General features: G+C 34.0%; 3 protein-coding genes and 1 pseudogene across 8 annotated transcripts; 2 read left to right on the top strand and 2 right to left on the bottom strand.

The window, feature by feature from the left end:
* Window positions 1-45,802: 45,802 nt before the first annotated feature.
* Window positions 45,803-50,524, top strand: LOC112287536 (uncharacterized). Its single transcript, XM_073536639.2, has 4 exons — window positions 45,803-46,294; window positions 46,472-48,490; window positions 48,613-48,656; window positions 48,926-50,524. The coding sequence occupies exons 2-4, from the start codon at window positions 46,702-46,704 to the stop codon at window positions 49,565-49,567; spliced, it is 2,475 nt and encodes an 824-aa protein (XP_073392740.1). The 5' UTR covers window positions 45,803-46,294; window positions 46,472-46,701; the 3' UTR covers window positions 49,568-50,524.
* A 2,436-nt stretch (window positions 50,525-52,960) lies between these two features.
* On the top strand, window positions 52,961-56,117 carry LOC112287375 (glucan endo-1,3-beta-glucosidase-like; annotated as a pseudogene). The gene is made up of 7 exons (XR_016505274.1): window positions 52,961-53,057; window positions 53,163-53,209; window positions 53,390-53,557; window positions 53,710-53,795; window positions 54,029-54,162; window positions 54,486-55,784; window positions 55,947-56,117. The product of XR_016505274.1 is annotated as a glucan endo-1,3-beta-glucosidase-like (transcript).
* Window positions 56,118-57,795: 1,678 nt separating this feature from the next.
* Window positions 57,796-60,708, bottom strand: LOC112287366 (uncharacterized). Its single transcript, XM_024530307.3, has 7 exons — window positions 60,525-60,708; window positions 59,739-59,840; window positions 59,385-59,489; window positions 58,935-59,101; window positions 58,624-58,705; window positions 58,440-58,508; window positions 57,796-58,159 (listed from the first exon to the last, which is right to left on the bottom strand). The coding sequence occupies exons 1-7, from the start codon at window positions 60,651-60,653 to the stop codon at window positions 57,989-57,991; spliced, it is 825 nt and encodes a 274-aa protein (XP_024386075.1). The 5' UTR covers window positions 60,654-60,708; the 3' UTR covers window positions 57,796-57,988.
* A 980-nt stretch (window positions 60,709-61,688) lies between these two features.
* Window positions 61,689-69,479, bottom strand: LOC112287364 (uncharacterized). Of its 5 annotated transcripts, none has more exons than XM_024530297.3 (10): window positions 69,123-69,479; window positions 66,757-68,068; window positions 65,043-66,189; window positions 64,457-64,932; window positions 64,227-64,317; window positions 63,732-63,889; window positions 63,577-63,628; window positions 63,303-63,385; window positions 62,984-63,077; window positions 61,689-62,778 (listed from the first exon to the last, which is right to left on the bottom strand). In XM_024530297.3, the coding sequence occupies exons 2-10, from the start codon at window positions 67,153-67,155 to the stop codon at window positions 61,973-61,975; spliced, it is 3,306 nt and encodes a 1,101-aa protein (XP_024386065.1). In that variant the 5' UTR covers window positions 67,156-68,068; window positions 69,123-69,479; the 3' UTR covers window positions 61,689-61,972. The 5 variants fall into 5 exon arrangements, 4 of the variants coding, with proteins under 4 accessions (XP_024386065.1, XP_090109858.1, XP_024386074.1 ...); XM_090253732.1 differs by having other exon boundaries at window positions 66,757-68,784; window positions 69,123-69,259; XR_016505147.1 differs by having other exon boundaries at window positions 61,854-62,778; window positions 62,984-63,136; window positions 66,757-68,784; window positions 69,123-69,259.
* Between the last annotated feature and the right edge of the window lie 2,610 nt (window positions 69,480-72,089).

The following is a 72,089-nucleotide window of genomic DNA, read 5'->3' as shown; positions in this document are numbered from 1 at the left end:
AACCAACTCAAATCAATCCTAAGATAGATTAAAATTTTAATATCTATTGATTAAATCATTGATCTTGTGCTAATTTTAATTTCTTTTGTAATTCAATCTCTTAGTTAAAAATAAGTACAATAAATTTGAAGATAATTGTAATTACCAAATGGAGGAAAAATCCTAAAATTTGCTTGAATATTGGCTAGCCTCCTATTCCAATCTCAATGTTGAACTTCTAATACTAATATCTCTCCTTTTGAATCATTGAATTTCTTTCAAAATTTACTTAAATTGTTGGAAATTAAGTCTAATCTCTATACAAAAAAAATTCTTTTCAATCTAATTGACGGATTGTTAAAGATCTTTAAAATACTCACTAATCCTTAAATTCTAATTTTGGAGACCTCAATCTACAAAAACCTTCACATACTTTGATGTAACTGTTTGATTGACTTCAAAATTTGCATATAAATTTATAACTAATATAGCAACACTTTATCTAAAATTTACCTATACACATATCATAGAACTCAAAAAATCCTCAAATGTATAAACATAGTTTTATATCTTAAAATCTAAACCAATCAAGAACATTACTAACTTTGAAAATTCTCTCAAAATTTAATATCAACTTAATTGATTTAAAACTAATGTTTAATTTTTTTTTACAAGTTTGCTCTCAAATCTCACTTTCAATCTACTAAAGAACCTTGAAGTCACTATAGGTGCCTTTTTTTGTCCTTTGAGATTTGATGTTAATCCAAGTTGACAACGGATCCTCTTTAGATATCAATTCTTGACTTCTTAAGATAAATTTTACTAAAATCTATTCTTAATTCTCTCCTATATATGACTATATCATTTTATTTTCCAATCTACTTTATTTTGCCTTATTTATGGTCCTACAAAGTAAATAGAAGCCTATTTCATAAATAGACAATAATAGTATCTTTTAATTTTATTATCTTTTTTATTATTATCTATTTTCTAAGATAATTTATTATAATATTTTAAAATAATATCTTTTATAATATAATATTTTCTTCTTTCTTTTATTCATTAATTATATTATATCACAGCATCCATCTTTCCTAAACTTTTGCATCCTCTAGCATGTGTTAAGTTTTCTTCATTACATTGATATAAAGTTCTCTTAACCTTGGTTAAATTCTTGATCTTCAATTTACTCTTCTACTTCTATGTTAATATCTTATAATAGATTTTATTCTTTATGAAAAAAAATATCTTCACTTCTTTGTTTAAATAACTTGATTTACTTCCCTGCTATAAGTATCTTTAATTTTGCACCATTAAGTTCTTCTAACAAGTATGTTCCATTGTCATATACTTATTTGACAACATAAGGCCCAAACCATCTCTTTGCAAACTTCTTTATTGTACTATGTTGATTACCTAAGCTACTATTATAAACTAACATCCAATGGCCATCTTCAATTGCCTTAGGTTGTAGTCAATGTTTTTTTATCAAATATTTCTTTATTCTTTTCCCTTGCTTCTTTCAATCTTTCCATTTTTACTTCAATATCATTATGTCTTTCTTTTAATTGTTGAATTTGTAATACTAAAAGTTCTTGTCTATTAAGATCATCTTTCTAAGGTAATACATTTCATGTAGGTACTATATCTTCTATTGGCATTATTAATTTTTGTCTATACATTAATTCAAAAGGCATATGATCTATTACTGAACTATGAGTTGTGCGATGAGTCCATAGTGCAAATGGTAGTAGTCTAAGCCATTCATATACTTTTCCATTGCATGCCTTTACTAATGCCTTAAAAATAGATAAATATTCAAGCTCACTCTTATCATTACCTTCTAAATAATTTTTATTGTTAAAAAAAAGTTTAATTTCTATTATATTCTTTTTTATCAATCACTCCATATTTCTTCTACTTATATTCTATATTATTGATATTTTTTCTTTCTATTCTTTTAATTTTATTTATATTTTTGAATGAAATATATCTATCTCGTGATAATCCTATAGTGGTTTTATTTCTTCTATTAAATAAAAAGCCCTCATCTTCTTTATCATTGCAATCTTTTTTTACAATAGCCTCTAATAAAAATCCTTTGAGTTATCTAGATCTTTAAATTTTTTCAAAATCCTTGGCAAATATTGCTCCCTCAAATTAACTCAATTTTTTTTTTATTTGCACAAACTTTCAAAGATTGCACTACTTTCTTTCCATCTTAACTTCTTATCTTTACATAGGCCAAACCATTATCCATTATCTTTGTTTCTATTTGTGAAGCAATAATATATGATTTTTCTAATATAATAGAATATGTAGACATGTATTGCATAAAAAAATTATTCATGAATAATATATCTAATTATCACCTTGATATTTGAACAAGTTCCATATAAATATTCTTTTAAATTATTTATTACTCTTATCATCCACCAATGTTTAATATCAATAGGCCATTTTTTACTTTTATGTAAATCTTTTGATATTAAATTTATTTCAAAACCATGATCAATCAATACTATAATTGATTCTTCTAAATCTTCCAATTTTATCAAAGTTTTTATAGTAATCTTTGTCTAATGACTTCAAAAATAATGGCTAGAAGCTTGAATCACATCTTTTTCTTTTATAAATCTTATTTGCAAGACATCTCCAAAAATTTACATTTCATCTTTTTTATCTTCATTGTTATCCATTGCTTTTCTTCTTTGTGTATTTGATATCATAGTAACTCTTATACATTGTCATTTTTTCTTTATTATATCAATAATAACTTCATCAAATTCATGCTTTGTAATTCCTTGGATTTCACTAATTATAAATTCAACCTTTTTATTTAAAATCTACTTCCTCAATATCTTCTTCAAATTTGTAGCAACTTCAATATTTGATTGTAATTTATAAGCAAGAGCCTATACTTTTTCTTTCACAATTCTTATTTCTTTTGTAGAAATATTCTTTTTTGTCTCTTCATGTATAAGATTCTTTTATTGTCATATTATTTTTTTTCTTATAGTTCTTTTTGATGGTCTTTCATTATTTTTATTTTTATTTTTATTTTATTTTATTAATACTTCAAATTGACTTCTTGTAATGTGAGCATGTACTAATAATCTATCTATTGGATCATCCCACTTAATAATTTTCTGAGTATTATTGCCAACATGTTTTAAATCATCTATAGATGTTTTTTTTTTTTTTTCTTTTTTTTTTTTTTAGTATAATTCATTGCACTTGACCAAAAAGAATTAGTTGTTTTTTTAAATTCAAGATTTATGTTTAAACATTTGTTCCAACTTGCTTCCATCCAATATGTTGATGCTTCATTGCTTGAGTTTTTAAATTCTTCTTTTGTAAACACCTTCATCCTCCTTTTACCAAAGTTTTCTTCAATTTTTTTCTACTTTCTTTTAAATAAGTCATACTATCTTTAAAAAAAATAATTCCATTGCATAATGCCTCTATAAAATCTTGATATTTTCTTTTTGAACCATCTATGCTATCACAGCACATGCACCTATGTACCACACCTTTCATTGGTCCTAATCTTTATTTTTTTGATATTCTTGATGATTAATCCTTCTCTTTAAATTTTATAATTTTTATTTGCAAATCTTTCATTTTTCATATAATTTCATCAATGTCCATTTCTTCTTTCTTTGATGTAGCCATTGAAGATTGAATCATAGATGTAGGATTAATGATTGGTATTTTTATCTTAGATATTTGTAATAGTCTTTAATTATCCATCCTATCTTTTTATCTTTATCTTTTTATAAGTAATTCTATTGCTTCTTTTACTTTCTTCTAATTTTTTATCAATCCTTTAACTTCTTTTTTATCTTCAAGTAAGATTTCTAATTTTTCTTACAACTCTCTATTAGCCTCTTGAAGAAAAAACTCCACTTTACTTAGATCCAATAATTACCTCTCTTTCTTTGATAAATAAGAATTTTATTTTTTGAACTCTTTTAATAATTCTATTATTAAAAAATCCTTCTTAGGCCTTTCAATCCATTCAAAAAATAACTACTTTATAATCCAATTTCTAGCTTGTAAAAAAGACTCATCCTTTAATGTCTATGAAAATTTCTCCTATGAACCTTCAAAATATCCTATAATAGACTTCACTTGATTTCTTATCTATGGTACAATAGTCAATTTAAATAATTGAATCATTTCTTCTTTCAAATACACTTCATTGCCATCTCCTTTACATAATACTTTAAATATTTTGTAATATCCTTTCCTTCAAATTAATCAATGTTATCTACAACTGCTTATAATACTTTATTTGTCATATCTTCTTTGCAATCTTTAATGTATTGTTTTTGCATGAATAAGGCAAAAGCCTCAAACATTCTTATGGAGTTCGTATCAAAATACATATCTTTTGCACTTATAGCTCTACTTTCAATTCCACTTCAAGCAATATCAAAAGCCTTTCCTTCCATTCTCTCACCTTTCTTCTTCAAAATTCAAATAAACCAAAATCAATTCCAAATACCTTCTACCTCAAGCATTTTACATTGGATTCATTAAGTATATTATTTTACATAGTGTCATGCTTGAGAATAAATTGGACACCTAACTATTGAAGGTAGAAGGAAAATTGCAATAACAAGATACTAACAACTCTAATAGAATCCTAAATAAATTCCAATTAAATCTTAATAATATTAATGAAGCTTTAATTAAATTCAAAAGAATTTTTAAAGAAATTATAAAAAAATCATAAAGAAATAATAAGTAGATCTTTAAAAGAACCATAAAAAAATCCAAAAGAAATCTATAAAAAATTCTAAAGAAATTTCAAAAAAGCCTTAAAAAAATCTTAAATAAATCCTAAATAAATCCTATTTTAATCTTGTTTGAAATCTTAATAGATCTAAACTAAACCTTCAATCTAATTCCAATTAAATCCTAAATCTTAAACCAATTTTTAGAAAAATCTTAAATTGTAAACTTTAAATCAAACCTTAGATAAATCCTAAGTCCTAAATAAATTTTAAATCCTAAACTAAACTCTAGACAAATCCTAAATCCAAAATCAAATCCTTAAAAAATTCTAAATCCTAAACCAAATCATAAATAAATCTTAAATTCTAAGTCCTAAACCAAACTTTAGATAAATCCTAAGCCCTAAATAAATCTTAAATCCTATACAAAATCCTAAAAAAATATTCAATCCTTAAAACCTTAAAAAAATTCCTAAATCTTAAAAAAAATCCTAGAGAAATCCTAAATTCTAAACCGAACCTTAGACAAATTCTAAACCTTAAATCAAATCATGACCAAAATCTAATCAATTCAAATCAATCTTATATTAGAATAGAATTCTAATATCTATTGATTAAATCATTGATTTTATTTAAAAATTTATATACCTTTTAACCTCTTAGTTAAATAATATTTTATCTAAATTTTATTTTTATACATATCATAAAACTCAAAAAACCCTCAAATGTATAAACATAATTTTATTTCTTAAAATTAAAACCAACTAAGAATATAACTAATTTTAAAAATCTCCTCAAATTTGAATATCAATTCAATTGATGTAAAATTGATGCATAAATTTTTTTTGCAAGTTTACTCTCAAACCTCACTTTTGATCTACCAAAGTACTTTGAAAGTACTGCAAGTTTACTATTTTATTCCTTGAGATGTAATTTTGACTCAGATTGACAATTGATCATCTTTGGATATCAATTCTTGGCTTCTTGAGGTAAATTTTAGTAAAATATATCCATAATTTCTTCTTATAAATACATATATTATTTTCCAATTTACTTTGGTTTACCTTATTTATGGCCCTACAAAGTAAGTAGAAGCCTATTTCATAAAATGGCAATAATAGTACTTTTTAATTTTACTATCTTTTTTATTATTATCTATTTTTATGATAATTTTCTATAATATTTTAAAATAATATCTTCTATAATATAATATTTTTTTTCTTTTTTATTCATTAATTATCTTACATAAAAATAATGATGATTGGACTTGAGAGACCTTCTAGATAATGACACCATTCTTGAAATGAATCCACAATTATAAAGAACTCTTTGTTGTGGTTCTTATAATTAATTTTGCTGCTGAAAGTTTTTAGAATAGAAAGCTACAGGATGGAATTTGTTATCTACTCCCATTTGTAACAATACTATATCCAAAGCAAATTTTGATACATTTTTTTCCTTAAAAAATTCCTTAAAAAATTCAATACAATTTAAGATTGGTATAGAAATAAATTCTTTTTTTAAAGCATCAAACAATGCTTTGGCTTCTTTATTCTACTTAAATTTATCTTTACAAGTCAAATGTGTAAGTAGAGCTGCATCTTGAGAAATTTTTTTGATGAAGTTTGGATAATAATTAGCAAAGCTCAAAAAGCATTGCACATCTTATATTATTTTTGGAATCTTCCAATCCATCATAGTCTAGATCTTCTTTAAATCTATTATTAGTCTTTTATTAGAAATAATATATTCTAAGAAGTTAACTTGAATAATATGGAATATATACTTTTCTAATTTGGTATATAATTTTGTATCTTTGAGTTTTTGTAATATACAAAAAATATGAATTTTATTTTCTTTTATATTCTTAGAGTAGATTAAGATGTTATTTAAATAAAAAAAATAATAAAATTATTAAAAAACTCACAAAAAATATCATTTATTTAATATTAAAAAGTAGTTGATACATTTGTGAGTCCAAAAGATATGACACTATATTCAAAATACCCATACTTGGTTCAAAATGTAATTTTTTATTCATCTCTTTCTTTAATGCATACAAGATCATATGCTCCTTGTAGATCTATTTTTGTATAGATCTTTGCTTAATTGAGTTGATCAAGAAGTCCTAAAATGAAAGATAAAAGATACCTATTTTTGATGGTGATCTTGTTGAGTCCTCAATAGTCTACAGTCATTTACACAAATCAATCTTTTTTCTTCATAAATAAGCTAAGAGCTCCAACTAGAGATTTAAAATAGCATATGAAATTTTTAGCCAAGTTCTCATCAATATATTTTTAAAGTCTAGCTAGCTCATTTTGTGATAGGCTATAAATTGGTCCAAATAGTAATTGAGTTCTTTTGTAAAGTTTAATGGAACAATCATAAGTACAATGCTTTAAAAGAATATCTACATTTTTTAAAAAAAAACATATTAGAAATCTTAATACTTGCTAAGAATATTACTCAATGTCTTGCTAAAAAATAGACATGGCATATATACCAAATGATGACCTTTCTTTTGCAGCATGCCTGAAAGTTCTTGTATCTATCAATAAAAGTTTGGATATACTAAATTTATATATTTTTACTTGACCAAAAAAAATTTGGATTAAAATATAAAAAAATAAAGGTTATGAAAAATCCAATAAATTTAAAGATTATATTTTTTTAATCAAGATATTTCTAAAATAAACTAATTGGATAGAAATCTTATTATATTAAATATTACTATAATATTATAATATTTAATTTCTATATCTAAAGAAAAAAATTCATATATAATATCTCTAAAATATAGCAAACGACCATCTATGACTTATAGATGTATAAATTTATTTTTCTTGACTAACAATATCTTTTGTTTTTTGATAAAATCTTTTTTTGTAAAAGAAGCTGAGGTTCTTGAATCTAACAAAGCTAAGGCTTTGTGATTTTTTGGTCCTAAATAAACTTTAATTATAAAATAAGATGAGAGATCTGAGGATAGAATAAGACCTTTACTAGGAATTACATAAGATTTCAGTCGCATAATCCCTATTGTAGCTAAAAAAACTGATTTTTGACACATTATCTTCATTGGCAACCATCCTTTTTATTTTGTGGTTGCATTATTTTTTAGGATAATGTTAAGAAATATATTTAACTTCTCCTCAATATAAGCATAATCTTTTTTAATTTTGTTGAGTCTTTTCCTGTTTCATGAGAAATTTAAAACATACTGTATTACTTTGTATTGATTTTGGCCTTGATGAATAAGTTTCTGAAAACTTGGGAGCTGCTGTTATTATTTGACTTGTTCCTCTCTAGCCAAGTCTTTATGCTTGAAATCTTTCAAATAATTGATTGTTGTATGTACTAGCTTGAGCAATAAATTATTCTAAAGATTTTGTCTTTGGCATTGTTAATAACAAATCTTTGACATTATCCTTCAATTCATATCAAAATTGATTGATAAAGGCTTTATTATTCCAATCCACATCGCAAGTAAAGTTTTGGAATTCAATAGCATATATGGCAATTGACCATGATCCTTGCCATAAAAATAAGAGCTTGGTCTTTGCTACTCTTTTTTTATCACTTTCTCAAAATGTGGCTATAAACACTTCTAGGTATGAATTTAAATTCTAAAAGAGCCACAAATTCTTTTCCATCAAAGGTACAAAGCAAGAGAAAGTATTTTTTTGATAGAAGTGTGCCTATCAATCCGACTTGAGTAAATCTATCATGATATTGGAAGGGATTCAATCTTAGATAGAATTTGACTATTTACAAAAATCCTTGAAATTTTTCTTTTGTTTCATCAAACTTTTCAAGCATACTAATCCTTATCCTATTTTATTTGTACAAATAAAACTTTATAGATTTGGTTGTAAAATTGATCTACTTACTTCCTTAAATTGCATAACTTCTTGATGCAAACTTTGAACTTCTTCCATAGGCATAGGAATAGTACTTCCATGATTCATGTTAGAAATATGTGAGATTTTTATTCTTAGAGTATTAACATATTATGGTTTTATTGCCTTAGTAATTTGTTTACTCTTAGAGTATTAATATCTAGAGAAGATTAATTATAAAACAAGTTCAAAATCAAACTTTGAAATACAAAACCTTGCATCCAAAGCAACTTTGAAATCTTTTGATTGATCAAAGAATAGAATTTAAGTACAAACAAAAAAGAGGTTCTTTGAGCATTGGTTTTAAGTGATTTGAGTATGTAATAACTTTATAAAGGCTTTGTAAAGTTTGGATTGTTTTCAATTGACTTTTAATTTTGAAAAATTCAAAAAATTTGTACTTTGGATAATTATATGAGATTTATAGATGATATTTATGTGAATTTTGTGACTAAGTGATGATTATTGTGTATAATTTATATTAAAATTTTTAACTTGATTTAATGGTTTATTCAAAATTTATTGAAGTTTAAATATTTTGAATTCTTAAAAATTCGAATTTAAATGACTAGTAGGGATTTTTAAGATTTTTATGAATTTATTAGTTGGAATGAAATAAAACTATGTACAAAAATAATGAGCTTAATGTTCAACAATTTTGTAAAATTTGAGACTTATTGAACAATGAAATTAAGAGATTTTGGTTTTGAAATACTAATATTAAGATTGGAAAAAGAGACTAGTTGATATCTAAGTAGATTTTAGAAACTATCTTTTATTTGGTATGTTCAATCTTCTTCAAAACTTTTGTGCTTATTTTCAACTTAGTTTTTGAGAAGTATGTAAATATTGAATCAAAATCAATAATTCAATCACTAGTTATTGAGATTTCAATCTATAAGGTTTATTAAGAATTTATATAAGATTTAGAATTTGATCTATAGTTTGACTAAGGCTTAGGATCTGATTAGGATCTAATTAAGGTTAAGAATTTGACTAAGATTTTATTAGAATTTAATTATATTTTAGAAATTTAATTAGGATTTGATTTAGGATTTTATTAGGATTTGGTCTAAGATTTGATTAAGAATTGGTCTAAGGTTTCATTAGAGATTGGTCTTATCTTTGATTAAAATTTGGTCTAGGATTTGATTAAGATCAATTTAAGATTTGATTTAGGATTAAGATTTAGGATTTTTGTAGGATTTCATTAGAATTTGCTTAAGATTCAATTAAAAATTCTATTTTAAATATTTTTTAAAGTTTTTTTGATATTTTTTTAAGGATTTTTTTATTATGTATATTTATTTAAGATTAATCTGTGATTTCATTATGCTTCATTTTCAAATTCTTTGAGACTTTTTTTGAGATTTTATTAAATATTGATTAATATTATTATAATTTAATTAAAATATTTTTAGGATTCTATTAGAATTAAGTTGTCTTTTTCAATTGATTTGATTTACATAGATTTTTTTGCTTATTTTTTTTATTTGAAAACCTTTTTAGTACATGGTTATTTGAGACTAAGATCAAGATGCCTTTGTAGTAGAGTAATTTTTAATGTTGAAGGTTTTATAATTTTAGAACTAAGAACTATTGGCTTTGGAATTGCACTCTAGTGGTGCACCTCATTTGCAACAAATTATTCAGAAAGATAGTTGTTAAGCTTAGAAATTATAATTAATAAAATAAAAATAATATTTATAAAAATAAGAAAAAGATAGAAGAAGAAAAAAGAATAAAATTTAATATAAAAAAACAACTTATAGAAGGAAGTATAAATAAGCTTAAAAAAAGATAAGTATAAAATAATAAAAATTTTAGCCGTCTATATATTTAAAAGATAAGGTGGTTGAAAATAAAATAACTTTTGATAGTTATGATAGTTAAAAATAAATTAATTTAATTATATTTGAATAATATAGGAAGAAAATTTACTATATAAAATTTATAAATAGCTTTAAATTTGTATTTTAAAAAACAAAAGAAAGTTATAATAAAGAGATTAAAATTGATATGCTTGCATGTTATTTCATACACTTTTGGTCTAGTATTAATTTCTAAGAGTTATAAGATGAAATGAAGTTATAAATATTTGAAGGTTAGGTTGAAAAAAATGAAGATTAGAAGAATTTTTTGGATATACAGATAGTTAAAGATTAGGTTGAAGAAGAAAAAGATAAGATGAACTTAATAAAAATATAAATGTATAAAGATTAGGATGAAGAAAATAAGATAAAATTAACAGATAAAATCAATAAGTAAATCAAAGATAATTTTAAAGTTGAATTTTTTGAGCATGACAAAATTAAGAATTGTAGAGATTTAAGTTAAGTACAAGGCTAATTCTTATATAAAAACATAGAAGGAATACTTGAGATTTTTGAAGTGCAAGAATCTAGGCATTTAATTGTGATCAATTTAAATTGCCAAATAATTATTTTACTTATGAATATATAATATAAAGCTTTGATGTGGATATACCACTAAATTGCACCTTCTTGAGGCATAGTTATGATGCAATAATTGGCTATCAAACAAGACACTCCAACATTAGAAAGAGAATCAAAACTTTTATTTTAATCCTAATAATATTATCTAAATTGCTTATTATTGTACATTCTATTTTATCATTGTTGTAATTTATCAAATTTTATCTTTCTTATTTTAAATGATAAATGTATCACTATCATTTTTCCATTACATATTAAGTGGTTTATATTTTATCGTGTTTCTCAGTTTACATTCTACCCTTAGATATACAAATAATCTAAATTTATTTACTTCTAGAATGATGTGTTGGTTGATGTTTTTGGCTTAGGCAATTGTTGTAGAACCATGCTTTTTAAAGGAACTCTATCATAGAGATTGTAAATAAATTGGATAAAAAATCTATATATTCAAAGGTTTTGTTTCTTTAATCAATTTTTCATGTTGATATATTTTATATATTGTTCTTTCTTTAAAAAAAAATATACACTTTGTATTTGTATTTGGATCTTCATATAAGTACATACAATCTTTATTATTTTAAGAATACTCCATCATTACTTTATTGCATTTATCTTCTATCTCATCTTTTTCTTGTATACTCAATTTTTTTTATCTTTGTCTTGTATACTCAATTTATCAAAATTATCTCCTCATACTACAAGAACTTTGCAATAATATATAACAAATTAAATTTGAAGTAGAAGTGGTGACATTGTAACTTTATCTGGTTCTATAGTGCATTGAATAACCATTAATATGAATGTATTAGAGATAGGACTTAACATATCTTTTCAAACTTATTCCAATATTTTGGTGATTATAATATTATGTTGTGATTCGGCTACTATGTGAAAATAATGCATGTATATTTTTAACAAATAATTTATTATATAATATAATGAAAGCCATGTATTAGATTTTAGTTGATTATAAAATATGATTAAATTGTACTTTGAACTAATTAATTTAAAACGACTATTATTGAGGTTTATTTTCATATTGATAATATTTTTTATATATTTAGAGCCACCTTTATTAGACATTGATAACTCTTGAAATCTTATTTTATTTCTTATTTTTGATGTTTAGGGCACATATAATATAAATCTTATTAGAAAAAAGAATAAAGAAGGATTTTTGTATAAAAAAGAATAGTTGGGCCATCTATATGGATGAACAAAAATAGATGATAAAAATCTCCATTCTTATTAATCAAAAGTCATGCCCAATAGGCTTCAAGGAGGCTAATTGAGACATTATTAGATATTAGGATTATTCTTTCAAAGACATTCAAATATTAGAAGTTAGGATTATGAAGTTTAGAACTTTGGATATAATTTTGTTAAAAAAATTATATGATTTGGAATATTTGTAAAGGAGATATAGGCAATCAAAGTTAAGGTATTGTTTTTGTATCTATTATCATTCATTGGAACATAGCACATATATATTAAGGACTTTTAAAAATCAAATTATGTAATTAGAAAGTAGATTTATATATATATATATATATATATATATATATATAGAGTTGATTTTAAAAAATTATAATTTCTTAAAGGGAATACTTTTAAATTGAGCTTAAAGAAAATGCTACATTATTTAAAAATTTGTGAAAAACTAAAAAATTAGATTAAGAGATACAAAATTCTCAAATTTAAAGAAAAAAATCTTTTTTATATGAAAAAAATATTTTAAAAAGATTTTGCTATAATTTGAGTATTTTATGCAAAGTAAAGGAGTTTTTGGGAGCCAAGACTTTATATATATATGTTAGAGATTGAGATATGGAATTATAACAAAATTATGATTTAAAGATGAATTTTTAAATAGAAATTATAGATTTTTTTGAACTTATTAAAAATCTAACTTACTAGCAAATTACTTATGATTTGATATGGTAAAAGATATTAAAAAAAATTTAGATGCTTTAGAAGCCTTACATATAAACTTTCTTAAATATAAAAGATTTTTTATTAATAGAATATTTTTTTGTTATTATTACATTTATTTATCTTTTATAATAAGAATAAATTACTTATCAAAACTTGATCATTAAATTAAAGCTAAACTCTCTACAATTAAGTACCTAGTATATTCTTAGATAGAAAATCACACTGTATAATAGCTGATGAATCTGACATGAAACACTTGAAATGAAGGATTTTGGAGAAATAGTTTGGCTTTCTATTAAAGTTGGAGAATAAATAAGTCGTATCTAGAATTACATTAGAGCATCACTATTACAGCTCAATCTTGCTATAGTTCAAATATTTTAAGTATTTTTGTTTTATATGCAATAATAAAAAGCAATAGATCACAAAGAAGCAATGGCTACTAAAGCCTTATAATTTATTGTTGGTTTATTAGACCAATTGATAGGAGAAAAATCTCCAAATATTTGAAATATTATTATCTAGAGATAGAGCTTAATGAAGTACTAGAGAAAGAAATGATCGTAATATTTAAGCTTAAAATTGTATTAAAATTACAAGAGCATATAAAAGAAATATTAAAATCTATGGAAAAAAAATGAAAGGATTTTATCTTTCAATTAAAAGATGAGTATTCTTTTGAAGCTGTTGAAAAGATAACTAAAAAATCATTTATAGAATGGATTAATAAATCCAATAAAAGATTGATTGTAACAAAGTTATTTTGGTAGTTTGAAAGATAATTTTTTTAATTGTCTTGAATGAAAAAGCTTACACTTAAAAATAATAAGATAGAGCTATTTCTCCAATTGGCCAAAAATGAATTACAAAAGGAGTTGAAATTATTATTGGAGGATAATACAAAAGACAATGGATTTACTATTGACTTAAAGGTCTTTGAGATGGAAGATATACCTCCTACAACAGAACACCAAAAAAATAAGGTGGTAGAAAGATAAGAAATTACGTCTCTATCAATCACAATATCTTGTAGACAACTATCAAAACTTGTTATTTTAATATATATTTTTCTAATTCTTGTGACTATAATTATACTACAAAAAGATGCAATTGAAGAGTTGATGAAAGGAATAAAAGACTTATAAGTCAAATAGGCAAAGCTAGAAGAAAAAGAAAGAAAATTTGAGAACAAATCTATATCAAAGCCAAGATATATACAAAGATGTATTTGATGGAATAATATTAAACATCTTTACAAGGAATGTGGAAATTTTGGTGATACTTTGTGATAAAAAATAATTTTATAGAAAGATTGATTTATAAGATATAAATGAGTTCTTTAAAATTAACTTTGAAAAGAGAGGAATGAAGGAGGTTTTGGATGATTATTTGACTTAGTAAGCTATGGCATCAAGAGAAGCTATCATCTATGGCATTGAGATAATAAGAGAGAAGAAAGATATCTTTGACAAGCATGTAGAGACAAGAAATTTATAGAACTATGTTATGACTAATATGAATAAAGAAAAAATAATAAGAAAAGAATTTTTTAAGATAGCTATAGTAATCAAGAATGCTACATGTAAGATAATCTTATTGATGTCATATCCGTACATGCTTATTTAGCAAAATTCTAACATAAAGCTATGGTAGATGTGAAAAGGAGTAGAAAGGTAACAAAAAAAAACCTTAAGGAGCCAAATAACAAAAAAAGATCTCAAAGGGATGAAAAAATAAAATAAAATAAAGATATACCTATACTATAAGTTTGTAGACTGTGCAAAATTGGACCAACAATATTACGTCATAAAAATGTACTATTTCTAAAAAAATAGAAAAAAAAGAATGAAAGCTACTAAAAATAAAAAGAAAAATAATTTTATTACTTATAAGTTATAATTAGATATTGAAGGAGCTACAATTTTAAAATGAATATTAAAAAAATGATATTGAATGCCAAAATTGAATTTATTTTATAAAATATTTTAGAAATTCCAAAAAAAACAAATATGATGTCATTACTGATATTATTAAAAAAAAGACAATTAATAGGAGAGTTTTTAGTATTTAATGTGTTGGATACAACATTAACAGAAGAAGAAGAAATAGAATTGATAGAATGTTGTATTAATAAAAAGGTTTAATTTTCTTTGAATGAAAACAAGGTTGATGATTAAGGCCGTGATCACTATACTAAAAGTTGTTGGATTAGAGCCACTATTAAGGATATAAATCTCAAAGAATGAAATCTTCAATACACTCTAATGTCACTAAAAAGAACTAGAAAGTCATTCAAAGATGAGATAATATTGAATTAGAATGGCTATTGCTAAATACAAGAAGACTAGAAAGACTTGATAGAAGACTAAGAACTAGAAAGGCCTTGAAAAGAGTAAAGAAGGCTTCACTCTTGCCTCTATATATATTCTCTAACTATGAGCTATGTGGTAATATTGTATAGGACCTCCACTATGTATTGACTTTGCTAGCTAGATATCTTAATTTGTAAAGCAAGTTATCTATATATGCACCACATAGTTAATTTATTCCACAAGCTATTACATGAAATTAACTTGTTCCACAAGCGACCAACATGTGGTTAACTTATTGGCCAAGTTTCTAACCTACAAACACATCTAAAGTCAAAATCGCATCTATGAAGCTTCTAAAAAACTTCTTTAGAAGACTTTATAAAATTAATCTATATTTTCTTATTTCTAACTAATTATATAAGTAACTATTGGCTTAAATGTATATATTTGTGACATTATCTTTCCTTTTAGAAATAAGTTCCATGATGAGTAGTAATCATGTAGTTCTAATAAATCATTTTTTAAATCTTTTGTCTTAGGATTATTAACTTTTGAAAAGTCAAAAATATCAAGTCATAGATAATAACCATAATTAGAAAAAAAGATATTTATTGAATAGAAGAATACACCAAATTATTATATGTAAACTTTGATAATGGCAAAAAAATTGTCCAATCATCTTGATGATAGTTGATAGTACACTTCAAATACTGCTCTAGAACTTGATTCACCTATTTTGTTTACCCATCAGTTTGAGGATGAAAAGTCAAAGAAAGCTTTATATCCATCTTTAAAATCTTGAATAGGATTCTCTAAAATCTTGATACAAATTAAGTCCTTCTATCCGATATAATATCCTTTGGCAATCTATGATAGCAATAGATATTATTAATAAAAAACTTAGTTGTTTCTTTACCTAGAATAGATTTTGTAAATAGTACAAAATGTACCATTTTGGTGAAGCAATCTATGATTATAAATATAAAATCATATAAACTTGAATTTGAAAGATTTATAATAAAATCTATAGAAATGAAAGACCATAATTATTTAAATATAGGCAATGATTGAAAAATTCCATAAGATTTATGACGTTGAGTTTTTGATCTTAAACAAATATTACATGATTAGAATAAGTCTTTTATTACCTTTCACATTTGTAACTACTAAAAATCTCTAGATATAAGCTCTAAAGTCTTATTGTATCCAAAATGTCCTGCTATTAGAAAGTTATAAATGCTTGAAGGATACGTAAATATGCTTTTTCTTCTAGAACATATAGGCATCTTTCAAAATAGAATAGGTTGTTATTAAATTCAAACTTCAAAATATCATGAGACTTAGAAGAAAGATTCTTGATATCATGAATAAGAAGATCAAAAGACATACTTAATTGAATTTATTTGACAAAGGTCAAATCAATACTTAATGTTGATTTCATTGCTCAAAGATAAAAATGCTTTGGCTTCAAGAAGATTATTTTTTATTGATCAAAAAATACATTTCTTTCTTTTGGTATAAGATAAGAGTATCTAAAAAAAGTATCTAATAAATCTTATTGTTTTCTAAGTTGATATGTGACCTTGAAATCAAATCTTCATAATGACATGTTCCAACACGCTTGGCAACGATTCAAAACATGTGTTGACATGAAATATTTGAAGTTCTTATATTTTGTATATTCTATGACTAGATTTAAAGCACCTTTTAGATAATGATACCATTCTTGAAATGAATTCACAATTGAAAGAAATTATATGTTGTAAATTTCATAATTAATCTCAGTTATTAACAATTTTATTGAATGAAAAGCTACTAAATGGAGTTTGTCATTTGTTCCTATTTATGATAATATTGCACTAAAAGCAAAGTCTGATGCATCTATTTCTGTAAAGAATACCTCAAAAAAATCAAAATAATACAAAATTGGTACAAAAATAAATTCTTTCTTCAAAGCAATAAATTTTTCTTTGGCTTCTTTATTCCACTCAAGTTTGTCTTTACAAGTCAAATGTATAAATAGAGGTGTAACTTGAAAAAAATTCTTGATAAAGATTTGGTAATAATTAGCAAAGGCCAAAAAATATTCCACATTTCTTACTATTCTTGAAATCTTCCAATCTATGATAATTTGAACCTTCTTTGGATCCATCATAAGCCCTTCATTAGAAATGATGTACCTCAAAAAGCCAATTTGAATAGTATGGAATATACACTTTTTTTATTTTTACGTATAATCCTACATCTTTTAGTTTTTATAACATACAATAAACATATATTTTATGAATTTCTATTTTTTTAGAATAGATTTAAATATTATTCAAATAATAAATAATAAAATCATCAAAAAATTCACAAAAGACATCATTCAGTAGATGTTGAAAAGCAGTTGGTACATTTGTGACTTTAAAGGTCATGACATTGTATTCAAAATGTCCATATCTAGTTCAAAAAATAATCTTTCATTTATCTCTTTTTTTGATGCAAACCAAGTTATATGCTCTTTATAGATCTATTTTTGTATAGATATTTCCTTTATTTAGTTGATTAAAAAGTCTTAAAATCAAAGATAAAGGATACCTATTCTTGATGATAATCTTATTAAGTCCTCAATAATCCACACACATCTATAGAGATCCATCTTTTTTCTTCAAAAATAAGATATGAGCCTTAGTTGGAGATTCAGAATGGTATATAAAATTCTTAGCTAAGTTCTCATCAATGTATTCTTGAATGCAACCAACTCATTTTGTGATAGGCTATAAATTGGTCCAAATGGTAGTTGAGTTCTTTTTTGAAGATTGATGGAACAATCATAAAGATAATGCTTTAGAAGAATATCTACATTCTTCTTTTCATAAACATCCTAGAAATCTTGATACTAGCTAGGAATACTACTTGATATCTTCTCATCATCAACAATAGGCATGGCAAATATAGCAAAAGATGGTCCTTCATTTGCTATATATATGAAATCTCTTATACTTACCAATAATGGTTTGGATGTACTAGACTTATGGATTTCTACTTGCTTAGCAAGACCTTGGTCTAAAGTATGGAAAAAATCAAGATTGCAAGAAATTCAATCTATTTGAGGGTTGTATCTTTCTAACCATGATAATCCTAAAATAATTGAATTAGAAGGAGATTTAATCACATTAAATATTACTAAACAATTGTGATCACTAGTTGTTACTTCTATAAGAATAATTTTATGTATAACATCTTTAAAAGATAATAAACGTCCATCTATTACTTCTACATGCACATGTTTGATTTTCTTAATTAAGAATATATCTTGTTTTTTGACAAAATCTTCATCTATAAAATAGATTGAGGCTCCTAAATCCAACAAGGCTAAGACTTTTTGATTTTTTGGTCTTAAAAAAAATTCTATTATAAAACAAAATAAAAGATTTTAAGAGAGAATATGACTTTTATTAGATGTTGCACATGATTCTAGCTGCAGAATTCCTATTGTAGCTAGAAAAACTTATTTTTTGACACATTATCTTCTTTAGCAATCATACTTTTTATTTTGTAATTCTGTTTCTTCTTTGGATAATGTCGAGCTATGTGCCTAGCTTCTCCATAATATAAGAAAAGATCTTCTTTATGATTTCAAGTTTTTTCTTGTCCTATGAAGGATTTAAAATGCACCATATCAATTTGTATTGGTTTTGGCCTTAATAAATAAGTTTCAAAAAAATTAAGAATTGTCATTATTACTTGATTGTTCTTCTCTAGTTAAGTCTTTATTCTTAATATCTTTCAAAAAATCTATTTTTGCATGCAATGGCTTGAACAATAAATTATTCTAAAGATTTTATCTTTGACATTGTCAATAACAAATCTTTGACATTGTTCTTAAACCTATATAAAAATTGATTGATAAGGGCTTTATCATTTCAATCCATGCAACAAGCAAGGTTTTAGAATTTAGCAGCATATATGGTAGTTGATTGTGATCCTTGTCGTAAAGATAAGAGCTTGATCTTTGCTAATTTTTTTCAATCACTTTATCTAAATGTAGTTATAAATACTTCTAAAAATAAATTCAAATCATGAAAAAGTTACAAATCTTTTTTCATCAAAGGTACAAACAAAGAAAGAGCACTTCTAAATAGAAGTGGACCTACAAATCCAACTTGAGTAAATCTATGAAGATATTGGAGAGGATGCAATCTTAGATAGAGCTTGACTTATTACAAAAATCTTCAAAATTTTGATCTTATTCCATTAAACTTCTCGAACATATTAATCCTGATTCTTGTCATATTTGTAGAAATAAAACTTCCTATATTTGATTGTAAAGTTTTTCTACTTGCTTCTTTCAATTGCACAACTTCTTGACATAGACTTTGAACTTCTTTTACAGGCATAGGAATAGTACCTCCGTGATTCACATTGAAAATATGTGAGATCTCTATTCTTAGAGTATTGATAAGCTCGTGAAGATCTACAATAGTTGCAAATCTATTCTCACTTCCATTGAGAGTAGCATCCATAATCTTTTCTTCTACAGACAATTTGAAAAAAATTCAAAAAATTAAATTAGATGAAAGTAATTTTTAACATCTAATGTCAAATAAAAATTTCTATGAAGAGGAATAATCCATTTTTTTTTAAAGGAAAAATTCAATGTTAGAAAATAAGATTATTTCTATAAAGATAGGTAGTCTACAACCTTTAAAATATAATAATAAAAATAAAATAATCTACTTTTTTTTAATTAAGATAAAAATAGTAAGTTAATACTCTTATCAAATTATCAAAGATATGAATCTCAAAGAAAAAAATCCTCAATACACTCTTATGTCATTGAAAGGAACTAAAAAGTCATTCAAAGATGACATAATATTGAACTAGAATGACTATTGTCAAAAATAAGAAGATTAGAAAGCCTTGAAATAAGACTAAGGACTAGAAAAGCCTTGACAAGAGTGAATAAGGCTTCACTCTTGCCTCCATATATACTCTCTAGGTATGAGCTACATGGTGATAATGTATAGGACTTCCACCATATATTGACTTTGCTAGACATATGTCTTAACTTGTAAGGCAAGTTATTTATATATGCACTATATAATTAATTTATTCCATAAGCTATTACATGGAATTAACTTTTTTTACAAGCTATCAATATATGATTAACTTGTTGGCTAATTTTCTAACCTATAAATACATCTAAAATTAAAACCATAGTCATACTATAAATGCTTATAGCATGTAAAAATTAATTAGAATATATAATATGTTCATAAGTCTTGGTGTATGTTAGAATGGTTAATAGATTAATTTAAAGAGAGTGGATTTAAGAAACTTTATTTTCAATTTTATCTTTTTAATTATAGCATTTCAAAAAAATTATACAACCTAAATGTTAATATGAAGCCTTGAAAGGAGATTAAAGCCTAAAGAAGAAATTTTTAACTAGTAGGAGGCTTATTGGGAGGGATGAAAGGAAGGCATGGTTGGATGAAGGTAAGGAATGGAGATCTTCTTTCTTATTGGTGAAAGGCCATGCCCAATGGACTTCAAGGAGGCTGCCCTTATTAGAGATTAGGGTTTCACTTTCAAAGGCATTCGAGCTTTGGAGGCTAAGGTCAGTAAGTTCAAGGTTTTGGACATAATTTGGATGAAGAATTTGTATGATTTCGAGTTTTTGTGAAGGAGATATAGGTGTTCAAAGTTAAGGTGTCAAATTTGTACCTACTGTCACTCTTTGAAGCATAATATATGTATACAAAGAGCAATAAAAGATCGACAAATTTTTTTAAAGAGAACACTTTCTTGGCTACACTTTAAATATATTTTTTGACGAATTCCAAATCTAGATGAAAGAGTTATAGGGCATTGAAGACAGCATATGTAATTCAAAGGTAGTAAGTGAATCATTTTGTTGATAGTAATGGTTGGAGCCATATCTTGAGTTTCTGGATGAATCTTTGGCTCAAAATTTCCATAAGTATAAGTTATTAAGTTTAAAAGCTATAGATCAAAATTTCATGGTATTTAAATACTTATTTTGTGAGATATAAAGAAAATAGCACGTAGGTGTATGTAAGCTAGGGTTTAAAGCTACTATTAGGATTTTGGTGATATCTAAAGATCCGTAATGAATTTGCAGTTGAATTTTTTTGTGGTAGTTTTTGAGAGTATATCAGTACTTCATGTAAAATTTAGGATTGTTTGGATAGTCCAATCGTGAGATATGAGCTATTGAAGTTTGAAAAATATTTCTTATGAGGATATATAAGGTTTTAAGATATTTTATCATACATTTGGGTGTTTTCTTGGTACTTGGCCTTATGTATTGATGTAATTTTTCTAAAAGGGAATATATATATATATATATATATATATATATATAACTTAGTAATTTTATATCTTAGACTTGATTAAGCATTTAGTGACAACTAGAAGCCCAATGCTTTTTTGAGGCAAACTCTCTCTACCTCAACACTGCATCTATGAAGCTTCTATAAAACTTCTCTAGGAGATTTTATGAAATTAATCTATATTTTCTTACTTCTACCTAATCATATAAGTAACTATTGGCATAAATGTATATGTCTGTGACAACTTCCATAGAAATCTTAGTAAAGATGGGAGATTTGATAGATCTAATAATTATTTTTATTCACTATGGATCTAAAATTAATATCATATCAAAAGAAATTTTTAAATATAGAAGGTGGCTTATTGATATTCAATATGATTAAGTGATTTAGACAGCAAATAATTCATGGAGAGACCTCTATAATATTTATCCTAATATAAAGGTAAAAATTGGAGATACAACTGCTTAACAAATATTTTTTGTTCAAGACACTACCTTATATCCATTGATTCTTGGACAACCATATATTACAATTGTGACAATAGAAACTATGGTATTGGATGATGGATTTGCATAAGCTTGTATTAAAAGTTTAGATGGCAAGAAAGTAATATAGTTCCTAATTGTACCTACTAACTATGAGTGCAATCAAAATTATCTATAGAATGATTCATTATTAAAGATTAATGAAGAATTTAAGGATTTTTATAGAATACTATTGTAGAGGTGGAATATAGTAGTACATCAAAGAGATTATTCTTGTATAAAAAAAATATATATCTTTTATATAAGTATTATTAAATTATTTAGGAATAAATTTACTATATATATATATATATATATATATATATATATTTAATATACTATAAAAATAGAAATAAATTAATACATAAAAATTTAAAAAAGACTTATAAAAAATATGTGTGATTGATAAAGATGATAAGATAGCAAATATATATATATATAAAGAAATAGATTTAGAAGATTTTTTGGAAGAATTTACAAAAATTAAATTAAGAGATGAAGATCAAGTAGTGCAAATACATTTAAAAAATCTAAACCCAATCATATATACATTTCAAAATTATAAATTTAAAGTTGAGACGAGGTATAAGATTGTGGAAAGAAAAATAAAGCTTATAGCTATACCATTGCCTAGTGACTTTAATTACTAAGTTCAACAAGCTTCAAAAGAAAAGAATTTAAGAAATCCTAAATAAACTAATCACAAGTTTATTGAAATTACACTCAAGGAGTTGAAAATAGGATCTACAAATTTTCTTCTATTTGTTGAAGTAAAACAATTTAAAAACATGTTAAGTAGGCATAAAAAGGCTTTTATTTTAGAATCCTTAGAAATTAGATGTGTAGACCCAAATATTGTAGCATTAATTATCATATTTATAGTTCTAATATGCTCCTTGAAATTTAAGGCCAATTTTAGTACCTTGAGCACATCTATCTAAATTTATGGAGCTTTTGAAAGAAAAAATATAATTAAAGGTCTTAGAACCGTCATTTGCACTATATTCCAGCCATTGATTTATAATACCAAAGAAAAATAGAACACTATAGTTTATTTAAGATATACAACCAATAAATCAAGTGACCATTAGAAATATAAGGATTAGACCAATTGTTAGAAAATTTACTGAGATATTTGTAAGTAGAGCCATTTATTCTATTAGAGATCTTTATTCTAAATATGATCAATTCCAATTAATTAAAGTAAACAAAGATATCACCACTATAAAAAACACTCTTAAAATTGGTAAAGATGTATACATTATCAAAAATTGCAGCAAATTCAATTACTTGTATGATAAATGGGATGAATAAGATTTTTTGAGATTTTATTTTAGAAAAGTCTATACCTTTCTTAAATGATATTCCAATAAAAAGGTATGAAAAAGAAAAAAAAATGAAAGAATGTGTGAGCTAAAAATCCTCCCTACTTTACTTTAAGATGAAAAATAAGTACACAATAAGTTCAAAAGGTAGTAGAGATAAATTGTGTGATTACTTTCATAGTTGATTATCTAATCAAATGTTTGGTAACTACCTAGATAATGCCTTCCAAGCAATGGTTACCAATTGATTTAATATAGAACAAGTGATAAATAACAAAATAAGAAAAAGAGAAGAATTAGATAGAACTAACAAATGGAAGTAGCTAGATGAGCAAAAAAATGGATAGAACAAGTAATTGGATGAATATAGGCATTATTGGATGGAAACAGCGTTTTTGGATGAAAATAGTACAATCAAATGAAAATAGGCTCTGTTGGACGGAAACAATATAATTGGATGAAAATAAGTTCAGTTGGATAGAAACAACATAGTTGGATGAAGACAACAATGCGGGATGGAAATTACATAGTCGAATGAAAACAGATGTAGTTGGATGAAAATAGTGCAGGGATAGAGCAGCAGTAACAACCACCACTAGGACAGAGCAACAGTAGCAACAAAAAAAACCTCCCAACTTCAAACCGTCATAATTTTTTCATTTCAATTCCAAATTTGATGATTCTTTTACCTAACCTTACTAATTCTCTCTCTCCTACACAATGGACATGTCTAAAAAAGAAAATAACCCCACTAATAGTGAGCTCTAAGAGGATCAGCAAGGATATGGAACAAACAACTTATAACAGAAGTTAATAACAAATAAAAATACTACAATTCTTTGGTGCTTCAATGGGCAATCCTTACCAAGGGCTCAAATCAAAAGTGAGAGAGGAAGAACAAGGCTTTGAGAGGGCTTTATATACCCGAGCCCTCAAGCCATTTATCGATAATTACCATTGCCGGTAATTTGTAAGTAAAAACTAATTTAAGAGCTTTCCTATAAGATAATCCATGTCAGTAGTACAACTTGTTATTAAGAAGTCAACGTAGACCTCCTATGATCTCTAACTAATGCCTTTTATGGAAAGGACCAATAGTTGACATCCATTTGCTATAAGGTGATGAAAAATCACCATGGATATGAATCAATGTATAGATATTTAATCCCTAATAGCTTAATTAGCCAAAACTTATGTAAAATAATTTACTAATTTAGAAATATTAACCTTTGGAAGAGATTCTCTAAGAAATGACTTAATTTGTTGTTGTAGAAGTAATGGTTGAAGAGTAGAATAGTTCTCCATCTTCTACCTTCACCATCATTTGTAGCTTCAAGAACAAAGTAATTCTCTATCTTCTTCTTTGATCATCACTTAAGGCTTCAAGCGTAGAGTAATTCTTCATCTTCTTCCTTCACCATCACTTGTGGTTTCAAGAGTGGAATAACTTTCTATCATTTTCAACAATCCTTTGACTACAACTAACTTTACTTTTTCTAACAACCTTTAATTTTTACAATTAAAAAATAAATAATATTATATTTCATCAAAATACCAAAAATAAAATAAATAAAATTTTGGTGCATAATTTTGTGCTCACATAATGGATTACAAGAAGTATCATAAATTTGTATCTAATCATATTTTAGATTGTAATAAGATTTTATCATGGCTCAAGAAATTTTACTTAACATTATTACAAATTAAATCCAGTTTTGGAATCAAAAGCTTGTTATTATACGACATCTATATAGATAGTTTAGTCAAAAGCTAAACTCTAATAAAGTGGATGTTATACAATAAATGAAAGAAGTTTATAATATACAAATAGAAGTACAGAGATTTTTAGTAGCATATATATTTTATTATGTACAGATTCTTCATTATGTATATGTAGTAGATTCTCTTCTATAATAATTTGTTATAAAAAAGAAAAAAAAATAAATGAGAAAAGAAGCATACAAAAGTGATTCTAAAGCTAAAGCAATTATTATCTTTTCTATCTATGCTAAGAAGAATAAGTTATGAAGATTGCAAACTATCAAGGATAAGAATTCAATGAAAGAAAATAAAAAAGTAAATTTTTTTTAAAGAGATATGACAAAATAGAAATAAAAAAAAAGTTTGTGTATTAAAAGAAATTGAAATGGCTATTTTCAAAAGACAAGAAAATTAGAGAATCTTGAAACTAGACTAAAAACAAGAAAAGAATTAACAAGAGTGAAGAAGGCTTTATTCTTACCTTTATATATACTATCTACTTGAGAGCTATGTAGCAATGTTCTATAAGACCTCTAAAACATTTTGATTTTGCACAATATGTATCTTAACTTCTAAAATAAGTTTTTTATATATATGCCACATAGTTAGCTTAGTCCGCAAGCTACTAATATGTATAATATATGATTAACTTATTGATTAAGTTTTTAACCTACTAATCAACTACAAAACACATATAAAGTCAAAATAGCATCGATGAAGCTTGTAGAAAGCTTTTTTAAAAAATATTATAAAATTAATCTATTCTAAATTACTTTTGCCTATTTATATTATATAAATAATAATTATAGTAAATATATATCTATAACATTATTCTTCTTTTTAGTAACAAGTTTGATGAGGAGTGGTAATTGTCAAGGACAAGAACTCGATGAAAAAACAATTTAGACAAGTGAGCCTTCACTCAAAGAGAGGTAACAAAATATATATAAACAAGTATATATATTGAAAGAGAAACTGGAATGGCTATTGCCAAAAGACAAGAAAACTAAAGACCCTTGAAACTAGACTAGAAGCAAGAAACGAGTTGACAAGAGTGAAGAGAGCTTCACTCTTGCCTCTATATATACTATCTAACTAGAAGCCACGTGGCGATATTCTATAAGACCTCTAATATGTGTTGACTTTCAAGGCCACATGTCTTTGCTTGCAAGGCAAGTTTTCTATGAGTAGACTACGTAGTTAGCTTGTCCTTCAAGCTACCAACATGTGTGGCACATGGCTAACTTGTTGACCAAGTTTCTAACCTAAAAGTCAACTATGGACTCCTATAAGGTCAAAGCAGCATCTATAAAGCTTCTAGGAAGCTTCTCTAGAAGATATTACATAATTAACCTACTTTTATCTACTTTTACATACTTTTATCGACTCTTGTAGGTAATTATATGTATATCCATGACATTACCCCCCCTTTTAAGGACGAGTTCTGCGAGGAGCGATGATTATATGTTGAGAAAGTCTAATATGCGGCGAATTATATTTGCTACATACTCTGATCTCTGTTCTCTTTGAAGGTAGTTGATGGGTCCTCTTAGCCATCGATAGTGTCCCATTCCAGGGCGAGAAGACCACCCTGTTATTTGATCATTATTGAGGCCTTCATAACTTCCTTCAAATAATACATTTGAAACACCATCAGCAGTCGTTCCTATCTCCAGTAATATCACCAAACATCGAGAATCTCTTCCAAGGTGGTGATACCAAACGCGTTGTATCTCACCTACTATTCGAGGAAGAACATGTCGTTCTTGAGGGTCTTCATCTCGGTTGCGTCGTCTTGAAGGTTGTGACAATTGCAATGTCTCATCCGGTAAGTCAGCAAACGAAGGTTCTTAAGTTGAATCCGCTGGTTGTTGGCTCTCCATCTAATTAGCGTCACAAATGCAAAGAAGTTACAAACAAGGATAGGAAATTGAATGTTATCTTGCCTCAATCTTGTCTCTTTTATAAGAGAGATTTTCATCTTGATTTTGATGGATGTCGTTGATGAAAAACTTTGACTTTAGCTGATGCATTTGCTAGATTCCTAGATGGCTTCCATGTGCGTTCACTAATATCATATCCACGCCAATGAACAAGATATTCCAGCTTATTTCGGCGCCACCTCGAGTCTAATATCTCTTCCACCTCAAATTTTTCATTATTATCTACTTCTATAGGAGGCGGTGACATTTGTCTTCTTCCTTGTATATCCACTGTCTTATATGGTTCAAGAAGAGACACATGGAATACAGGATGGATCTTCATTGACTCCGGTAGATGTAACCGATATGCAACTGGGTTGATCTGTTCAGAAACAGAAAAGGGGCCAAGCCTATGATAGTCCAACTTGTCACAAGGTCGAGTAGTCTTGATATTGCAACGAAGTAGCCATACCTTATCACCCATGTTGAGTTGTGGTTGCTCCTTACGATATAGATCTGCGTTTATCTTTTGTCGTTCTTGAGCTTCCTTCAATTGCGTCTTCATTATTGCATGTAACTCTGACAACCAATTTGCCATATCTTCTGCTGCAGGATTATCAACTTTTGAAAAATCAAAAGTATCAAGTCATGGATGATAGCCATAATGGGCAAAGAAAGGTGTTTGTTGCGTGGAGGAATGTACCGTATTATTATAAGCAAACTCTGCCAATGGCAGAAGGATTGTCCAATCATCTTGTTGGTAGTTGATGGTACACGTTAAATACTGCTCCAAGACTTGGTTTACGCGCTCTGTTTGTCCATCAGTTTGAGGATGGAAAGCCGAAGATAGCTTTATGTCCACTTTTAAAATCTTGAAAAGGGTCCTCCAAAATCTTGACACAAATTGAGTTCCCCTATCCGATATGATATCTTTAGGTAATCCATGATAGCGATAGATATTATCAATGAAAAGCTTAGCTGTTTCTTCACCTGTGATAGATTTTGTACATGGCACAAAATGTGCCATCTTGGTGAAACGATCTACTATCACAAATATAGAATCATAAGATCTTGAGCTTGGAAGATCTATGATGAAATCCATAGAAACAGAAGACCATGGTTGTTCTGGTATAGGTAATGGCTGAAGAAGTCCGTAAGGTCGATGACGAGGAATTTTTGATCTTGAACAAATATCACATGATTGTACAAAGTCTTTGACTGACTTCCACATTTGTGGCCACCAAAAATCTCTTGATATGAGTTCCAAAGTCTTATTATATCCAAAGTGCCCTGCTGCTGGAAAGTCATGACGTGCTTGAAGAACACGTAAACGTGCTTCTCTTTCTGGAACATATAGGCGTCTTTCAAAATATAATAGATTATTCTTGAACTTGAACTTAGAAGGATCATGAGACTTGGAAGAATTATTCTCGATATCATAAACAAGAGGGTCTGAGGACATACTGGACTGGATTTGCTTGAGAAAAGTTGAATCAACAGTCAATGTTGATTTCATTGCTCGGAGATGAAATTGCTCTGGTTTCAAGAGGACCGTTTTTTGTTGCTCAAAAGCTGCATCTCTTTCTTTTGGTACAAAATAAGAACGTCTAGATAGGGCATCGGATAAACCTTGTTATTTTCCTGGCCGATAAGTGATAATGAACTCGAATCTTGACAAAGACATACTCCAACGAGCTTGACGACGATTCAACACGCGTACTGACATGAAATACTCGAGGTTCTTGTGATCTGTATACATAGTGACTGGACTAGAAGCGCCTTCTAGATAATGATGCCATTCTTGAAAGGAATCCACGATCGCAAGAAGTTCTTTATCGTGGATCTCATGATTGATCTCGGCTGTTGAGAATTTTCTTGAATGAAAAGCTATCAGATGAAGTTTGTCATCTGTTCCCATTTGTGATAAAACTGCACTCAAGGCAAAATCTGATGCATCTGTTTCCATAAAAAATGCCTTGGAAAAGTCACCACGATATAAGACTAGTGCAGAGACAAACGATGTCTTCAAGGCTTCAAATACTGCTTCCGCTTCTTGATTCCATTGGAATTTATCTCTACTAGTCAAGCGTGAAAGTGGAGCTGCAACTCGTGAGAAATCTTTGATGAAGATCCGATAGTAATTGACAAATCCCAAGAAACATTGGACATCTCTTATTGTCATTGGAATCTTCCAATCCATGATTGTTTGGACTTTCTTAGAATCCATCATGAGACCATCATTTGAAATGATGTATCCTAAAAAGTCAACTTGAGTAGTGTGAAATACACACTTTTCCATCTTGGCGTACAATCCTGCATCTCTAAGTTTTTGTAATACTTGACGAACATGTATTTCATGTTCTTCGACGTTCTTAGAATAGATCAGGATATCGTCTAGATAGCAGACGATAAAATTGTCTAAGAATTCACGAAATACATCATTCATGAGATGTTGAAAAGTAGCTGGTGCATTCGTGAGTCCAAAGGGCATGACATTATATTCGAAATGTCCATACCTAGTTCGAAACGCAGTCTTCCATTCATCTCCTTCTTTGATCCGCACTAGATTATATGCTCCTCTTAGATCTATTTTTGTATAGATCTTAGCTTGATTCAACTGGTCAAGGAGTCCTGATATCAAAGGTAATGGATACTTGTTCTTGATTGTGATCTTGTTGAGTCCTCGATAATCAACACACATTCGTAAAGATCCATCTTTTTTCTTTACGAATAGAATTGGAGCTCTTGCTGGAGATTTTGAATGGCGTATGAAATTCTTCGCTAAATTCTCGTCAATATATGTCTTGAGTTCAGCCATCTCATCTTGCAATAAACTGTAAATTGGTCCAAATGGTGGCTAAGTTCCTTCCTTGAGGTCGATTGAACAATCATATGGGCGATGCTCACGAAGAATATCTGCATTCTTTTTCTCAAAAACGTCTTGATACTCCTGATATTGACTTGGAATGCCACTTGAAGTCTTTACGTTTTCAGAAATAGGTGCAGCATAAATAGCAAAAGTTGATCCTTCTTTTGTTACGTGTATAAATGCTTTTGCACCTATCACTACGAGTTTTACTATACTAGACTTATAATTTTTTACTTGGTTGGTAGAACTATTAATAACACTTTGAAAAAAGTCAAGTTTACGCAAATTCCAATCTATTTAAGGGTTATATTTTTCTAACCAGGATAAACCTAAAATAACTGAATTGAACGGGGATTTAATTATGTTAAAAGCTATGTAGCTATCATGACCGTCTATTGTTACTTTTATAGGATGAGTTTCATGAGTGACATCTCTAGAAGACAAAGAACGACCATCTATGACTTCTACATGTACTGGTTTAGGTTTCTGTATAAAAGATATTTCACGACTTTTAACAAATTATTCATCTAAAAAATATGTTGAGACTCCCGAATCTAATAAAGCAGAGGCTTTGTAATTCTTAGGTCCTAAATATAAGTCTATTATAAAACAAGGAGAGGGTTTTGAGGAGAGGATAGGACCTTCATTAGGAATTGTAGAAGGTTCTAGCTACATGGTCCCTAGCGACATCCACTCCCTTTGAACTTGTGCATCCTCCGGTATGCACCAATTTACCCAATTGCTGTTTGATTCAGAATATATCCCCTACGTCTTTGTCCAGTTCGTCTTCGTCACCTTCATTATCCATATCACTTTCATCTTCTTGCTGCGGAATCTCTGTACCTTCATTAAGGTCTTCCATATTCATCTCTGCGTGTCTTCGTTTAAATATTTTTACTCGCTTCCCTGCAATTGGTATTTTCAATTTTGTACCATCTAACTCCCGTAATGAGTAAGTCGCATTATCATGAACAGTTGTTATAACATATGGTCCAAATCAACGTTTTGAAAATTTCTGCAAAGTACTATGTTGATTATCCAGACTATTATCATAAACAAGTACCCAGTCACCTTCCTCGATTGCTTTTGGTCTCAATCGATGTTGCTTATCGAATCGCGCCTTGTTTTGTAACCTTGCTCTTTTTAACCTTTCCAATGCTATCTGGACATCTTCCGTTCTTTGCTCCAATTGTCGAATCCTAATAGCCAGAAGTTCTTCTCTTATCAATCCATCTTCCCATGGTAGCATACTCCAAGTAAGTACCTTTTCTTCAATCGGTATAATTGGTTTTTGACTTGTCATAAGTTCTACTGGCATATATCCTGTCACCGAACTATGTGTTGTTCGATCAGCCCATAATGCAAATGACAAAAGCCGTGGCCACTCTTTAACCTTCCCATTACAAGCTTTAACCAATGCTTTCACAATCCGCGAGTGACCACGTTCACTTTTTGCATTCCCTTCCGGATTATAAGCAGTAGTCAGTGATAGTTTAACTCCACATTTTTCAAAGAACTTACGAGCTTCTTGTGCATTTAATTCTCCACGATCTGCAGTGATTTTTCCTACGCACCCGTAACGGCAAATGACATCTTCAAGCAAAAACCTACAAATCTCCTCTGTAGATTTTGTCCTCAATGCTCTTCCTTTTACTTGATTTAATAAATCTTCACGAGCTAAAACCAAATATCTCATCTGCCATAACCCAACCGGCATAATAACCAAATCAACAACCCATTTAAAATGAATAGCCAAAGGATACATAGGATGAAGACCATCTCGATGTCAGATATTAGAATACGATTGACAGATTTCACATGACTCTACAAATGAGAGCACATCTCGATACATATTTTTCCACCAATATCGTTCCTTGAGTTTAGCAAAAGTAGCCCAGATTCCTCTATGCCCTGCCCATAAACTATCATGAAACTCCTTTAATAATTTTAGTTTTTCTTCCCTTTTGCCTATCACTCGTTGTAGCATCCCAATTCCTTTCTTCGGTCTCTTCCATAAGAATCCATCTCGAAGTAAAAATCCATATGCTTTTTTTCTTATTTGTTTGAATTTTTCTGTAGACCAATTCCCCTGCTTAGACAAGGTATTCAAATAATGACCAATATCTAATAATTCTCCTTCATAAGATTCTTCAAGAAATAGCTTGTCTTCTCTGTTGAGATTTGATATTGAATAGAATTTCAATCCGACATCATCAATGTCTTCAACCATTTCGTCCTCCCTCTCGTATCTTGCTCGAGATAGCATGTCTGCTACTAAATTGTCCTTTCCAGTGATATGCTTAAATTCTGGATTTAGTGACTTAATATAAGCAATGCATCTCAACATTGCAATATCTGGCGTTGAACAGTTAATAATCATTCCAAGCAATGGCAAGCAATCTGTTTCAATTACTACTACTGTCCCAATCAAATAGTCCTTTTCAGCTTTCATAGCCGAAACAACTCCCCAAAGTTCTCTTTTGACTTGCGAATATGCACGCTGACGAATACTTAAAACTTTAGCCCCAAATGGAACTGCAAATCTACTCCCATTCGAATCATCTTGACCCACCGCCCATCCAATGGCAATTGGACTAGCGTCTACAGTAAGAATCACTGGTCTATTGCACTTATAATCAACCTTCCTCAATATTGGAGGTGACATCAATAATTTCTTCAATCTTTGCATTGCCTGAATATGCCTTTCTTCCCATTCAAATTGGTAACCCTTGCGTAACAGTTCATATAATGGATCCGCTATGTGAGCAAAATGAAGGATCCAGATTCGATAAAATACACATGCACCCAAAAACCTGCGAACCTCTGTTAAAGAACCACAATCCTCTTTCATCCTTCCAATTGCATCAACTTTAGTCGGATCTGGTTTTCTTCCGTAAGATCCGCATAAATGTCCAACAATTACAACCTCTCGCACTCCAAATACGGACTTCATACCCGATAATGTAAGATGAACTTCTCCAAGCCGAGTTAAAATCTTTTCACAATCTTGTATATGATCAACAACATATCTGTGACATCCCCTCGTATCTAAAGTTTCATCCTTGTCTCCTTCTCTGCACCCTTTTATAGGAACATCATCCAGAAAAGGCATAGTCTTTTCCGGAATAAAATCTCTCAATACCTTATTCATCCCATTCATCAGATGCGCAACTGAGTTGGTCGCGCCTTGAGGAAGAGTACACATTCTAACCAATCCAAGCGGTGTCCTCATCGTTGTCATATCTCTACTTCCTTCGGCAAGTTGAAATTGACCATAACCTGAATACAAATCATCCATTGAATAGATCGCCCTTCCAGCAAACGCCTCAGCAAATTCATCCACAATAGGTCCAATTCCTGCATTCCTGACAGTTACAGCATTCACCGGCTGCATATCTTGAATAAACCACAGTGACCCATTCTTCTTAGGTACTGTAAACCATCGACTAGAATACGACGCAAATGAAGGTTCTAATATTTTCATCTTTATCTTTTCTTTCAATAGTTCCACCAATTTAGGTAAATGTGCCCTCGGTACTGGAATCGGTCTTAGATTCCAAGGTACATGCGGTACAGTGAAGATAACCATAGGTGTTATAATATTTGGATCCACACACCCAATTTCATGAGATTCGAAGGCAAACGATCTACCTTGTTTAGCCAACATCTTTTTGAAGCAAGTAATTTCCTCCGGCAATAAAGAACCATCAGAACCAATCTTCAATTCTTCAAAAGTCTCTTCAGTAAACTGATGTCCAATACTCATTGGATCTCTTAAACTTTCTTCTTTTGATGCTTCTCCCATTTGTTCTTTAGAATCCTCTGGTAATGGTCCGGCAACAAGCTTTACCTTCTTATCTGCCGTTTTATATCTCGTCTCTACTGTGACTTCTGGTGCTTGAAAAGATTCAAGCATGGTATAAACCTCTCTCGAATGAATCTCAACAATCTTATCATTATCCCCTAATCCAATAGATGTAATCAATTCCAATGAATCTTCCAGCCCATTTTCTTCATAAACACCCAAAATCCTCTCATCATCTTGCAATGTACCTATCTTGCGTAACTGTCCTTCAATATCATATAATCTTTTTTTTTTCTTTTCTTTTAAAATCATCAACTTTCTTATACCTAATATTTCCATTCTCCAATATACCAATAAAACTCGCATCAAAGGCACCTTCATCTTGTGAGAGTACCTCCTCTTTTGTACCTCCATAATCTCGCTTTACAGTGGTACCTCCCCAAAATCCTTAAATCCTTCAGCAATCTTTGGCAATGGTTTCTCCCTCAACCTATCTCGATTCCGTTCATGGTTAGGAGGTACTGTTAGAAATTGTACAGCTTTCCTCCCATCTTCGCTCCGTACCCTTGCATAAGCAGAACCATCGTCAAGTACCTTTGTTTCCATCCGTGTTGCCGTGATATAAGGTTGTCCTAAAATCAACGGATAAGACGTTGTATCTTGAACAAAGAAATGTTGCTCCGTCGCAACATCTCCAATCCGAATTTTGACATCTGGATAAGCTCCATATAATTCGCTCCATGTGTTATTAGCTGCTCGTATTGCCCATCCATGTTCCATATCAATTGGCCATTTTTGCTTCTTATAAAGATCTTTAGACATGAGATTTATTTCAAAACCATGGTCGACTAAAGCAACTATTGGTTCTTCTATATCTCCTACTTTCACCAATACCTCAGTAGTTGCCCTTGCCCAATGCTTTCGAGTATAATGGCTCAAAGTTTCCATTTCCTTATCAGTATAATCTTCGAAACGTACTCATTGATTATACCCATTCTTTTCATTTGTTGGTTGCTTGTAACCAATATCAACCTCTTCTTCTTCTTTATATATTCTTGCATCCATAGCATGACTCATTCCAGTTTCACCCATTAATTACCTCTTTCGCTTAATGTTGTCAATGATAACATCATGAAACTCCTTCTTTGCAATTCCCAAAACTACTTTCAATGTAAATTCCACCTTAGCGTTTAATATACGTTCTTCCAACACCCCTTTCAAATTTGTTGCCGCTTCAATGTCAGAAAGTAGCTTATAAGTAATTGATTTGCCCTTATCTTTTGTCTCCTTTGTTTTTTCTTCCAATGATACCGAGGTATCTTTTACAGGCAATTCTTGTGAAGCTGCCTCCCGAGCCTTGTCTCCTCGAGTTTGCCTCTTAGAAGAATTTCCTTCTCTAGTATCATCAAAATTTCCTCGTCTCTTTTCTTCCATCAAAGCTTCATGTTGGCTCTTAGCAATATATGTATGAACTGAAAGAGACTCAACAGGATCCTCCCAACCTGTTTTACCTCGTATTGTAGCTGCAGTTCTCAATAACGCTTCTCGAGGTAAATTCCCTTCTTGCATTATAGAAATGGCAGAAGCCCAAAACTCACTAGTTTCCGTACTTCCACCAAGGTCATCATCTATTCTAGCACCATAACTTGCACTTTCTCGTGCTGTCGTTTCATGCTCTTTTAGGTAATCTTGAATCAATGCTCTCATTCCTCCCTTGCCAAAATTGGTTTGAAGAAGATCCTCTCTATTTTTCAATGCTATCTTTCCATCTTTCCAGTAAATAATTCCTTGCCGTATCATATTATTAAATTCATTGCAATCTTTTCTAGTATGTGAAGCATCATCACACCAAATGCATCTTTGTACATATCCTTGTTTTGAAACATTCTTCGAATTGTTTGTAGAAGTATTCTCTTCAAGTCTTGCCAATTTGATTTGAAGATCTCGCATTCCTCGTATAATTTCTTCCATTCCTATATCTGCTTTTTTTGATAAGGATGTCGAAGGTTGAACTGTAGGCATTGTTGGTGGTGCTGTACGTACTAGAGCTTTGGGTGCTTGTACTGTTTTCAGAATATTACTCCTATCCTTCCTCCTTTCTCTTTTTGTAAGCAACCCCACCGCATCTTCAACGTTCTTCCACTTCGTTGTCAATCCTTCATCTTCTTCATTGTCTTCAAGAAGGAGTTCTAATTTCCCTTGCAATTCTCCATCAGCACCTTGAAGAAATAGATCAACTTTGTTCGGCTCCAATGTTAATTTTTCTACCTTCGATAATTGAGAGTACTGCCTCTCAAATTCCCTTAGTAGCTCTGTTGCTTGCAAATTCTTATTGGGCCGTTCAATCCATCCCAGAAACAGCTTCTTAGTAACGCGATCAATATCTTCCAAGAAATATTCGTCTTTCAATGCATGTGAAAAATCCTCCCATGAATTCCCACAATGATCCGTAATCGATGTAATGTGGTCCCTTATCTCCGGTATCGTGGCAAGTCCAAATAGTGCAACCATTTTCTTCTCAGAAACCCGATTTAATTCCATTTCACGAACATAACATCTTAAATACCTTGAAATATTCCTCCCATCAAATTGATCAATTTTATTGACCACTGCTTGCAATGCTTTGGTTGCCAAAGCTTCCTTTCGATCATTGCTTTGCTGTTGCTGCATTGACAATGAGAAGGCTTGAAACAAACTAGCAATAGATGGATCCATGTGCATATCTTGTCCTTTAGAAGACTCCCCACCAGAAACTTCTCCCAAAAATCCTTCAAAATTTTTATTTTTATTTTCCATAAAAATAAAGATAAAATCAACCGAAATCCAATACCTTCTACCTCAAGCTTTCACGTCGGGTTCACCACTTATGTCGTATTACGTGCTTTCCTGCTCGAGAACGCGCCGGGCGTCTGGCTGTAGAAGGTAGTATGGAGATTCGCTGATAGTCAAGTAGTCTATCAGTTTTTACTGCTGGAATATAAACAACTGCAACAATGTACCGTAAATCTATACGGATGCTCTTCGACTGCTTGTCGAAGTCTTTTTTTTTGCCCCAGCCGATAGGTCTCTAGACTTTACAGAGAACCCCGAACAACCCAAACTGTTAATCTTCAATACCCCTTTGTACTTACGATCTTGTATCCACTGACTGTCCTGTTAGATTAACCCAATAAATTTCATTCACTCCGCATACTCAATCCTATAGACATCCCTTTAATCCTTCAATCACAGATGTAACTCGATTTTACAAAATAGTCAAGAGTATTCAAACCCACTTCATTTAAAAATCCCGATTCACCATTACAACACTGACTTCAGCAGCGATTGCCTCAGTCTTTCCAAAACTCTACGAAGAAGAAAAATCCAAATTCTATGTCTTTCCTTCCCCGACCCGAAGCATGAAGCTCCTCTCTCTAATTTCCTTGATCTTCAAAAAACCTCCAATGAAAACTGAACTGGTAACCTTGCAAAAGCTTGAAAACTCGCTCCCCCCCCGATTCCTCCGAGAAAAAAAAAAAAAAAAAAAAAAAAACCTCCCCCCTCAAAACTATATCCCCCCTAACCTTATCCTCTGAATTTCTTCAATCTTCCGTCTTAGATCCGGAATTGGCTCCCACCTCAAGCTTGGATCCGAAATTGGCTCTCGCTGTCAAGCTTTCTCCTCTGTTTTTACCTTTAAGAAATCCATTTACCGAAAACAACGTTCCTTGAAACGGCACAGAGAACAGGACAGCCTGAAACAGAATCGAACCCCGTAATCGGGACCACATTGAGTCACCCGACCAATTCACGTCCTATATTGGGAAAGATGTCCGTAGTAATCTAGATGTTCCCGTAATTGGGTCAAATTGGTCCTCGCATCAGATTGGCTAAGACTCGTAGTAAGACCTGGATTTCCCGTAATTAGACTGCATTGGGTTGACCGGCCAATTCAGGTCTCATATTGGATAAGAGGACCCGGATTGGATTATCGAAATTGGATCCAATTGGCTCCTCGAACCCGTCGTGTGAATTGGTCTTTCTCTTCCTACTGACTCCCGTTATTTGAATCGAACGGAGCATTTCAGTATGCCCCGGCTGACTGTAACGGAGTGACTGAACCTGACCACTCAGTATTTGTACTGGAGTTGGTCGATGCTCCCAATATTCGAGGTAACTGAATATTAATAAAATTCCCCTTTCTTTTTATTTTCACTGTATACTCGTGTTACAACATGACACCGTGAATGATTCTCGGATCGAAATTCGAAAAGTCGATTATCACATTTTACCACAAAATCGATTGCTTGACTCAAAGTTTGAGGATCAGGTAAGTTGAGCAGCAATTTCTTTACTTCGTATTGCAATCCATAAAGAAATTGACTGATGAGTGCAGCATCATCCCACTTGATGTCAATTGCAAGTTGTCGAAATTGTGAAGCATACACTGTTACTGAGCGATTTTCTTGTCGCAGAATTTAGATCTTATTTGTTGCAACACGAGTTGCATCGTGTTCACCATACATAGATCGAAACTCCACCAAAAAAGCTTTCAAATTGTCCAATATTGGATTTCGTTGTTCAAGAAAAGACGAAAACCACGATAATGCAGAACCAGAAAGTAGAGTGCCAATAAACCTGACTTATGATCCTGAAGTTGGATAGCTTTGCGGTTGAAGTTCAATTGCCAATTGTACTTGATTGATGAACCCTCGAAACTTTGATCTCGTACCATCAAATTTCTCGGGTAAGGCAATTCTTGGTTCTCTAGTACTTATAGGGTGTTATATAATTGGAGAAGGAACGTGATTTGTTGCAGATGTTGAAGCAGCTCCGATCATCTCTATATCCCCACTTTCTGCTATTCTTGTTCTTTCTTGTGTTGGTGAATTGAGTTGATGCATCGCAAGCATTAACTCCCTCATTTGCTCTTGCATTTGTGCCATTGCACTCTTCATTTCAACAAGCTCTGCCATAATGATACTAAGAAGAAAAATTTGTTTGATACTGCTCAAGACAAAAGAAAAGAAAGACTTGATAACAAAGAAGATACTAAGAACAATATCAGTTTAGAAGTGGATAATCCGCAAACTTCTAATACGCTTATGTCTTGTCAAGAGAAAGGGGTAATCCGCTCTTACTCAAAAAAAATAAAGCTCTGATATTGTAAGTGTACTCTTGTCAATCTGTCAAGGACAAGAACTCGATGAAAAAACAATTTAGACAAGTGAGCCTTCACTCAAAGAGAGGTAACAAAATATATATAAACAAGTATATATATTGAAAGAGAAACTGGAATGGCTATTGCCAAAAGACAAGAAAACTAAAGACCCTTGAAACTAGACTAGAAGCAAGAAAGGAGTTGACAAGAGTGAAGAGAGCTTCACTCTTGCCTTTATATATACTATCTAACTAGAAGCCACGTGGCGATATTCTATAAGACCTCTAATATGTGTTGACTTTCTAGGCCACATGTCTTTGCTTGCAAGGCAAGTTTTCTATAAGTGGACTACGTAGTTAGCTTGTCCTTCAAGCTATCAACATGTGTGGCACATGGCTAACTTGTTGACCAAGTTTCTAACCTAAAAGTCAACTATGGACTCCTATAAGATCAAAGCAACGTATATGAAGCTTCTAAGAAGCTTCTCTAGAAGATATTACATAATTAACATACTTTTATCGACTCTTGTAGGTAATTATATGTATATCCGTGACAGTAATCATATGTTAAAGAAGTCTAAGATGTGGCAAATAATATTTTGCTATATATTTAAATATTTATTTCTTTTAAAGATAATTGATAGGTCTTCTCACCTATCAATAATGTCCTATTTTAAGACAAGAAGATCACCCTATTATTTGATTATTGTTGAGACCTTGTAACTTCTTTTAAATAAAACATTTATTATACCATTAAGAGTCGTTCTTATTTCTAATAAATTTACCACATATTGAGACTCTCTTTGTAGATCATTATACCAAATGCATTGTATCTCACCATCTATTCAAAGAAGAATAATCGTAATGTCTCATTTGATAAGTCAATAAATGATGGCTCTTAAGTTGAATCTACTTACTATTCATTCTCCATCTTTTTAATGCTGTAATTATATAAAAACTACAAACAAGGATAAAAGATAGAATGCAATCTATTCTAAATTATATTTTTTTATAACAAAGGTTTGATATCCTTCATCTTAATTTTGATAGATTTCATTGATAAAAAGCTTTGATCTATTCTATTATATTTGTAAGATTTTTTGCTAGCTCCCACGTAAATTTATTAATATTATATTTGTGCCAATAAATAAGATATTTCAACTTAAATCAATGCCACCTTGAGTCTAAGACTCCTTCTACCTTAAATTCTTAATTATTACCCACATTTATAAGAAGCGGTGGTATTTTTCTTTTTCTCAAGATATTTACTATCTTATGGCTCCAAAAAAGACATGTAAAATACAAGATAGATTTTCATAGATTTTGATAGATGTAATCAATAAGCAACTAGATTAACTTATTAAAAAATAATAAATGATCCAAGTCTATGATAATCCAACTTGTTATAAGAGCAAATACTTTAAATATTATAACAAAGTAATTATACCTTATCACCAACATGTAAATAAAGTTGTTCTTTGTAATAAGTATCTGTTATAACAAGGCAAAGATAGGATATTTGTATTACTTGCTTATAGAGATATGAAGTTGGAGTTGTTTTTGGAAAGTTGTTAGAATTGAAGTTAGAGTGGTGGTTCATATGAGATCCACTATAGAACCTTTTAAAAAGGCTTGGGATAGTTATCATGGTAGGATCCACTTCTAGAGTCTTGTAAAAAGTTTTAACAGTAGTTGAATAAAGTATAAATAGAATTAGTTGATTCTATTTGGGCATTTGATTAAGTATGGCTTTAGATTCTTTTTTTTAATAAAATTTGGTTGTTTTTTCTTGTTGTGTTCTATTTAGTTATATTTTATTCTATTTTCTTTTATCCAAACTTCTCTTTTATGTTCCATTCTATTTAGTTATTTTTACTTTTGTTTTGATGTGACTAGTCTTACATTGTGTTGAAATCTTTGTTATTATGAAATTGATAAGGTTTTAGACTTTAAAAAATTCAGTATTATTTTATTGGTATTAGAGCAAATATTAGTCTATTCTTCGGTAGTGTATTGATAGCCATCGTTTGTTTAAAAGTTAATTATTGTAATCAATTTGAATACTATTTTGGAGCTATAATGAGTTATTTTAAGAAATCAATTAGAAAAAAATAGATAAATTTTGTGACTTGGAGAGATTTGAAAACAAGTATAAGAGTCAATTTTAGCCCATTGATGTGGAGAAATTAGCATGCAATCACTTAGCTAACCTTATATAATCTAGGTCAATGCAAGATTATGTTTCTTCATTCTAATTTTTATATCTCCAAATTGATAATGTTTCAAAGGTAGAGATGATAGATCGATTTGTATAAGGGTTGAAACTTGTAGTCTAGCAAGATATAGAATTAAGGGATTGACAAACATTTGAAGATGCAATTAAGTTTGCAAAGATGGTTAATGCTATAGATTTCAAAAATTGAGGAGTACGACCTATAACGCAAGGTATTAAGCTATTAGCCAATACTATAATACAATAACCAACATCAATGGAGATTGATGCTCTCCAAAGACCTTGATATTATAGAGATGACAAATATTGGTACAAAAAGAATTGTAATTTTATTGTTAAGATTCAGACCATTAAATTAAAGAGTATTCAAAATGTCAAAGTTCAAGCACCAACAATTCAGAGTGGATTTACAACCTCACAGGCCACCAAGTTTATGAAGAAGTAGAATAAAAAAAATAAACTTTCCAATAAAGGTAACAAAGCTTAAATATGATAAAATCTTTAATATGCCATACCTAGAAGTGAAAAATGAATAAGTCAATTGGCTAAGAAAGATAATTTCTTTCAAAGATAGAGGATAAACGATGACTCTTTTTATTCATATATCAAGTAAGATAGCAAAATAATTTGTGGCTAAAAGCTTATTTGTATGAATAATCTTTATGAAGAAATAAATATGACATAGGCAATTAATATATGTGGTAGTTTTGAATCTTGTCTCAATAGTACATAAGACAGCCAAAGGAGTAGAAAGAGTAAAAAAATTCATACTTATATATTGAAATGTCTTTGCAAATAATTTACATAGTGGCATGCCACTTGATTGAGGTACCCTCTTCCAAATAGAATTAGTACCTAGGACCAAAATAGTAAGTTGGCCAATTTATTGCCTAATATGAAATGAACTTGAAGAATTACAAAATTATTGGAAAAACTCTTAGAAAAGGGTCTCATTTGAGAAAGTACATTTCCATGAAAAAAATTTGTATTCTTTGCATCTAAAAAAAATGGTGACTTTGACTTTGTATCGATTTTCGAGGCTTCAATAAGAACACTATCAAAAATACATATTTACTTCTAAATGTGGATGATCTTTTTGATCAACTTTGATATGCAACCATCTTTAGTAAATTAGATCTTTGGAAAGGTTATTGACAGACTCCTATTTCCAAAGAAGATATAAAAAAGATGGCATTTTGTACCTACTATGGACATTTTGAGTGGCTTGTATTACATTTTGGCCTCACCAATGCTCTAGTCTCTTTTGTGGGATCAAATAAATAGATTATTTTGGGACCTTTTGAATAATTATGTAATCATTTTTATTGATGATATCTTAATTTATAGTAAAATCTTTAAAAAGCATGAGCAAAATCTATGGAAAGTATTGTACGAGCTATGTAATAGTCATTTTTATTGCAAGCAATCAAAGTATGAACTTTGAAAGTTGAAGGTCATCTTTTTAGGGTATATAGTATTGTTTAAAGGCATGTGTATGAAGCAAGACAAGGTGAAAGTAATAGAAGATTGGACAACTCTTAAAGGTGCTTCTAAAGTTTATTCATTCTTAGGCCTTACTGAATACTATTGCCATTTTACTTGGCGATTTCTTCACATTGTTGCCTCATTGACAAACTTATTGGAGAAGGGTGTTCCATTTGAATAGAAAGTAGAACAAAAAAGGGCCTTCAAGGAATTAAAAGAGACACTAATTATTACTCTAATACTATAACTATATAATTCCAATCTTCTATGTATACTTGATATTGATTCTTTCAGCTTTGCTATTGCATGGTTCTTTAAGAAGACTTTGGTAGAGGCCTTCAATCTATGGTGTATGAATAATTCAAACTTAGAAGGATAAAGCATAATTATTCTATACATAATTGAGAGCAATTAGCAATTGTATATGCCACAAAGGTGTGGCAATACTATTTGTTGAAGAAACCAATGACTCTTTGGACTGACCATTGACCTTTGCTATATGATTTATATCTAAAAAATATAAAATCACAACATCGTTATTGAGAAGAGTAGTTGAAACTCTTTGACATTCAACTTGAGTATAACCAAGGACAAAAATATATTGCCCTAGACATCTTATTATGCAGATGTGACTTTTAATCCAAATCAAATGATAAAGCACAAGTTGCTATCATTAATAGTATCATTTCATATTTAATAAGAAGAACAAAATAGAAAGAAGCAAAACATTGCAATGCTTATTTTCAAATGATTACCAATTAATTGAAGATGGATAATATATAATATCAAAATTATTATATCAATGATGGCTTGTTTTATATCTAAGAGTAGATTTATATACCTGATGATGCTATACTTTGAACATGTATACTTCAAGAAGGATAAGATATCCCAATATTTGGATATAAAAGTACGAGAAGATTTTAGAATAAATCTCAAGGACATGATTTTGAGTAGGTTTGAATTGTGATGTTTGACTTTTTGAGTTAAAATTTGAAAAAAAAATTAGAAAATGAGCTCTAAGCCTTGAATAATGAATCCTATTGAAACATCAATATCATTAGGGATCAATGAAGTAGAATTACCATATAAAAAAAGCTCGAGTAGAAATTTTATATATGCCCCTAGAACATCTTAAGGATGTATTGAGTAACAACTTATGGCACAACTCCACCATGCCAATGAATAGTGTTGTCTTTTCTAAACTAAAAGCATCTCACCTTTACAAAGCATAGATGAGAAGATATTAAGACATATAGATCATGGTGGGATTCATTTCTACAAGCAAAGCAGAAGCTTGATTTGGCTTTTTCTTTGATAAAATATCAACATGGAAAGCGACTATCTAGCAAATGTAGTGCAATTGGAGACATGTGTTGTATTCTAATATGAATCAAACAAAAACATGTGATTGAATTGGCATTTACGAGAGTGATGGTGATTTCATTCCATACACAATTATTCAATCCTACTTTGAATACACAAAATAGCTAAACTTGGCCTTGTCTTGGATCCATACATTGATGCAGATGATTAAAATATAAGCTAATACACACACCTTAGTTACCAATAGTGCTAATACTCTATAATATAGATCCACATGCTTTAATAGAAGTACCAATATACAAAGAGTTATGCATCACAATTGGGTAGAATTGAATAGATGCAAACAGAAGGATAATACCATAATATTATTCTACAATTGCATAGATTGACTACAATGGGAGCTTGGCTTCTTTTTTTGTCCTAATAATGTCCACTTCTTAAGCTACTCAACTCAATTAGGCAGGCAATTACTTTAGAAGAGATACTAGGTTTCCATTGTGATAGAAGAAAAATGAGTTGAGATTTTACCAAACTTATGTAAGCTCAAGTAGAAAAATATTTGGAACAAACAAAGAGAATACAAAGAGTTTAGCCTTATATGGTTGGTATGACACAAATTTGTTGCAATTGACACATGGAGGGACCAAAAAAAATAAGAGTGCAGATAAGTGTTATCTCATGTCTTTAGCAAGTAAAAAAAAAACTATTTTATATTATTTTTGGAAATATGAATTGGCTTTCCTCATGTGATTATGGGACCTTAAGGTTGTACAAAGACTCATAGTATCCAAACAATATTCACAACCTAATCAACCTCGAGGTGGTTGTGTTTGTGTTAATCCAACAGAAGAAGAAATGATAGCAAATGTACACAATTGGCCCTCAAGTAAAGGATGATGTGACAACTGTGCAAGCAGGAATACCCAACCTGACATCAATCAAACAGCAAGAAGAAACATCATTCAAAATCTTAATCCTACTTCAAAACATGGCATATTTGCACACATAATACCTCAGAGGTTCAAGAAAACCAATACACTTTGGCAACTCTTGTGTGGAATCATCATGTGGAATGCAACAATGTGGCATTCAAAGGTAGACATTGGCACAAAGAAAAAATATACAGAATAATGTATATGGACTCAGCTTGGTGGACTATGGAAGATTGGCATGGGTGTCAACACAGGAAAAGATCATGAAGACCCCTAATACAGCAGAAATTATAAAGGAAGAATTCCAGTGGCAATGGTGTTGCAACTAAGTAATTGCTATATGGGATTGGGATCACCCCAAGTGGAAACTTATTTGTCCTAGCTTGTACATGTAACCCATCCTGGCCAGATCTGGCCGGGGTGTCTGTATCTGCCTCCTTCAATTTGCAGTAAAGTTTTTCTTCATATGTGTCAACAACACAAAAATATAAAAAATAAATTCTAGACACTTCAAGATACATCAAGAAGAAGTAATGCAAAAGAATCTTCAACTATTACAACATGGCAAGTGGGACCTAAAAGGATAAACAAAAATAAAACGTTGACAGTTTGAATTCCAAATACCGACCATGCGTTTACTTAACCCCTCTTGTGTAGAAATAATGGTAATAATTATATTATTTTTTAAAACAAAACTACTCAAGAGGGGTGTTGGGAAGGGTATGGTAGGCAGGAACCCAGAGCACATGCTGGTGGGATTGAACAACATGTTATCACTGTCAAATTAAGCCTCATTGGACCCACTATTTACACGATATCCCCCATTGTTGAAAAACGACTAAACGAAAGGAATATGGAGTGGGTGGGGGATGAGGGTGTTGGGCAAGGAACACACAATCCAAGGAAGTTAAATCCACATCACCATCCACATGGCAATAGAGGGGAAGAGTAAGTACCCGGACAAGTTACAATTAAGAATGACTACCTTGTCGGTATACGGACAGTGCACAATGCTCAAAGCATTGTCGAATCGGTACCGCACTAATTGTCTGTACAACGGCATTAGCATCTTGATGGAGTCAAGCTGAATCATTTGACTCATTTCAACGTGCTCAGTAAACCCTAAAAACTACGTTAGACGATCTGTGAAGCTGCACTGAGTGCTCTCGGAATACTCTGGAATGTGTGAATGTTGACCGCTTTCCTCCTTCTGCATTGCATTTTGCGTAGAGGTTGAGCTAGGTGGCAGAATGGCACCCACCTACAAGAGATACAGTAATCCACACTACAGTACTTCGTGATTGTAAGACTACCCGTTCTCTGCCGCATGCTCTTGTTGCAACTTGTTTTGGTAGTGGCCAGAGATTGATGTTCGCGGTTTCTCTTTGAGGATTGGCATGTGGGACGAGTTCTGGTGGCTTCAGGGTCCTTGTGGAGGCTTGTATCTGCCGGTGATAATCGGTTTCTGTTTTCTGGTCAGGATCTCATGAACGATGCAAGATGCTGTGACCTATAATTTTACGAGATCCCAAGGAAGTGGGTTCATCGGGCGGTCGCGGATATCTCGGATGTTGAGGTGTAACACATCCAAAAGATTTAATAGTCAATACTCTTCATTTGAGCATTAGTTTCTTTCATCTGTGCACTTGATTTATTGCGAATGTGTAATTCAGACCAGCTTCGAAATCAGGGTTTCCTTATTCCGTGTACATGTGGTTGGCAACCTTCGAGAATCCAGGATCTAAAGTCTATTGGGTAACAAAATTGTTCAGAATTTTTCCAGCTTGTAGCACAGAACTCTGTAACTGTTTGGTAAATATCTTCATCTCAAAGTACGTGGGTAGTACGATGAATTCTATTGTATTCGTGCTTCTGGTAGCGGTGATACTTCTGTCTCTCTACCTTGGATTTGGTCCTTCATTACAGAGACGCAAGTTTCAAATTAATGTAGAACTTTGCATGCGCTTAGAAAAGAAGCTTGCTAAGACGCAAACCCACATACATGATCAGTATGATCCTTTGAAAATGACTGGAATTCAAAAGAAGATCTACCAAGAATTGAAGGCAGTGATGAAACGAGCAACTGATTTGCTTAAGCAATGCAGGTGCAGCAACAGAAAATCGTGGCTTTGTGCAGCAGTAGCCCTTCTAGATATCAAAGAGCATGTGCTGGATATTGAACTTGAGCTTGCATGGTGCACACGCATGTTGAAATTATCAACTACTAGCCACTTGGATAGTACAGTAGATACTGACGAAGATAGCAACGTGGCCAAGGCAGAAACACAGCAGAAATCACTTTATGACAAGTTGTCGGACGACTTGGAAGATTTGCAAAAGGCAGCTAATAAAGATAAGGCACATCTGCTGTCCAAGCTTGAGAAAGAGGTTTCGAAGCATGACAAGGGGTCGGAGCATCACCTGCTGGTAACCTACTTGCAGTGCCGTCTCAAAGAGTTACAAGGTAACTCTATTCCTGATGGTGACGTCAAATGTTTAGACGAGTACTTCGGAAAGAAGGTCCAATTGGTTGAGAGCGTGGGTGAAGGTGCATATGGCTACGTATATAAAACCAAGGGGTTGGAGCACCTGAACATTCCCAAGCAAGCAGTGAAAATAATTCTTGAACCTAATGCTTTGGAGGGGAAGTTTCTGAAATTTTGCTATCATCCACATATCGTGCAGTACTTTTGGTCCTGGGAGCAGATCGTTACCGACCGTATAGCTATTGACAAAATGAAGAATTGTTTTCTGGAGGATGAGAAGTATTCCTACATACTAATGGAACTTATGCGTACGAACCTCACTCTTGAAATCTGGGAGAATAAGCAGAAGAATCCAGGCAGTCCACCCTTTGCACTGCCTGTGGCGATCGACATAATGCTTCAGATCGCAAAAGCAATGCGATACCTTCACGGTAAGAGGATCACCAAGAGTAAGATCACCCACAGAGACCTCAAACCCGCTAATATACTAGTGGAAACTCAAGGAAACTCTTTGCATGTGAAGTTGGTAGATTTTGGGATATCGAAAGTATACCAGCACACTGAAACCTTAGGTGCTCAAACTCGGAAGCTGGGCACAACGGTGTATGCGGCACCTGAGGTTTTCCTCCCAGCTGAGAATGGCACCACGACGGCAAATTATCCTCCCAGGGCTGACGTTTGGAGTTTTGCAATGACATGTTCAGAAATTCTCACTGGTCGTACTCCTTTTCACCGTGTACTTGAAAGAAAAGATCTTCACGAGAAAATCAAAGATGGATTAAGGCCTGATTTGCCGGATAACCTGCCTGATTGCCTGCGTTTCTGCATTGAAAGCTGCTGGAACCTGGATCCTCAACAGAGACCAAACTTTCAGAATATATGCAGAATGCTCACTGTTGCGAAAGCCGTGAGTTTGAATGCAACTCTTGCCGAGTCTGCTTTCAAACATGTGCAAAAGCTTGGCGATCCTTCGCTGCAAATTGCTTCAAAGCGAGAACCTGAAGTGTGTGCAGGTATTCATAACTAATGTGTGCCACAGAAAGTTTTTTAACATGTGTCCATGTCACACTGCTCCACTGTGATTTTCCGCATTTAAAACATGTTTGAGACATCTCAGCTGTGTTCATATGTGCAGCAAGTGGACTCAAGGATACCACAACAAGTCATGAGGTTGGAGAGGTGGGTCCATCAGATCTGTGCCTCGTGGATTGTCAGCTAGGGTGATAAGTTGAAGAATAATCTAGGAATTATATAACATATGGGTGGTGATTCCGGAGTGAGTGCACATGCCCGCTCTCTGGGATTACTGCTAAGAATCGTTTTTCAAGTGCTACTGTCAAGGATTATCTTCCTCCGATGGCTGCTGCGCCTGTTTACCACTTTGCCCCTCCGATTGTAAAAATGTTTTCGACCTTCGGATTAACCATTCGGATTGTCTCTGTTCCCAGACGTACTTTTTAGTGGGGACGAGCTTCAGGCTGTACACCGACAGCTCGAGGAAAGTGGAGATTTTGGACCAGGAGGCCATTGCCTACATAGGAATTACAACAGCTCTGGATGAGTACAAATACCTGAACCCAATCCAGATACCTTTCCTGCAAGGTAGTTGCTGGGCAAAACAACTGGACGACTACGCACACGGTTGTCTTTGTGGTTTCTTCGTGAGCTCCAAGTACAAAGACCAGCTCAGGAAAATGAATGTGAAGACCGTGACGGGAGGATATCTTGGACAGACGAATGCTCAGTCCCAGGAACCTGAAGTCTTCAGGCACTTTTGGGGTGAGAAGACAGATGAGCTTTTAAGCAGAAGTTATCGAGCTGCTGGGTTCTACAACATGCGCGAATCATACCAATTGGGGTATGTGTATTTTTACTTCAGGTATGGCACGTCAGACTCTGCTGTGATTACTCACGTATGGCAGGATGACACGGTGATACTTGGTGATATTGGCACAGCAGGCTCTGCGTACGCTCGCAGGATGGTGCTAGGCAGCAAGATCCTGCTCAGCGCTCCCCCAGCTGAATCCCATAGCTACTATCTCACACTTTCTTCCACCCCTTCTGCTGAGAACGATGCATCCCGTGTTTAGTTGGTCCGATGGTGGGTTGTGTCTGGTTGCAATGTGGTACCAGATGCTAAAAACGGCAAAACTTCTAAAAATTCCATTCATGCACATATATACATGTGCATGAGAGGTTTAGGTGTAAGATAAAGAGACAAAGAAGCTTTCTCATTAGCCAGAATTAAAGAAATCATTAACCAACAAAAACCCATGTATAATCTGTAAGAAGATTTCCAGTTTTTTTGTGCCCAACGGCATGAATTTCCGCTAGTATATATATTTATATTTATATACATGATGTGGAATTTTGTTGAAATCTGTTATACTACAAGAGCTTGAAGCAAATCCCCGTAAGAGCTACAAAGATCTTGAAGATTACAATTGTATTAATTCATTTACTAATGCCATGGATAGTCTAATGCTAGAATCTTGAAAAGTATTCATATTTTAAGACAACAATGTATTGAGTTATGAAAAGTAAAATATGACCCTTGAAGAATCTCTAACTAAATTCTTAAGAATTTTAATTTGATATTGAGAATAATATCAAGGATTGCTCAATGGTAGTATAATAATTTAAAGTAGAGTTAAAATTTGTTCTAAATTTTTATAACTATATTTCCTTGGCCATTTCTTAATTACTTCGTAAACACTATGCTATAATCAATGATCATGTTAACAATATTTTCTTTTAGATTGCTTTGAGAAATAATAATCAATATTTTTAATATGGAAATGGCCATACATTGCTAAGTGTAAGGTATTTTGTGAGGTATTTTGTTTTATAGCAATTTATATATATATATATATATAAGAAGTTGTTGAAGCCACACCCCACTTCCTACTTCATGATTCATTTTGTACATGTCATTTCTCCCTAAACTCATTTCCAACCCTCTTCCCTTGTTCTTGTCATGTCCCCATCTACCTCAACTTCACCATGATTCCATCCTGCTCCATCCCCACCTGCTCAACCCTACTCCAACTCTACCCCGTCCTTAACAGTTGAAATTAAATAATTCAATTAGTTATTTATTTTCTTTAATACTTAAATAAAATATATCTTAGGCATTAGTTTACCAAAATTATCTAACATAAAATATAAAAAAAATCACATTTATTTTTAAAAATAATAAAACAATCCTTCAATACTTCTTTTGTTTGCAAAAGAATACATTAAATAATTACGATAGAGCTTTATGTCCATAATTTTATTTGAGTAGTTATTTATCACATCCACAACCTCAATTAAAATTCTATAAATTTTAAATAAAATATTTTTATTATATAATTTCTATCATCTAATAGTAGGATAATTGTATTTTAAAAAAACTATTAATATGCTTATTTATATATATCTAATTCCACATACACATGATATGAAAAAGAAATAAATAAGTAATAAATAAATAAATAAATAATAAAATACCACGTAATTTTTAAGGGTACTTTAGGTAAACTTTATAATCTTGTTTATCCGTATAAAATTTAAAAGATTGTTATAGATTTTTCTTAATAGATATGTAAAAAATTTAGTTGAAAATAAAATAAATTTAGCTTAATTTGATATCGGTTTAATTTCAGATTTTAACTTCTTAAATTTTAAGTCATATATAAAAAAAAAAATTAATATTTTATTATTCCAAAAACTCGAACCATACTGTTATTTTTATGATTATTTATAATACTAAAAAAATATTAAATGCAAAATTTCTTGAATATTATTAATAATATTTGTACCAAATTTTTAGGTTAAGAATGATTAATAAACTAAAATAGGTGGTCTCAAAATCAAGACATCCTCAAGTGAATTCCTTTTTGTAAGGAATTATTTTTAAAACTCTAAAAAAATCAGAATACACATATTTATGGACATATAAAAATATATATATATATATATATATAACCTTTTATTGAGGGACATTGTAGTATTCAATTCAATTGTTGATAATTAATATCACACTCTCATTGTTATTTGAGTTTTTTTAATGGTTATTCATTTATTTGTTTGTATAGATGTGTGGACACATACATTAATCTAAAAAGACAACAACTTGATATGCACTACCATCGTGTAAAACATATTTTTTCAAAATCTAATATAAATAGAAAATTAATTAATAATAATAAAATCATGTTAATTAATTAATTAAAAATAAATACAATGACAAAAACTATTATTTCATGACAATTCATTTCTTCATACAGCTGAATTTTTAATTTTTAATTTTATTTTTGCAAGTAGTATCATACATCATGTTAGTGTGCCAATCTAATACCACAATAACTTGTATCAAAAAAATTCAGCTAATTAAAACCTACTTGATAAACTCTAAAACATGTATGATTAATTCATTTAAAAAATAAAAATAAAATAAAAATAAAAAACTCCCGAGACAAGGGTGGAGGTGGAGATGAGGTGGATTTGGGCAAGGTGGAGATGGGGTGGGGTGGGGTCATAGTGGGTGGGGACTGGATGGAAACGAGGGAGGAGGATTTGGAATGAGGTTGGGGACAAAGGACATGTGCAAAATTGATCATGAAGTGGGAAATGGCTTTAACAAGTCCGTAAAAATAAATATATTTTACCATTGAAAGAAATCATTTTCACTTCAAGAAAATGACTAATAGAAAGTGTCAACAACTAATTGATTGACTATTCAACCATTGGTTTACATGGATTTTATTAAAACATTTTCTACATGCCATTCCAAACCATTCTACTGCTCCAAGTCCCATAAATATTTCCACACAAACTCTATCGCGCTAATGAATTAGGGTTTGGTTTACAGGTTAGAGTGTCTCGAATCTGTGCACTTGCATTATTGATTGGTTCTTCTTCCTTCGGAGATGCTCGACATGTCCCCGCGTCGATCCTGTTTACATGGTGCTCGGTGAGAAATCCAGTGGCAGCTATGCGTGAGTCAAAGTTGTTTGTCATGCGATGGCTGCGGATATCTTCTGTGCGATGGTGGTTTGAGAAATGTGCGCAGTCGGAAGGAAGCGTCATCGCTGATTGCTTCGCTAGGATATGGCTCCAGCTGTTCCTTGACATACTTAATGAGTGTGCTTTTTCTCCGATCGTTGGTTGGGTTTTACCTGTTGTGAATCAATCAGCTGCTGTCAGTTCGGCAAGTGCCAAGTCGACGCGCAGTTTGATCGAGTCGCTTGCAATCAGAGAACATTCTTACTTCTCGTGGCGTGTTCGTAGGGTCAGAGGAAAAGTGCAGATTGCGAGGCCTGCGGAGTGGACATTGGGTTCAGTAATGTTTGAATCTTCTCGAATGGATGGCTTTTTGGCAAGTCAAAAATGTACCTTCGCTTGCTCGGGATTTGAGGGTGGGATTGAGAGAGAGAGAGAGAATGGGGTCCCAGCTTGGGAAGACCCCAACTAATTCAGAGAATTTCATGAACTTCATGATGCGAGAGAAGACCATCTCACCTCGATTTTCTCGTTTAAATACGCCCCGAGAGATTGAAGTTGGAGAATTCGTGGCAGATAGCGTACAGATCGGTGGTAGTCCCATGTACCTCCTGCAAATCTTTTGCTCTTTTTCAAGGAGTTTACTTGCACTTAACAGCCACGTTGAGTGTGCGCTCGTCTGGTGAAATTGCTGCGCAGGAGGGGGCCTTGACGTAGTCGAACAATATAAAGACCTCGGTCGTTGGGTATAGAAGGCATTGCTGTACGCTTCCAGTCAAAATAAACCTCATGACGTGTAAAAGAGTTGCATCATCTCGTGACGGGTTGTTTGTTTTGCAATCGATTCGCCAGCATTGTGACACATTCTGTGAGGTGCAGACGACGCAGCTGGTGGATTGTACATGCTTCAGTGACCACTGTGACAGTTCATCACCAAGATCTTTGGTCATTCACAAGATTTGAGACATCGATCCGCCATTGAGGGATTGAATCGAACTTTTGAGCTGGTTGATAATGGCGGTGGTATGAAGAGTTACTTGTCAAGGTCTAGTTTGTCCGTTGGAGTGTTGGTCACAAAGCCATCGTTCGAGCCTGTAAACTTAAGCCAGCTTGTCCATACAGTTAATTGTCATGAGGTTTCTTAGATTGAGCAGCTGGATTGTGAACTTTCACAGACTTGCTGTCTTTGATTTTGGTTTTCGCAACTCTTTTGAGTCCTTTGAGAGGAACAAGTTTTTCATTTCAGAGCTTACGCGATGTTTCAGTTCAGGACATAGCAAGGCGTAATTACGTTGTGAAAGCTACGATGCTAAGTCTCAAGGGAGGTTCTTGGTCAGTCTCGGCGAAGGTCGGACGTGCGTCTTGATTTCCATCAGCACTCAATGGAGCTGGGCAAATGACGTCCTAGGATCTCTCCTGGATCTGATGTCTGGCCTGAAATTGCAAAATACTGGAAAGCACATTCTTTTTGTTTCAAAGGACTTAGATAACCTTTGCATTCTTCGTTGAAAGAAATACGACATGAGCACACGAACTGTAAAGAGATACCGACTTGCGGGGTAAAGGAAGAGGCAGCTCGGATCATTGAGCGTTCGAGGAAATTTGTACTCAATGAATTCAAAGATGTCGCCACCCTTTTCACTCTCACTATGCCTGGTGTTGTTTATTTGGCATTGCTGGGCACAAACTCCCGCTGACAGTAAGACACACAAATTCTTCGTAATTTTAAATTGATTGGCTTCTTATTCTTTCGACTCCGTAAAAGATTGATGCTCTTAAATGATTGAATTGCACTAAGTGATCTGAAAGACCTCGATCAATGGACATTTGAGAAGCTCCGCTGATGGTTGTGATCTATTCACTGATTCGAAACACGGAACTTTCAGTGATATGATCCAAACCGATGAACAGAGGGAGTACGAGGCAGAGAATTGTTGATATAAGGTGTTTCATGCAAAAAGTTCTGGAGCATGAAGTTGTGAATGCGCTGAAGGCGCTTAATTTGCATATATCTAATTGCAGGCGGATACGCGCAACAGTTTCGCACCTTAGGCATCAACTACAGAACTCTTGGCGACAACCTTCCAAGTCCTACCGACGCAGTCGCAGCCATCAAGACAATGAAATTTGGAAGAGTGAAGATTTTCAATCCGAATGAGAAAATCCTGACTGCGCTTGCGAATACCGGCATTGAGGTCGTGGTGGCGGTTCCGAATGAGCAAATTGTCGAGGTTGGAGCAAGCCCCTCCGCAGCCAATGCGTGGGTTCAGCAGCACGTTGCAGCGTATTATCCCGCAACCATCATCGTGGTCATCCTCGTCGGAAACGAGATCTTCACTGGAACAATTTTTCAATCGACATGGACGTCACTTGTCCCAGCGATCCAGAACCTTCACGCCGCGCTTGAGAGCCTCGGATGGTCGGGACAGATTAAGATTTCCACCGCTGTAGCACTGGACGTGCTGACTTCTTCCTTCCCCCCTTCTGCAGGATCATTTCGCTCGGATATTGCCACGCATATCATTCAGCCCCTGCTCACATTCCTCACTACCACAAGTTCCTACTTGTTCGTGAACGTGTATCCATTCCTGACTTGTTCCAGCAGCTCTGACATTAGCCTCAGCTACGCCATGTTTGCCAACTCAACAAACGACGTCGTAGATGGCGTTCTCACGTATACTAATCTCATGGACGCGCAGCTGGACGCAGTGTATGCTGCTTCTTTCAAGCTGGGGTTCGCATCCTTGCGCATCGCCGTGGGGGAGACTGGATGGCCCACAGCCGGCGACCCAACACAAGTTCACGCCCCAATCGACAACGCTGCAGTTTACAATCGGCGATTGGTGCGCAAAGCACTGTCCACAACACAAATCGGCACTCCTAGCCGGCCTGGTTTCATCATCCCATCTTACATTTTCGCTCTTTTTAACGAAAACCTCAAGCCTGGAGCCGGCTCTGAGCGCAACTGGGGACTTCTCTACCCCAACCTTTCCCAAGTGTACGCCTTAGACCTCACGGGCCAGCTCTCCGACAGTCAAAACAGTCCTAGCAGCGACAGTTCGCCACTTGTGTCCGGGTCAGGCACATGATGCATCGACAATCCGGCTTCGGATCCCGTCACGCTTGAGAATGTCTTCAACTTTGCTTGTGGTGCAGACGCAGAGTTTTGCGCGGCCATTCAACCAGGCCAGAGCTGTTATCTTCCCAACACCCTAGTGAGGCATGCGGATTGGGCGTTCAACAGCTACTGGCAGAAATATAAGGGCGCTGGCGCGAGCTGCTCCTTTGACGGCGCAGGCGTCTTGACCTCCACCGATCCCAGTAAGCATCTACAAACTTCGCACACATTCTTCGTCCTCCTCGAAACCGGACCCCAGTTTGCAGATGCCTAGATCGCGATTGCAGTCCGCGGGGTTTGTTGAGTGATGTGCATTTCAAAACTCGGATCACTAACAAATTTCCAACCCATATCGTGATTCTCAGGTTTCGGGGAGTGCGTGTTCCCTCAATAGTGCACGCCCCTGTGTTGGAGGAGAATGGAGGAGTACCAGCGGCGGCATTACCGAGACCAAAGCTCAATTTCAGACTCCCGCAGAGCTCGAGCGCAACCATGACATGCGTTGCCGGAGCAGTCGTCATGAAGTCGGTGTTAAAAATTAGGGTTTTCGGAGATTAAAATTGGAGCTTCATTCTCAGGGATGCTGAGTGCTTTGGAAGTCATGGTGTGGTATGTGCCACTTCCTGTCTCTTGCCAATAAACGAGAACAATTACCTCACTTCCAAAAAACTAAATTAGGTGTGATATATCAATCTTGTACTCGGTCTTCTCTTCAAAACAATTGTACTTTATAATTTTTTTTATATTTAAGTGACTAGTTTATACAAATAGTTGGCAATTAGTATGTTTTTGATTTTGCCACTTATTTTATTTTTTTAACCTTACTAAAAACTTAAGTAAGTTATTATACATATTGATGTATTTTACAAGTATTTTAATTCTTTTCTTTTCTTCTTCTTTGATTTTTTTAGAGACATTTTATTTGCTTATTTCGTGTAAAAGGGTACTGAAATTGTTAAGTTGGTTGATTCTTTTATTTATTTTTATAGATTTAATCAATATATACTTTCTATCATTGTTTTAATATATAACATGTATTAATTTGTATTTAAATTTTTAATTGCTTAGTGCAAAGTTAGTTTTCAAAAAAATTAGTATGTAATTGAAAATGACACATGGGCACATTATTGTCAATGATTTTTGGGAAATTTTTAAATGTACCCCTCACATGTTGAGTATCCAAATTTATTCTTAAAGTGGTCATATCTTATACTTGGTGTTGGGCGTCGGGCGAAGACAAGAGTCGAGGCTGTAGGAAGATCCTCAAAGAAAATGGACGACAAAACTCATAATACTCAATCATACACGATGCGATGCAAGGGGTATTTTTTTTTAAATTCCTTGGTTATTTTAATCCCATTATCAAAGATCTACATACTTGTAATTTTTGTATATGTATATGGTTTAAGTAATAATTGAATGCATACATATTACTTCATAACAGTCCTATTGGAAGAAATTTAAACCCGATAATTATTACTTTTCATAAATGTTACGTAATAAGCATGTTTCAAAGTAAACTTAGGATGTAATTGATATGGTTAACATTGAAGTACTTTTTAACTTTATATACGATTGCTATTAATAATAAATTTAAACTAGAAGCATCTATTTGTAAATAAATTGAAGAACATTTCCATTTTCATTTTCATTTGTTTAAATGTTGTTAATGCCAATCTTAATAGAGCCGAGTATGGATTTGGGCTGGGAGAAGATGGAGGGGAGTGCAACAGATGTACATGATAAAGACACCTAGCCCATGCGGTAGATGAACATTTATTACTAGAAATTTGATTTAGGCATTTTTAGAATAATTCATGTAGAATATTTCGTGAAAAATGAAAAGTTAATGTTTTATGTGAAAACTAGACATATAATACTGTAGTAAATCATGAAAAGTGTATTTAGTACTGGCGAAATTTCTTCCATATATCTTAGTAATCAACCAATTGACTTCCAGCTAGAATGTATATTTGATACCAATTATAGAAAAAAAAAATTGAAGATTATATATATATATATATATATAACCATTTAGCGAAACAATTATCAATGTAGTTATGGATAGCTGACAAGCACTGAACTTACCACTTTCAGTGACTGATAGAAAGTCTACTCAGAAAGCAGGAACCAGTCATGCCCTTGGCACGTTTCAGCAGCGGCTAGTAGAAGCACAGATACGTCACTAAGAAATATAAAAGAGAGGGAAAAAAATTGGAGAAAATCATCATCAGCTCAGACACCCGAAGATTCAGTCCACTTGAAGAATACCAAGTGATACAATCTGCTGCAGTCCTAAGGTAAAAGTTTCTACATCCTTCGGCTTGGAAATTCAGAATTCTCAGAGTCTGTGTTGAACGAGATAATGATGGGTTCCAATTCTGCTTTTCGACAAATAAGATAGGACCTATTGCAGACCAAAGAAGAGTATGGCACCGATTGCGGCAGCCCCAAAAACGACTCCCAAAAGCACTGGGATAGGAGTTGCCTGTCCTCCAATGGTGCGCCCTGTCTCAGGGTCATAGCCAGCAAACCTCTTCTTTGGAGCCTGGCATTGGGGACATTGCCAGTCTTCCGGCTGAAGCCAACACAAGACCATAAAAACATTAGTTCCGAAACGTAATCATTGGACCTAATATCGCTGAATTCATGTGATGAAACCGACTCATTTTGAACCATACATGCACTCAAAGTAGAACTCAGATCCAACGTTCCATTATAGAAGGACTCAAAGACATCATTCATAGCCGGGCCATATCTATAGTGGCCAGCTCTACAGGACAGACATCAAGTATGCATTCAACCGCAAATCTTCCTAAGAGGTGGGGATCAGCTGAGGTGCTTCGTTTGGAGATTACCTGGTCGTCGAATGACTTGGAGAGAGTGTAGATGTATCCGCAGTCAAGACACACGTGCGTTGCCCGTGCCTACATCCGATGGAGGCACTAAGTTAAGTATTTTGTATCTACTGAGGAAAAAACCACGACGCATTTAAATCCCTCAATGGCGGAATTTTGACGATCTATTAGCTGCCTGCCTCACCTTTTGTGCATCAGTTAGCTTCCTTCCAAATCGGGGAGGCGCTGGTCTTTTCGGAAGCCTCTTGACGTCTACGTCCGCTCCTCTGAATGGAGAAAAGCAAACAGACATGATCAAATGGAGTTACACGCTGACCATTGAAATATCTCTTCGAAAATGGGGATGAATAGACGACCACGTCTTGGGGGCTTTGCTGGGCATTAAGCTATTGTAAACTAAGGGATATTGAGAAAGTAATAGATCATCGCTCTTTACATGCTGGGTGCTTTTCATATTAATCAAGAATCATAAATATAAACAGATTTGAACTTCACCTGGCTACGACGAAATAGACCGAGTCTGGCTTGGCATTGATGGCCGTCTTGGTGAAACCAAGTTTGTCCGCAGGCCAGAGTTCATCACCAAAGAAACTGCTAGTGTAGATCACTTGGTCGCCTACCTTCAAGCCTGCTTTTGCCGCGTTTCCTCGAGCATCTACTTGCTGCAAGCCATGTTCAGAGACCATAACTCAAGTTCTACGACGAAGTGCTGAAATTGTGAATAAATGGCATATTTAGAATTCCTGTTTAACAAGACGCCTACAGAGAAAACAGGTACATATGCGTGTACTCATTCTGTGAGAAGCATACAATGCATACTGCACTGTTCTAAGCTAAAAAAACTAGAGAAGTGTGACATTGAACCCCTAATGAAACCGCATGGCGCATTCTATCTTCTACATGCATGGTTCTTCAGGGCTTCAAGGATAAAATATATCCCCGTACCGTGATTACGACCCGACCGCCAGGGTTCTGCCCAAGAACAAGTCCAAGAGGCTTGTCAACCTCTGTCTCGAACTGCTTCGCAGCTCCTGCAGTTTTGGCCGTTACCTGCGTTGAAGGTAATTACCCTCAGTTAGATTGTTGGGACACAGAAAACATGTGAATTTTCACGATTTCAAAACCAGTAATTACTAAAAGAAGCGTATGCAAATAATACTTCCAAAAACTTAAGGAGAAAGCGAAACCAAAGGATTGCACAAAGAAAAAGGACAATCATAAAATTATTCATGAACAATCCCACCATCACATTGTACTAAGATTATGCTGTACGTTTGAGGATTTAAGTTGATGACAAACCTCCAGACGAAGTCGGGGTGCTTGTCTAGAATTGGAGGAAGCGCGAGCGATTCGGAGTTCATTTTTGTTGGCGAGGGAACCAGATGCTCCCAGCCCATAAATCTGTTCAGCAACAACATGAAACACAATTTTTCTCAAAACATAGATTTAATAGATGAAAGAGAAACTGCCTCTGGTATCACTAATGTCAGAGAGTGAAATTTGACACTGTCACATTCCGACTACTGCAGATGAATCGTGCTGGTGCGACCTTTTCATCCCGCAAACATATTCTCCGTCGGAATTTTCCAGGCAGATGAGAAGCAATTACGAAAAGTGCAAGGATTTTACCAGCTTCTATTCCGTACTTCTGTTTTCGAATTAAACAGGACCGCAAGAGGACGACATCGGACACTATATCAATATTCAGAGAAGGAAATCAAACTCCAGAACTCAACTAACTAGTTTGTGACCTGGTAAAATAAGACACAATTCCAGGACATTCTAATCTAAAGTTCATTACAACTAGTTGCAAATCAAATCGACATGGAGAATGTGTTGGTTTGGGTTGCGTGTCAACACTACCAGAACCGGAACCACCCATTAAAAGGAGTAATGCGAAGGCTTCTAAGGCTTCCTCTTGGTGTCTACCAGTCACTAACCCTTACTTCCAATTACCCATTCCTCAAGAACGTCCAATTCATCAGATCAAGGCAACAAGCCACACTTCCGCACCTCGTACAGTGCTGGAAACGACACATCACGAACATGCTTCGAAGCATGCTTACAATGCTTGCAGAAGAGTACCTGACCAGACGACAATGCTGCAGGCTTCTTAAACGCTACCGAGGTCTTTTGCTCGACTGTGGGCGCTTGGGCTAGCGGCACCTGCGTAGAGAAGACGACCTTGGAGCCGGAAATGCTTGCGGTAGCCATTCTCCTAATCTCCGATGACCCTCTCAAAACTCACCACCACCACCGAGGACTGCAAATGCACAACTCTGTGGCAGACTGCCGGGTTCAAGTGGCCATATCCATTCACTCTGGGGATGAGGAAATCAACAACCCAACTAGAGACTTTTCTGACCGTGGCTGGGGTAATCGATCCGAACATTGACGGCCGATCTTCTGCCACGCTCACCTTGCGGGTTTATCTAATGGGTACGAATTTGACGGAACCGGTAGAGTGTGCATGGAACACTCCGGGTGGTGACGTGGGTGATTCTCACATCCACTCAGCGGAAAAAAATTCGTGGTCATGAACAGGTCTCTGAAGGGAAAACTCTGACGTATGTGGTCACCAGACGTCTTCAATTTCGCTATATAATCGGTGAGCCAATCGAGTGCCGAACCCAAAAGTTTGCTGCAGTTTAAATTCGGCCTGTAGAATCACCTTAAGTTCTGCTTGTATTTGAAAATAGCCTGCCTTAACCCTCTTGCTTCAGGATGGGAAAACGCAAACTGGACATTATGTGGAAGTGTGCCTAATCGCTCTTAGCTCACGGCGGCTCAAAGCAATGTTCGATTGTCTGCCAGTGGCGTCTTGCTGCAACCGTAAAATGAGCTTGTTGTCTTGCCAGTGCAGAGGTTTCAATCATCCCTTAACTCACATTTCATGCCTTAGAAGCTGAGGTGGCTGACATAATATTTGCTGAGATTTGATAAATTTGTTGAATGTAACCTAAACACGGAATAACTCAAAAGTGATGTTTTTCTGCATTATGACACAGTTGCAGATTCTAAAATTGTAACTACTAGCAGCTTCTCCTTTGAATCAATGTTTTCATTCACAAATAAAAACACCTTGTGTCTTGTCACAAAGCATACTTGCCATAAGAATCCATCAACCCTCAGCTTCTGTCACAGGATTATACCATGCACTCTGAGAATAGCATGATGGCATGCAGTGACAAATGTTACTAAGTGGTCAACCCAGTGGAGTTTCCAATCAAAAAGGTAAACACATAGCTGTTGTTTATGATGAAAATACCTGATAGCGATTACAGCTCGTGAGTCAACATGGGTAATGCAAGATACTTGCAGAAGGGTTGAAAAAAAAAAACAATGAATTGTCCTAAACAGCCACACTTAAGCTTATGACTTTCTTTACGATACAAGATCCGAATACAAGGTGACTTGGGAGCAGAAAGAACTGATAATCACAATTTGTGATTGATCCCTTTGAAGGAGATAAGCCGTTGCAACACAAAAAATCGTTCATCCTTAGCGCTGAATCAAACGCAAGCTACTCATACTCAAAGCCGGACAGGATGGCCATAGTTCTGGAATGTCCTTACTTTACCATCCAACCCTGCAGTCACAATCACCAAACCCCAGAGAGCAGAAACTGCAGGAGTGTCTTCCGCTGGAGCTGTATCTTCAACAATGCGTCTGCCATCATCACTTCCTAGCGAGGCTGAGCGCATCATGCCAAACCCAGAGGACAAAGGACTGCCGGATGCAGGAGGCTGTTCTCCCGAACATCTCGTGGTCGATCCATTTGGTCCAATGCTATCAAAGAAGCTCCTGCACGACTGTGGTTGAGGAAAAAAATTCTCGCCATCACCTGAGAGAGAACCCTGATTTTCAAACCTCGCACTATCAACTTGGTCAATAGAATCAGAGTCTTCATCTACGTCAACTTGATCCCTAAAACTAAGAAACCTGTCTGAGGGATCCCTGCAACTTAGAAACCTGTCAGAGCAATCAAATTTGTCGTCGGACTGTTCCAAGTCCGCGCAGTTTGGTGGGGAAGAAAACTCAGCTTCACTTGCAGCACGTGCGTCGCCATTCGAGTCAGACCCAGCTGGGGTTCCAATATCCGGCTGTGAAAAACTTGAGTAGTTTCTGGTTCCCGGCCACGGTATAGCCAATGAAACGAAACGGCAGCTGAATTCTTCACAAGCCAGCTGCTTGTCTCTTCCATAAAGCGACTTGGCAGAGGACGGGTCCTTGTTATCCGAACTCCAAATTAAAACTCGAGAATCTTCGCTTGCGCTGATGATGTAGTCTCCATTTCGAGTATAGGACGCTGAGATTTGGCTGTTTATATTCTTCAGACCTACATTGAGATCAGTAAATCAGAGGAATTAGAGCAAAGAATAATGTGCAAACAAGTTGGTCATGGCAACAATAATTGCAAGTATTCAAGTGTATCAGACACAGATCCACGAATGAGATTGATGGGGTGTAAAGGTCCAGGAAAGGAGAAACGCACAAAGCAGACTACTTCCAAACTGAAATAAGCACCGTAAAGTTGAGAAAACCTTTGTATTTGGCGCAAAGTCCCATGCCATCGTAGACTCTAATGCGAGAGTCATTTGAAGTTACGAGAACTTTCTGCGGATCTCCAGGCATACACTACCACATGACAAGCTATCAGGTACAGATGAACGTACTCCAGGTGTACATCCGTTAACCTACAGCAATGGTACTCAGCATAAAATTCAGAGGCAGAATTACTGAGAAACTGATTGTACAACCACACTCAAACTGAGTCCAACTACAACAGACGTGAGTATCATAAGACGAACACATGGCACTACTTAAGACCATGAAAAGGCAGTATCATTGAAATTATCTTACATGTAGTCCAGTTATCTTCTTCCCTCTTCCTTTCTTGTTCTCAGTGCGAACATCAAAAGAAGCATCAAGCTGCAACTTGTTTCCTGTAAAACTAACTTCCATCTCAGTCTTCTAAACTCCAGCAACATGTTTGTAAAATAAGAGAAATAATTTCTCTTCTGAAATGAACCACAAACACTCCAAACGAACAAGCATCTAAGAAAGTAAAACCACCACTATGCAAAGTCTACACATCAAGATATCACGGAGCACACGAAAACGGAAAAACACAAACCTTTGGTGTTGTAGAAACGACAAGTCCCTTTGTGGGAACCAACAATTGCTTTCTGGAATCGAGACGAAGTGCTTGATTAGATCCTCCACCAGAAATAAACAGCTCAGACTTCCTTGATTTATTGCAATCACAATCAATAGAAAATATATAGATACCTCTCCATCAGGAACGTAGGACACTGCTGTGATCATTTCGCGCAGATCAATCCAGTCAACAACTTGATGTCCAGGAATGCTCCAAGTCCGAAGCTTGTAGTCCAGGGATCCACTTAAGAAGTAGCTATCATCAACTGGGTTGAACTGTACACAAGTTACTGCATTCCAAGTCATGTTAGAGGAGAACTGTTACAAAACAATTCGTCGATAAGAAACATCCCTCTAAGTCTTTCTCAGAAACTATGTAAATCATGCAGTACAGAAAACCGTTCTACTTACAATCGCAATTAAGACTTATTCCATGCTCACGTGAATTGAAGTTTATGTTTTATGACCTCAAAGCTGAGGACAATCAAGAGAACTTAAGTATAAGGACCTCCAAAATGGCAGTTCACTCAATGCAGATACCAGAAAGTGTTAAAAGCAGCTGAGTAACTCCCAAGGGAGAGAAGAGAGAGAGAAAGAAACTAGGTAGATAGAAAGAGTGTTACTTACCGTAATCATTATGACAAAACACCCGCAAGCAATCCTCTTCCGAAATGTGCCACAACCGAACGGTTTTGTCCATTGATGAAGACAAAAGAAGCTGCCAGACAGAGCAACACAGTATTTACTAAAACTGAAATAACAATTCAACACAACACCGACATGGTAACAATCCCTCATACAAATTAAGAGCCACTCTGTACAGAAATTCAAAAACTAGCTTATGCTCTCAAATGTACCTTGGACTGCGACCATGACAAATCCAAAATATCCCCCGTGTGGCCATGGAAGGAGCACACGGGCTTTTCCGACAGCCAGAAGAGCTTCGGTAAATGACCTTTGTGCGGATGGCCTAATTTCAAATCTTGCCATGGTGATTTTACACCTTTAGTACTTCCTTCCTTAGCACCCCTGGTACTACACTCTTTAAGAAACTTAGTATTTCCGTCTTTGTCTACCTCAGTGTGCTCTATCTTACCACCCTTTGTACTTCCTTCCTTGGCACTCCTGGTACTACTATCTTTGGAAAACTTGGTATTTCCGTCTTTTTCTACCTCAGTGTTCTCTATCTTACCACCCTTCGTACTTCCTTCCTTATCCGCCTTGGAACTATAGTGTTGACCAACCTTGACACTGCCATTCTTGACGGAACCGCCATTCACCTGGAGATGTACTCCATTATCAAAATCTCCATTCTCCTGTCCTCCAGAGATATCTGCACAAAAGCCTCAGAATTTAAGACAGAAATAGATAGTCTATTAACAACACCAACGTAGCAAGTGTACAAAATAATGTCATCAATAACGATATATTTTGCAGGCATACCAGATTCCAAAACAGATGGATGATCCACGACTTCCCAGACTTGAATCACTCGGTCTTGACCAGCGCTAGCGAGGTATCGTCCATCAGTACTGAACTTCATAGTCCAAATCGCCCCTTGATGAGCTTGAATCTCCTGCCCCATATATAAGCCTGAAAGCTCTTTGACAGATTTCCGACGCAGCTTGACTTTTACCTTCTGAGGTTGCCTCCAAGTAGGGCCAGCAGTGTCATCAGATGGAAGCTCGCCCTTGGTAGATACATCCCTGTCAGGATCGGCGAATGAACCTTCTCTAGAGTTACCTCCCTTCGAAGATCCAATTGGAGAAAGTCTTCCTCCCTTTGTGGAGCCATCTGTATCCTCACCGCTGAGGGATTGTTTATCACTTCTTGTACTACCTCCTATTACAGGCTTCTCCTTTGTAGACCTTTTCACCACAAAGTACTTCAACCAACCATTTTTCTTTTTACCCGAGGTTTTCCCTGATCCCTGCTTCTCATTGCTAGACCCACTCTCTGCAGCTTGTTGCCGTCTCATCATCTCCTGCGTGATTGGAGAAAGACCCACAACCTTCTCAAATTCTGCCAAAGTCAGCTCCCTACCTGTATCAACCTCCCTCAGCATATGCAGTGACCCATCTGTGCTGAACCTATTAATTAAAAACTCCTTACCACTGTCCAAGTCTTTGATCTTCAACAAATCGTCGATGTTGTAGTCTTCAGCTGCACTGTACCCATCTTGACTTCTAGTCTCATAGCCATTATCAGTATCATATGAATGTGACAATTTTTCCTGAGAACTGGACGCTTGGTACAGGTGTCCAGCTTCCGTGTTTGCGCAGCCATCCCAAAGAGGCGAAAGGCTACCCTCAGGGCTCGCCATCAATTTAGTGTGACATTCTGGATAGGGACTAACGTCAGGACTGTTTCCAGAGCTCCTAAATGTGCTCCCATTGGATCCCTCACGAAACGTCACTGCTGACACTGGACCTAATCTAGAGAGCACAGGACCTAGTTTGCTATTCCCTTCCCTCAGAACTGCACCACTGTTCTCTTCCAGTCGCTTATTGCCAGAATCGATCGCGAAGCCGTTCTCTACAGTGTTAGAGTCTGCTCTCTTTTCTGCTAATGTTTCACGAGCTGATGTCTCCTGCACACAAAAAAATACAGACACATGAGTCCTATAATCTATTTCAGTCCAACATCGACCAATCTCGATTTTCAGTCCCCCTGACGGAGTGAGACGTCCACAAATTCTGTCATTTGAAGACTTGCTTCAGTGCAATTCAACTAAAGCAACTTAACTCTGAAGTCCACACTCCGAAATTTTAAAAAACAAAAACAAAATAGAGAATGGCAAAGTATACCACACCCTACATGGTTGTTACATGGAAATCACTTCAACATAAGTTTGAAGTCTCAAAAGACGTTTGAGAGTAAGGTTTTAAGAACCCCTCCAACTGCAAATCATCAAGTGAAAAGAGTCTAAATGGCGGACAAGTTTAAGCTTTCTGAAACATCCAATACTTAAAACGAGTGTATAACTGAGTACAGTTAAATTTCCCAAGAAGCCCCCGATTTCAGTAATATTAAAGTGTGATTATTTTCCTGAAATAGTTTCTAAGGTCAGGTAAAACCAAAAGTAGTTTCCGCAACAAGTTCAACAGTTGGTAACTCAACAAATTGAACAAGAAAAAAGGGAACGACTACCACTCACATCAGTATCTGCAGAAGATACACAAGAGACACTTTGAGATACTTTCCAAACATACTGGCCAACCTTGTCAGCTCCTGATGTCAACAAACTTTTGTTCGCCAGTGAAGATGTGGAACCAGTACTGGGGTCCTCTCTGAGATTTTTTATTCCCCAATTTTGAAACAATCGCTGCCTGCGATCAGTAATACTACTGGGATCATTCTTCCACACTGAAAACTTGGAATGAAATGAAGAAGGTGTCCAAACGGGCGGCCGTTCACGGCTAGTTGCCGGAGCAACTCCGGCTATACCCGCTCTCATAGCTCTTCGACCACCCTCTTCAGCCTCTGAACTTGATGCCGATGTAATATCTTCCAAAGTTTCGTGAAACTCATCCTCCGATCCGATTTTACCATCCATGCTTTCTCACAAGACTCGATAGTATAACGTGAGGAAATCAGTGCTTAGCACGAAAGCGATGTCACCGACCTCATTCATGACCAATTCTGTCTTCCGTTCGCACCAACTATAAACCCAGTTCAGCTCCTCAATGCAGCGGTTTAACAAAACCACTTAAATCTCCTCTGATCCAAGGCTGAATTCAATACCAAACTAGCGACTGGTTCTGCTTCAGCTTCAATGACATACTTTCAAAAAATTAAACCCTCTAACGCAAGGATACAGATAGGAGGCCCTAGCTTAATCCAGAGCTCTCCGATCACCTAATCCGGATTCCCACAATATCCAGTGAGAAGAACATGAAAAGCCAGAGGAAATGCGTACAAGTGTAGTGCTTGCTTCCAATGTCGGTCATGTATGGTAACCACGCCAGGAGGTGGAAGAAAAACAGAATTTGAGCCCGCCATTACTTCGAAACTCTCCTTGTACTGCAGTCTATACATCGTGAGGGGTTCATACTGATCTCCAAGCGGCAATTTCTTCCTGTAATTTCGTTAACTGCCTTTTACAACTTCTCAAAGAACAAGGATCTTCAAAGGCTAGTCATAGAGAATTAATAATTCCTCCTGTTATCAGATTGCCTACGGCCACCTGAACCTATGATCCCCTAAAATGCTGCAGAATCTGTGCACTATGTGAAATTCTGGGGACTGCTTGGAGACGAAACCTGCTATCCCCAACTGAACTTCTGAACCAGAGAGCAACCACTTCCAGGACGAAAAGCCAACCAAGCTCGAGTGACCAATTACTAGAAATCCTTTCTTGCGAGGTTGGAAAATTAACATGCAGTCCAACCCTGAAGTCAAAACCTCAGCGCCTCACGAAAATAGATCTAAGAGAGGCAACGAACTCCTGCAGCCCCGTTCTCCCTCCCCTGTTACAACAACCCAATTCACGTGACCAATTTTTAACAATCCTTTCTCGCGATATTTACATTCTGATAAGCAGTCCAACCCAATAATCAAAACCTCTGAACCTCGAGAAAACAGATCTAAGAGAGGTAACAAATCCCTGCAACCCTGTATGCCATCCTCAGGTACAAAATCACGCAATTCCTGCACACGCCTCGGCGCTGAAAGCTCACACCTCAGCTTCACAAACGTGGATCCAAACCCAACCTACTGGCTCCCTCTCACCTGAAATGGCCTCACAGCAAGGAACGGAGCGGCAAGATCCAAACCACCACAAGCGTCATCAAAATCTAACCCCACAATCTCCCAAAACTTGGCTCTTAATCCAACAGTAGTCAAACTGGTCAGCCTCCCTCTCAAATCTACAACCTATCCCCTCTACGATTCTCCAATTTTCCCATTCTTAAACTCTTGAACCCTCTGGCTCCTTCTTTCATAATTCCTACAAAATTGTTAATCTAAAATAAGTGTTAAAGATATAAAGTGGCGGAGCAAGCTTATCAATCAGCACCCACCAAGTAAGAGGGGAAATAAACACCGCCTTCACGTGATGACAAGACACTCCAACGCCAAGAATGGCTCAAAACCCTGGAAGCAGTGCAGAGATTCCCACAATGACGTGTCGTTGCCTTACAATGTCATCACCACGGGGAAGGACGACACACGTCTACTCCATCACCTGCCACTCACTGCCTAAGTCAAGTCGTGCGAATCGACATTACATTTCTCTAATCTCCGTCTCTAACACCTCTCTCTAACAAGCTTTCCTTCTAAGTACATGTTAGTCACAATCAGCCTATCTGCTTGCAACCATCAAACTCAAACTCTGCTTCTGTGCGTGTGCATATGCATGCGTCCGTCTGTCAGAATCAACAACTCTGTCTGTAACCAACAAACCTCGAGTTTCGTAAACTCGGTCGAGAACTTGAAGCAAGCTCCAATCTCAGCTTAAGTGAGGGATTACTCATATGCTACACATAGATCAGCACGCCCTGTGCAGTGAGAGGAAATTACAACCTTTTCTTTGGAACACGCCCTCCGAAGTCTTCCATCCCCCTCCAAGAGCCCCCTCGCTCTCCAAGACCCTACTAGTAAGACACCATGTCGTCGCTTGCTTCAGTTTCATGCTGGATCCCAGATCTGTCTCGATTCTTGAGTGCCGTCCGATAAAACACTATAACCATCCACGGCGCTAATCTTCGTGCTAATCCTAAGATTGGCAAGGCCTCGGGGAGAATAATTCCCCGCAAGCGCTGGCGGAAGTCTTGCGAGACCCGCCACGAAAGTGTGTAGAAGGCTTCGGCCTTGGCAAGAGCTTTGGGGGGGGTCACTTCTGATGACGCGTAGCTGTCCGATTGGCGATCGGGATCGTGTTTAGTTAATGCATGGGGTGTTGCCAACTAACTCATGGGACAGTAGTTATTGAGGCTCACAGAGAGATTGCGCTTCATGATCCAGACAGCCAGCATTTATGAGCACAAGTCTGAGCAGAAGTGACATGACAGTGGTAACTTAGTGCTGGTGAGTAGGGTTCCGGAATGGCCATAGGGGCCTCCCTCGGTTGTGCTATTCAATAACTTCCACATTGGAACTAACAATCGACCACATTTTCTGCTTTGATGAATAGTATCTCTCTGCCACAATACCTTGACCCACGATTAACTGACCCCTACAGTGGATTTGGCAGGTTGTGCATACAGCAGGCATCTTCCCCGTCTTCTAATAGTACTTTGAGCAGACGTCGATTCTGACGTGTGGAGAGCTTTCCGTCGCGTTTCAAACTCTGATCCTGCAACTGACTACTACAGGAAGCAACTCGCCACCCTTCATCCAAATGGTTGCAAACTTTCGTTGCTAGACAAGCTTTTGTGGGTTGTTCACAACGGGGACCCGTTTCGCATATGAAGGGGACCAGGTTGGAAAGAAAGCGGGGTTGTTGAAAAGGCTCACAGCGGTGAGAGTCCCCACCCAATGGATACAAACATTTAACCAGCCACAAGGGCATCATGGTGTGGCAAGCCCTTCCCCGAACAAAGCATTGACCAGCTTCGCAATAATGCTTGTAAGGGGGAGGAGTCAACCTGGTCGGACCCCCCATCGCCATTTCTGTGCAACAACGCTGGTCATCTCGCGGAGAACTCGTAACGCACTCCGTTTGCTAAACCCTAATTTTCCCCCGCTTGTTTCCGAAACCCTAATTCCCTCTCCATCCGGAACTGTAGTTCCCCTTTTTTCTGATGTTTGTGGTATTTAGAGGGTGCAAGAGACTGCTTTTTGGAGAAGTTGCATGGGCGAAGTTGAGCATGCAGTGCCCGCCAACTGATTGAGGGAAGTGTCTCTGTGCACCCTTTTGTCAATAACATCCATATATATATACATACATACAAACAAAGGTATTGTGTGTGTAATGGAAAAAAGACATTATTGTCAACACAACTTTTTATGAGAATTTACAAAGGAAAATAAGACATTCATATTTTGGAAAGTTTTTGAACACTTTTGTTCGCTTGGAAACAATGAAATATAAAAAACTGGTGCTTGTCACTTAACAAAGATATTTAATTACAAATACATTCTAATAATCTTCCTTCTTTTTAAAAATACCAACTAAAATAAATACATAACAAAGTATAATGATTGAAAGAATTGTGTGTATATGTATGTATGTATTTACATATATACAATGAGTGATTTTGTTTTATCCCACTAGAATATCCAATGAATTGAACTGAACATATTGATTACAATTTAAATACTGTTTTGTGAACTTAAGAATTATATTTTGTGTGCTTTCGTGAACTTAAGAATTATATGTGTTAAAATTAAACTTATCTTAATTAATTAAGTCGCTTATTGTTTAGATTCAATTAAGCTTTAACATCTAAAAATTACTATTCTAATAGTTTAATAGGTTTAGAAGTAAGTGTTTTAGAATTAATTTACATTAACAGAAGTAAAAAGGTTCACAATTAGATTTTAATTAGAATATGTAGCAACACAATATTCAATTTTTTACAGTAAAATCTCATATTAACAATGTCATGTATTTACATACATTTTCCTAAAGTTTAAGATTTAATTGCTGTTTATAGAAAAATTTACACACTTCATTAAATGATTTTTTTTTTAATAAATGTATACATAACATACCAAGACAAACATGTGAACTGTGCAGTCTTTGAAGCTTTGGGTTAACTATGTTTATCATGGCCATCAAATGTTTTTTTCACAAAATATTATCGTCAGTGAACTTTCCACACCCCAATGACGGTTCACTATTTTGAAGCTAAACATTTGCAACTATTTTTAGCGACTCACATGCCAGAATTTCAGCAAATAATGAATTAATTTACTAATTATTGCTGAAATTGGTGAAGATCTGCAACCGAGATGTGACCGTTAAAAAAAATTGAACCGAAAATAAACCTCGTCCACAAATGAATTACATCACACCGACACTCGAGCTGTTCTTCTACAAATGGATAGAGCAACATCTGTTGACTAAACTCCGGTACCGAAGTCAACGGTTCCGTAATTTCCAAGCTATTGCGGCGACCACCGACACCGAACACTGAATCGGGTGCGACGAGACGAGCTGAGCTGCATCGGTTGTCAGGTGCGATTCGCAGTGATTGTTCCACCCTCGCTAGAGATCAGTGCCGTTGCTGCTGCTGCGCTGCTAGAGATTTCAGACTGTGTGAGATTGCAGTGTTTCTGATTGAAAGTCAAACCGCCAAGTACATTATCTTCTCAGAGGCTGAATGGTCCTATCATCGAATTTCTCATTGTAACTGGGCGATGCATCGATTTTCTTCCGCTGTAAAGAGAGGAACCAGCATTATAGCTGCGTACCGACGCAGCATGCAAAGTGGTGGTGGTGCCCCAAGTTGTAGATTCAATTGCTGATTAGGATCGGAGCCCGTTGATGGAAATCCAAGCTTCTCCTTCCCGACAAGCCGATGGACATGTTGTGATCGAGTACCT

This window comes from Physcomitrium patens, chromosome 10 (genome assembly GCF_059467195.1).
Source record: "Physcomitrium patens ecotype Gransden chromosome 10, ASM5946719v1, whole genome shotgun sequence".
NCBI lineage: Eukaryota > Viridiplantae > Streptophyta > Bryopsida > Funariales > Funariaceae > Physcomitrium > Physcomitrium patens.
The sequence above is the reverse complement of the archived record's forward strand: the minus strand, read 5'-3'. Positions and strand labels throughout refer to the sequence as shown.

Coding starts and splice junctions, on each gene's coding strand:
- LOC112287364 (XM_024530297.3), bottom strand. CDS start 67,155: ATGGATGGTAAAATCGGATCGGAGGATGAGTTTCACGAAACTTTGGAA. Junction 63,890..64,226: donor GTTTTGTCATAATGATTACG/GTAAGTAACACT, acceptor CTTGGAATGCAG/TAACTTGTGTACAGTTCAAC. Junction 62,779..62,983: donor ACTTTGCGCCAAATACAAAG/GTTTTCTCAACT, acceptor ATCTCAATGTAG/GTCTGAAGAATATAAACAGC.
- LOC112287366 (XM_024530307.3), bottom strand. CDS start 60,653: ATGGCTACCGCAAGCATTTCCGGCTCCAAGGTCGTCTTCTCTACGCAG. Junction 59,841..60,524: donor CAGCATTGTCGTCTGGTCAG/GTACTCTTCTGC, acceptor GTTGCTGAACAG/ATTTATGGGCTGGGAGCATC. Junction 59,490..59,738: donor CACCCCGACTTCGTCTGGAG/GTTTGTCATCAA, acceptor CCTTCAACGCAG/GTAACGGCCAAAACTGCAGG.
- LOC112287536 (XM_073536639.2), top strand. CDS start 46,702: ATGTGGTTGGCAACCTTCGAGAATCCAGGATCTAAAGTCTATTGGGTA. Junction 48,491..48,612: donor AGAACCTGAAGTGTGTGCAG/GTATTCATAACT, acceptor TCATATGTGCAG/CAAGTGGACTCAAGGATACC. Junction 48,657..48,925: donor CAAGTCATGAGGTTGGAGAG/GTGGGTCCATCA, acceptor CTCTGTTCCCAG/ACGTACTTTTTAGTGGGGAC.